This window comes from Gossypium hirsutum, chromosome A07 (assembly GCF_007990345.1).
Source record: "Gossypium hirsutum isolate 1008001.06 chromosome A07, Gossypium_hirsutum_v2.1, whole genome shotgun sequence".
Taxonomy (NCBI): domain Eukaryota; kingdom Viridiplantae; phylum Streptophyta; class Magnoliopsida; order Malvales; family Malvaceae; genus Gossypium; species Gossypium hirsutum.
Window position 1 is genome coordinate 87,021,836 of NC_053430.1, and position 60,948 is coordinate 87,082,783.

Consider the following 60,948-nt stretch of genomic DNA (forward strand, 5'->3'; position numbering starts at 1 on the left):
ATCCTGAATTAGGGCTTAATCGGAATAGTGGTTTTGTGATCACAAATCCGAGATAGAAATAATTATTTTATAATTATTTTGATGAGCATGATATGATTGCATGATTGTGTGAAAATTTCGGGATGAAATTCTATGCCTAAAGTGCTTAAATTGAAAGTAGGGACTAAATCGAATAAGTTGCAAAATTTGCATTCTAGAAGTTTTTAGTATGAAATTGCATTGAAATATTAATTAGGAGGTCTTAAATAGAAATTTGACCAATTTCTAAGTCTATGGACAAAAATTGGACATGGATGAAATTTTTGGAAAGTTTAGTAGTAAGGGCATTTTGGTCATTTAGGGGTAAAATGAATTAAAATACAAAATTAAAAGCCAATTTTGCTCATCTTCAACCCCATGGCCGAATATAGCAAGGATAAACCATGGCTAGGGTTTTTCAAGCTTCCAAGCTCGATTGTAAGTCCGTTCTAGCCTCGTTTTTAATGATTTTTGCGTTTTTGGAGTCCCGGTAGCTCGATTTAGCTTATGCTAGCAATAATTTAACCTAGGGGTTCTATTTGGAAAAATACCCATAGGTGAAATTTGTGTATTTTGGTGTTTTATGATAGAATATGAGGTTTTAAATTATGTTAGACAACTTGTGCTACTCGGTTTTGAGTGAAAACGAGTAAAAGGGCTTAATCGGCAAAAATACCTAATAGTCACAAGTATATGTTAGAGTAAGAATTTGATGTTTCCATAGAAGGGAAAAATGATCAACATGTTATAAAACATAAGAATAAGGAATAAAGTTTAATTCCCGAGCCTAGGGGCAAAAGTGTAATTATGCAAAAGTTTAGGGGCAAAAGTGTAATTTTTCCAAAGTTCGTATTAAATGCTGTTTTGATGAATATATGTATTAAATAAGATTAATTTGGCATTATAGATCAAGAGAAACGAGATTCAAGTCGCGATCGAGGAAAAGAAAAGATTGTGGACTAAATTGCAAAATCTTTATATTTTGGTACCAAGGTAAGTTCATGTGTAAATAATGTAGCATAATTGTTATTTTTATGTTATTGATGTTAATTATATGATATGCTGATTTTTATTATGAAATATATGCTTTGTAGTTATTTTCGAACAAAATGCAAATTATGTGTATTAATTGTTAAATATCAAGTACTACCGAGTATTGGTTTTGGTATTTTACGGAAGATGGCAAGGATATGTGTTCGAGGAAAATCCCGTTTGAACCTTAGGAATAGATTAGGATACAAGTAGGATGGTTGAGCATTCGAACTCGTTGAGTTGAGTCCGAGTTCACTTATGGATGCGAATGTCCGAACTCGTTGAGTTGAGTCCGAGTTCGTGAAATGTAACTAGGCATCCGAACTCGTTGAGTTGAGTCCGAGTTCACCTATGGATGCGAACTCCCGAGCTCGTTGAGTTGAGTCCGAGTTCGCTTATGGGCGGGTTACATGGTAGCTTGGCTACATATGTGGCACTTATGTGCAAACTTTCCATGTATCTGAATTATATTCCGATGTGTTCAATGGGTAAAGTTCTACTGAAATAGAGGAATACTCAAGATGAAAGGGACGTATTGGTAAGTGTTGTGAAATGGGTACTTTGAACAGGTATGTACTTAACCCTCGGGTTGAAAAATTGATATAACAGCAATATGGTAAGATGATAAATGAAAATGTGATATGAATGTCTTGGTAATGATTATGCAAATGATGTTTTATGTTTGCTTATATGGTTATGTTACTTGCTATTTGCATGTGAACTTACTAAGCATTTATGCTTACTCCCTCCTTTTCATTCCTTGTAGTGTTGACAAGCTAGTTCGGAAATCGAAAACGGTCGGAGGCACGCTCACACTATCCGTATACCATCTTGGCATAATGGCTTGTATATTTTGAGTATGGCATGTATAGCATTATAATCATTTTGTATATATGGTCTTATTATATGGTTATTGAGTGGTATGGAAATGCTTGGTAATGATTAGCCATTGGAATGGCTAATCATGATCATATTTGGTGTTATGTATGTCAAATTACTAGCTAATCCATGGAAACCATGAAATAGGTAAAATTTACCATAAAATAGATTCAGACAGCAGTAGTAACGTGAATTTGAAAAATCACTAAAAATAGTAGAAATGAAATTAAATAATGAATAAGTTATGGAATCGAAGCTTGATGAGTCTATTTTCATATGGAAGAAGCAAAACAGGTATATGAGCTATATTTTATGAGATGTTTAAATTTTTGTGAAACAGGACCAGAGCGATTTCTGGATCCCCTGTTCTGACTTTGGAAATTCACCATAAATTTTACAAAGATAATTAGAAGTCATGCTTTATATGTACAGATTCATTATTAAGTCTAGTTTTATTAGAAACAAATGGTATAGTCATTGAAGCTCTGACAGGGAGATATCTGATTTGAAATACACAGAGGTCAGAGCAGTCAAACCCTGAAATAGGGGAGACTTTAACTAATAAACTGTACTAATTGGCCCAACCAAAAATTCTAGAAAACAATTAGTAAATATATATATGAGTCTAGATTTAGGAAAAATTTACGGATCTTGATTTCAAGTTTCTTAACTCAAGATATGATTTTTCTTGTAACTGTGACGCGGGTAGCTAGAAAGCTATGAATGTAGAAACAAATGATTTGAAGTTCTTAATTTGATAAGTTATGTTCGGTAACCCCTCAAGCTTGACTCCGGTGACAATTTTGGGTGTGGGGGTGTTACATTTTGACTGTCTTTTGTGGGTCTGAGTATGTTAGTGGGCCTTTAAAAGGCCCAAGAGTAAATTTAATTCGAGGCAATTCCTGAATTTTTAATTTTGGAGAGAGAGGGTTCTGGCGATATGGGCTTTTAAAATTGAGATGGTAAATTCGGACACAAAAAGATCTGTGGTAAAGTGGCATGTGGCGCCACCTAGGTGTTTGGGGAGTGACGTGTGGATGTTTAGGGGGAGCCAGAGTTCAAGTCACAAGGTAAGCGTGTTGTTACTTTTATTTTTTGTGTGCATGCGCTGGGCATGTGATAGAGCTTAAGTGGAAATTCGGCTAGGGCTTTAGGAAGGATGGGCTGTGGGTTTGAATGGCCATTAGGGCAAGCTTTATTTTCTTTTTGTTTTTCCGAATTAGGGTTAGCCACCTAGAGCCTTCCCTTTCTTCTATTCTCTTCTCAGTGTCGCAAAAAGCCGAAAACGCAAAGTTAGATCTCCTGAGTGCCGAATTCTTCCTTCTCTTCTCCTTTCTTCTTCTATTTTATTTTCTCCTTCTTTTCTTCTCTAGCCGAAACATTCCTACCATTCTACTCATCTCCTCTTTCATTCCCATTCTTTTGTAAATCACTATAGCCGATTGCCATAAAAGCCGAAATCCTGGAAGTTGTTTCTTGTGCCAATTTCTTCTAGCCAAAATCCTCCTATTTTCTTCATCTCTTTTGGTCGATTTTCACATCCTCTAAACCTCAAGCCTTGTCGAAAATACCACTACAAAACCACTATACCAAATCATGTTCCTCTTCACAGTTCCAAAAGCCGAAAACACCATAGTTTTTAGGGACATATAGCCGAATCTTTATATCTCTAAAATTCAATTTTTGCTAGTGTTTAAGGGCTGGATCTGCATCAGATCTAAGTAGAAATTAAAGTGGAATCGTTTTGGTTGAAAGAACCTGTGGTAGGTACTTAGATCTATTCTTTATTTCGGGTTTTAGAAAAGCCAAAACCCCTATACACATAGGGTGGCTATCGACTAAGACTAAAGGGTTATTGGTTTTGTTTATTGTTCTGTTATGTATTTAGTGTGGATTTAAGGACAAGCAATCAAGGAGCATAGAGGGTTGACATTGTTGGAGCATCTAGATCTGGTAGTTGGAGATCGATAAAGGTAAGGGTTAAAGATATGGACTATGGCCGAATATGGTAAGGGTTTGATGTGTTAAGTTGTTATCGAGTTTTAATCTAATGTTATAGTAACCGATTGTAGGCTGCTCATGTGTGGAACTCGTCAACATTTCGTCATAAAACAAGTGTGTAAACGACACCCACTAGTAGACTAGATCGGCAAAAGTCGAAAAGCCGAAATGCCGAAAAGTCGGCATTTCGAGAACTTGCGAGCGTGTGAGCGCTCGTGGGATTGTTTGTATTGATAAATTTGGTAACTTCAATGGTAAGATTGCAAAGTGCGCAATTTCGTGCACCTCGGTGAATTTGGGCTTCGATGGGTAATGGGCAACTGGCCCATTTTGGGAAAAACGTCCAGTAAGTATTCTGAAGACACGTTAATAACTATAATGAGCATGAAACCCTAAAAAGACTGATAAAATTACTGAAATACCTCTATAAGGTAGAATTACCGTAATACCCCTAAAGAGGTAAGTTTACAATTACGGCCCTCGAGGATGGACAGAGGCAAGTGCAGGGTTGGATGGAGTTATCATGCATTAATCATATGAGACTGTTTTATTATGGGCCAACTGTATTGAAATGGGCCCAATTGTGTTAATATGGGCAAGGCCTAATATATCTCGACTTGTAATAGGACTACGGCCCAGATTGATACTGATATAGGCTAGGCCCAGTATACTCTGATACTGTAAGGGGCTATGGCCCAGATTAATATTGATATGGGCTAAGGCCCAGTTAATTCTGATTTCTGAATAGGGCTTAGGCCCAGGAAGCTTGAACTGATTTAGGCTCTGGTTGGGATACTTTACACACTGAGTTTTTCAAACTCACCCCATTTTTCCCATCTTTGCAGGTGAGCCTTAGATCGGTGGACATGGAGTTGGAGGGATTCAGAGTGGCCATATGGACTGTTTAAAATAAGTGTTTATACGTTCACTTTTATTTTAGATTATTTCCTTTATGTTTTAGGGTTTTTAATTTGTAATAAGGCCGCTTTAATTATTTTTAATTGTTTTTAGTGTGTTTTGTTAGCTTAGATATGATATTGTTTTAATTGTTTGAAATTGAATAGCTCTAGGGCCCGTTTTAAAAAGGTTACTTGATTTCAAAATATCGCGATAACAAAGCAAAGCTTCCGCAACGAAAATGTTTTCAAAATTAATAACCTTTTCAAATGGTTTAAACGAATTGGTTTTCCCTGAACAATCACTCAACTAAAGTGTGGCAATAGTTGTGTGTATGTCTAGGATTGGATCCGTGGAGAGCTGGGTACTTAAGCAGTCTAATGGACTCACCTCCTCTTTTCTGGCTTCCTACTTGATGCACAACTTCCATTCACTTTAATCTATAACGAGGATATTCTTTAAACACTAAGAAAGACTTTAGATAAAACATGACTTTTCTAGTAACGCTTCAATGTGAAACGCCGGATTCGGTCGTAACATCTGGGCCAGGTTTGGGGTGTTACATGAATAACAAGGAGGGTCCAAAAGGGAAATAATCCCTGCCCTCCAAAATAGTGTCGTTTAAATATGAACCAAAATGTAATCGAAATAAATCACGGGGTAACAATTAAAAATAAAAAAAACTTAATTGCAGAAAAATAAAAAAACGAAAGGGCTAAAAGTGCAATTAGCCCTTCCATTAAAAACAAGCGAATCCTAGGCCTGGAGCGGATCGGATTTGGGTCGGTCAAGGCAAAACGACGTCGTTTTGAGGCTTATGAGCTTAAGCCAAAACGACGTCGTTTTATTTTACTATATAAGACAAAAAAAAATTTTAACTTCATTTTTCTCCCCTCCTCTTCAAAAAAAAAAAACAAAAAAACTCTCTCAACTCCCCATAGCTCTGTCACCGTCCGCCGCCGCCGGCGCCACCGTATACGGCGGCTGGAAGATCAAAAACCCCTCTTTTTTAGGCAAAAAAAGGTGATGGTTTCTCTCTTTTTTATATTATTTTTAATATATGTATATATGAAAAAATAGATTCAAAAAAATAACAAAAAATAAAGAAAATAACAACCTTAGCACGTTTTGTTCTGAACTTTGTTTTCTTCTTGTTCGACTGTGTGTTGGATTTCTGATTTTGTATATTTGAATTTTTTTTGTTCGAAAATATATTGTTTTATTGCTAATCTCTTCTCCAAAAAAAAATACAATGTTTTTTGTGGCTTTATAAGGCCGAAAATTCTTGTGAAACTTGTTGTTTTTTTAATCTTTCTATCACTTCTGTTGCAGGTGGTGACAGTGGCGGTGGAGCAAGTGGCTGATGTGACGTCGACAGCGGTGCCAGTGCTAGGGGCTAGAGGCGGCTAGCAAGTGGGATTAGGGTTAGCTGAGAAAAAGTTTAGGTTGTGGGTTAGGGGTTTTTGTTTTAGGCTTGATTTAGGTTGTATAGTTGGCTAATGGGTTTTTTAGTTTGGGTTTAGGTAATTTAGTTTGGGCCCGGGCAGCATTTGGCTGTACAGCGCTCCCCTCACTATATCACATATTGTTGTATCAATGACAATATCACATAGGTATACTTATAGTGACGTTTCGGATAAAAATGTTACTATATATACAAGATTCATTGGAGTTTATCGAGAAACTGCCACTAATTCATCATATCAAAACGCAAGATTCCATTCTCTCGTGCAAAACGCAATCACACCTTACATTTAACCACTGTAATAGCCCAAATTTACCCGAGCCCATAAAAATAAATAAATATAATAAAAAAAAACAAAAATTAAAATAGAGTCCATTTACAGTCCATTAACAAAACCCAAAACCCAATAGCCCAACTGATGACCCAAGACCCAATCAGCCTACACTACCCAGTACCCAGTTACACTCAAGCCCAAGTGCCCAAGTGCTGCCCAAAATACATGGGGCCCAAGTGATCCAATTTGTTAACAGGAAACAAAAAGGCCTAGGGTTTCAGAAACCCTAGGCGCCGCAAGCACCCCAACAGACGCGTTCGTTCGTCTCGCAGTGACCTACCATCAGTGCCGTGATTCCAGGCTCCGTATCACTCCATGATCGACGCCTGAATCAACGCCGGTGTGCTGTCGTCAGTGCCCGTTTATTACTAGCCTATTTGCTGGTACCTGCAAAAGGAGAAGAAACCACAGCAACCAAAGAAACAAACAGGGAAAGAAATCAAAGGATTCTTTCCTAAAATGTAACAGAGGGTTATAAAAACCCCTTTTTTGATCTTTTGTAATACTACGGTTTTTTTTTGAATATACACATAGATTCAATAAAAAGAACACAGATTTTTACAGATATAAACAGATATACACATATACACAAGGGAGACGAACAGTTTCATTGTGGAAAAGGTGATTCAGTTACATTTTTGATTTACTTCCTATTGTTCTACATGTATGAATTTTTTTTTTAAGAAAACGTCAGTATTTAAAAGAGGGAAGAGGTTACCTGTGTTTCGCCTAGAAAGACGAAGATTTTTAACCTTCTGACCACCGCATACGATGGCGCGTGTGGCACGTGGGTGTGCTGCCCAACAATTGGAGACTGGAGCCCGGACTGCCTTTTCCTCTCTCATTTAAGAGAGTTTCAAAGTTTAAAAAAAAAAACAGTTTCTAAAATGAATTTTGGCCCAAAAAACTGACTTAAATAGCATAATAGAAACTGTGTCATTTTTTCTTAATCTGATAAGTACCAAAACGGCGCCGTTTAAACCTAGGATCCGCGTGTTGACCTGAGACCCAGATGAGATCCGCATGTTTTCATTTAAATGGGCTAATTCCACAATTAGTCCTTCCGCATTTTTAATTTTTACAATTTCATTTTGTTTTTATTTTAAATTGACCCCAGTCTTCTACGATTAATTCAATCTAGTCCTAATGGCTATTAAAGCCTATTCTGGGAACGACGTCATTTTATGGGATTAGGGCAAATTTCCCAGTGAGTCCCTTGTAGTTTTGAATGCGTTCCAATTAGGCCTAAATTTTTTTGTTATTTTAAAATTAGCCCTAGAACCCTAGTTTTATTTAATTTTAATCCTTTTAAATATTTTTTCATAATTTATTTATTAAATACCTTATATATTATTTATTTTTATAAATATTAGTTATATAAAATAGTGTGAATTATTTTTTATTTATATATTATTCATTATATTATTTTTATTATTATACATTTTATTTATAAATTTTATTATACATTATATGTTTTACTATATATATTATTCCTTGCATTTTTTATTTTTATTTTATTATAAATTATGTATTATTTTATTATTCATTAACTGTATAAATATTTTAATATTTTAATTATTATTAAATAATAGTATATATATATTATCCTTATTTATATGATAGTTATCATATTATTATATTTCATTATATTTTATTTATATTTTTTACTACATATCATATATTATTATATATTATTCCCTATATTATCTTCCTTTTATTATATATTATTTCATTATTTATTATTTATTAGTATAAAAAAATTAAATTTTGTAACTTATTATAAACTAATACATTATTATATATATATATTTAATGTCCATATTTAAAATTTACTACAAAATTTTGTTCTAATTTAACATCCTTTTTTTATAAATATATCAAGCTACTATATTAAATAATATATATTTTTAAAATTTTTTATTACTTATAAATTGCTTAATATTTTTTTATTGTTTTCATTTTGTTTTTTATCCTTCTTTTATTAGGTATTGTTTTAACACGCTAATTTCATCTTATAAATTATTTGTTATTTACCATGTTATTTATTGTTATGTATTCACGTGCAAATTGATCATTTTATATTATTATTTTAAGAATATATTCGCATGAAATAATATTATATATGTTTAATATTCATTATTCTTGTTGCTTTGTACTTTTGTATGAAATGATAATGTGTATATTCATGTTATTTGTGATTATGTATGCATGAAATGTTAAAGTATATTGTGTGATTTATGTCGTATTTACCATTTTCCACATTATCTTTGTATGAAATGTTAAAGTACGTAGTTTAATTAATCCAATATTGATCTTTTGTAATAGGTTAAATGCATCATCGTTTTTTAAAAAATTTTATATTCCATTTAATCCAAAGGAATCTAAAAAACAAAACGATGTCTTTTGTATTTAGGAATTCGAGCAATAGTGCCCTAATATGCTGGGTTGTGATTTCCCGTTTGTCTAAATATTTAAAGTATCCTTTTTAATAGATTTTACAAATTACGAGATGATTTTTAGTTACGAAAGTTTGAGAGTATCGTATCCAATCACGCTGGATGTGATGTTCGCATTCTTTTGGGACGAAAGAATTTCGATTTTCAACTCAAATTATTACGATTTTAAAAGAGATTTTATTGCTAAATTCTTTCAAGCTTTTGACATTAAGGCAAAATTATTCAATTTGGTACCAATTTTGGGCGTTGCGAGGGTGCTAACCCTTCCTCGAACGTAACCGACTCCCGAACCTATTTTCTCATAATTTCGTAGACCAAAACATTTTATAAGGTGATCCAATCACACCTAAAAAGGTTGGTGGCGACTCTTGTTTTCAAAATACCCTCCCCTTTCAAAAAAGAGGTTTCGACAACCACGTTTTTCTCATAAGTGGCTCAATAGATATGAACATACTGTGGCATTTGGATTGTAACCCCGTAAATTCTAAATAATAACGAATTGGGAAAAATGCCATTAAAATAGCATATAGCAGTGTTTTGGCTAAAATTGTCACTATATATGTAATATTTTTCAATAGTGTAAAAAACATGGCTAAAAGTAAAGAAATCACTTAGAAAGTTAGTGACACTTATGTTTTAGATCACCACCAATAATTAGTGATGGTCTTTCTCTGGCGAATTTTGTGGTTCTTTCAGAAATGTTGCTATCCCACTAGCAACGTTTATAACAGTCCGTAGTATGTGAAAAAAACACAGCTAATACATCATTTTGGTGTAATGGTTTATTTATTTGAGAAAAGAAATATAAAATTAATTTAATAAAAATGCATTAATTTATCAACGAAATAAAATGCTACAAGCTTCACTTTTTGTGAAGTTATCAATAAAATGCAAATTCTATTTTGATAATTTAGTAAAATATACTAATCTTAATTTCGTCAACCAAACAACAATCATACCTAGTAATATACTAGGTAATCTTATATTTCAATAATCCTATCGCGATAAATAATTTTACATTACCTAACCAAAGTCTCTCTTAAAGTAAGTATGAAAATAAAGTAGTAAAAGTCTAATTCAATGGAGAAGAACCCTTTATCATAATTTCCCCACATTATTATGTGTATTTATATTTAAGAAAAATGTTTAAATGCAATATTAGCCCCCAAATTGTATGATGTGTTCTAATTCGACTTGTACATATTTTTGGCTAAAAAGCTATAGTTACTTAAGTATAAATAATAATAAGTAGTTTGGCATATTGACCCGAGTTTTATTTTATTTTTTGGTGAATTACGATAACAGGGTTAAGCCTGAACAATCAACCCAACTAGCGCGATTCGAACCCAAACCATAACTGGGGTGGTGAACACTCCTGAGCATCAAGCCATCACATAGAGTTGAGTTTTATTTCATTTTTTTGCTTCAAAGAAATTAATTTGATATAAATTTGTTGATATTGCTGTAGATTTTGCTAACAAATTTGAGTTTATATCAAGACCTTTAAAACTAGGTAAGAGGTGGCTAATGTACTCAAGATTGAGAGAGTATTAACTTAAACCTAACTTAATATTTGGAATTGTAACTTCGTAAATATTTTAAGAGCGGAGTGGGTAGAATTACGGCAAGATCTAACCTATCCCATTCCCAAATATTTTTTAAAATTAACTCAACTTGACCCGACCCATTTCGAGCCCAATTTGAAAAAGAATTCGATGCTAACCGATTGTATCGGAGCATGTATATTTAAATTTTTTCATCACTAGTTAAACCTTTTAAAGAAAACTCTTATGGGCTTTGCTATCCTAAATAAGGTGATGCGGTCATTGAGAGCACCAAAAATATCCTATTTCCTGTAAAATAGTAAAAATAACAGTAAAAATAACAGTAAAGGGGAAGTAGGGTCGAATCCTCAGGGACTGGATTATACGAATGCTTGTTTCTCGAAATCTTGGGCAGAATTGTGCCTAAGAAAACTTGCGTGACAAAAAAAAATAACAGAATTAAAGATTTGATTTGGAAAAGAATGAAAACTAGAATCTAAAGTTGACTGAAATTGTGATTACGAAAATAATAAAAATAATAAAGAGAGTTGAAGGAAAAGAAATTCTTATTGGTAGATTCCAGCCTCCGGTTGTCTCGTTCCGCCTTGGGTTCGATCCTCGGCTTTTAAATGACCCTTCTCAACTCAAGTAAGCCAGTTATAGTGGAAGAGGACGCCTACGACCACCAGCTCCAAAGATTAGACTTACGATTTTTAGGGAACCTGACTCTAGCCAGTAATCTATGCTAGATCAACACTTCTCAATGGCGAATCCCACGCCATTTTGTCTTTTTGGCTCGCCAACCTCTGACGCAGTAAGTTAACGAACCGACTATGCAATCCTTCCAAAACATACAAAGCGGCCACCTTTACATATGCTGAAAAGCTTACTTCTTAAGGGCCATGGACGGAAGCGTCAGCCCGTAGCGTGGAGAAACGATGAATACTTGGCAAGAAGGCTAAGTACGGATTCTAGGCCTCAAGAACTCTTTTTGGGGAATATTGACAACTTTCGGCTAGATAGGTTTTAGTGGCTCATAATAATGGTGGAAAAAGAAATAAATATAAAATTGGAAAAGGGAATTTTATTGAAAGAAAATATGAAGAAACAAAAACTTAGACTTTCAGAGGGAGAGTGTTTACAGAAAAAGATGAACCCAAATAGAGTCACTTCACCCCCTATTTATAGTGCTAGGGAGATAATCTAATTTAACTTAAATTCTAAAAAGATAAATACATTTAATTAAAGATAAATAGAGATAATTAAAATAAAATCCTAAAATTTAAATATTCCTAATAATTATCCTAATATAAATAAAATGGAGTCTTATAGAATAAAATCTCTTCTTTTTGCGTTTTTAGTCCTTGTGTCTTCCATGCTTGCACTTTTGGCACAATCTTTTTCCTGTGTCGCATATCAGCCCATTGTGTCTCCAAATTTGCACTTTTGTTCATTAATTTTGCTTTTGCCTCCAAATCAGTGCTTAAAAGATAAAAAGACATAAATAGCTCAAATTAGTAGGATCAAGCTCAGAATAAACATATAATTAATACATAAAAATACATTATTCTAGAGCATTATCATATTCCCCCTACTTAGCTCATGCTTGCCCTCAAATATGGTTCCTGTCCACCGTGAAAATTTAATCCTGCCATGAAAGAAATTCTACTCCAAAGTTTTATAAAAATTAGTCAAAATGCATACGAAAAATAAAGAGAACCTTTAGCTTGATTTAAGTCAAATTGAAAAAGTGTTCCAATTAACACACATAAAATTAAGATCGACTTAGATTATTTCATGAAAATTAGGTAATTTACCAAACCTATCAAGACACCCTATTCGTTTTTACCTTTAGTCCTCACATTTTATTAATATGACTTTTTTCTTTTTTCTTTTTTTTATAGAATTTTAATTTTATTTATTTATTTTTACTTAGGAATATATTAAACCTTTTGACGCGAAGAGAGATGACAGCCAAGCACCCCACACCGGTTACTCAGCCCAACATACTCCTAAATTTTATTTTTCCTAAAAACATATTGAACCTTTTGACGCGAAGAGAGATGACAGCCAAGCACCTTACCCCAGTTACTCAGCCCAACACATTCTTAGAAATTAACTTCGGTTAGCGGAGTTTTACCTAACACATCACACAACCTTTTGACACGAAATAGGATGACAACCCAAGCACCTACCCCGGTTACTCAGCTAGTCACGTCTTAAGCTGCACTCATAACCACGGAAACATTATTATTAAACGAAATTTTAATTTTGGAGGACTTAGAAACAACAAACAAGTGTCAAAAATAAGTTTCAGTAACCACCTTAATAGTTATGAACATATTTTAAGCATGCAATTGTATTAAGTGTCCTCTTGTATTTAGACTTAATCAAATATACCAAAATCAAGATAGGGTTAACTTCATTAATCATAATTATTTAAACTAAAAGAAATAAAACAGTGGAGATGAAATCTATCAAGCAAAATCATAATTAACTCAGTAGATAAGACTCATGCATGTGGGTCAAACAGTAGGCAAGTCGTGGTCAAATTCTTGGGCATGAAAAGAGGCAAAATATTCTTAAAAAAAATTATATGGGCAGTAACAACCAAATCAGTAGCTAAAATGACAGAAATAATGAGGAATGCCTCCCCCTACTTAAAACACATAGTCCTCGATGTGGAATAAATAAAATAGGAGAAAAAGGTGAAGAGGAACTCCCCGTGTTATTCCTGTCGTTTGCGTTGATGGCAATGAGATCCGCTAGTTGCTGGCCAAAAGTGTCGAGTAGGGACTGTTTGGCTGCAGATTTGTCATTCCTCTTTTCTTCCTATCTTCGTTTCGATTTACCTAGAAGAAGAGAATTTTATTAATATTTGAAAATAATAAATAATAAAATAATAAGATAAAATAAATAAAAATAAAAATTGGGTTGCCTCCCAATAAGCGCTTGTTTAACGTCGCTAGCTTGACGCCTCAACTAGTATTGGGGCTGTTCCAGCTGAATTCTTTCGTTCGTATGGGTTTGGAAATTCTCTTTTTTTATCACATCTACCATATTTAGGTTTAATCGTCATTGCGCCTCTTTCATTGGTTTCATATTTTCCTCCAAGGGGTTGATCCCTTTTAAGTCAGCAATGGTCTCATCATTCTCTAAAAATGTACATTTGAGATGCTCGGGAAGTGGTTTTAATTTCAGATCTGGTACATGCACAACAGAAGGTAGAAGTTTAGTATTCATAGGAGCCAATAATTTATTAACAGATTCAAAATCATAAAACATCATCTTAGATTTATCTCCATAAGATGACTCAAAAGTTTTTTCTAGTGATGAGTCAATTATGTCGACACGGTTTACATCCAAGACTTCACTTGGGTGACTAATAGTGCCATAAACGTTAAACTTCACGATCTCCCTGTCAAACTCCATCATGAGGGTTCTGCTTCGTACGTCAATCTTAGTATTCGCAGTACTAAGGAAAGGTCACCCCAACAAGATGTCTGAAGACCCAGGAGCGTTATCCTCCTCCATTTTTATCACATAAAAATCTACAAGGAAGATAAGCCCATTGACTTTGACTAATATGTCCTCGAGAACTGCTTCGGGATGCACAATAAACCTGTCTGCCAACTGAATGGTAACACCTGTCTTTGTCAAAAAACCCGCGTTAAGTGATTCATAAATAGAATAAGGCATAACATTTATGGAGGCCCCTAAATCACACATGGCCTTTTTGATCCCCAAATGGCCTATTTTGCATGGTATAACGAACATACCCCTATCTTTGCATTTTGCCAGCATTTTCTGCTATAGCACTGTGGATACATTCTCACCAACACTTACATTTTCATTGCCTGTTAACTTTCGTTTGTTGGTGTAGAGCTCTTTAAAGAATTTGACATACCTTGGAATCTGTCTGATGGCATCCAACAGTGGTATGTTGATCTCGACATTTCTAAATGTTTCGAGTATCTCCTTGTCTTCCTTACTTTTTCGACACTGATTTAATCGTCCTGGGAATGGAGGTTGGATTTTCGGCAGTGGGGGTTTCGCTCGGACCTGTTCGTCATTTTCTGGAGTTTCCTGGGTAATTTTTTGACCAAGATTCCTATCAAGAATTGGTTCTAGTACCTTTCCACTTTGCAACGTCATTGCATTTGCATGTTATCTTGGATTAGGTTCTGTTTGTGACGGCAACTTCCCTTGAGAGTTCAATTTCTCAATTGATATGGTCAATTCTCTTATAGATGCCTCGGTTTTCTGTTGAAAATCAAGCATATTAGCTGCTAATTTATTGACCAATGTTTCTAGAGAATTACCTGAATCTTGTGGCTGTTGTGGAACCCAATTTTGGTATGGCTGGTTATATCGTGGATTGGCCCCATAACTTAAGTTAGGGTGGTCCCTTCATCTTGGGTTGTAGGTGTTACCGTAAGGGTCGTATCGCCTTTGTGGTGGCCCAAGAAAATTTTTCACAGCATCTAAATGAGCCATAGTATCATCATTCAAACTGGGACATGCATCAGTTGTATGTTCAAGGGTAGCACATATTCCGTATACTCGGGCTGGTTTGGCTTTTTCTGCAACAAGAGAGCTCATAATATTAGTAAGTCTATCAATTTTATCTTCTAAGGTCGAATTACTTAGCTGATGAACCCTTCTAGGGGGTTCAGGATTGGCTCGAAATTGCTGAGAATTTGCAACCATTGTGGAGTTTAAATCTCTTGCTTGTTGTGGAGTCATGTTGACTAACGCTCCTCCACTCGCGACATCTACCATATTTATTTCCATGGGTTTCAGGCCTTCATAAAAGTACTGGAGCAAAGACTGTTCCGTTATACCGTGTTGTGGGCAACTTGCACACAATTTCTTAAATCGCTCCCAATAGTCATACAGAGTCTCTGCATCTTTTTGCCTTATGCCCACGATTTCTCTTCTTAACTCAGCTGCACGTGATGCAGGGAAAAACCTGTTAAGAAATAAGTGAGATAGATCAGCCAGAGTTGTAAAGGATCCAGGAGGTAAATAAAATAACCATTCCCTAGCTGAATCTGCTAGGGAAAAAGGGAAAGTGCGCAATTTAATTTGATCCTCAGTTACCCCTGAGGTTTCATACTCAAACAAACCATATGGAATTCTTTTAAATGCTTGTGGAGGTTTTCATTTTGTAGCCCACAAAAAATTGGCAATAGCTGAATCAATCCTGACTTTAGCTCGAAATCAGTATCCATAGTAGGATACACGATGCATAGTGGTGGTTGTTCCGTCGGCGCTTTGGCCAATTGCCGAATTGTCTGAGCCATAGGTTGAGGTGCTAAATTAGGGTTTTCGTCAACCCTAGTGTTAAGCACTTCTTCTGATGAATCGACTTCTACTTTTTCGGGTTCAAAAGTTTGAGTAGGGTTTTCGTTAACCCTAGACTCTGCTTCATCGTCGATTCTGATTTCTGGCGGTGGATTACTTTGAGTCCCAACCACCGCTGACTGCTTTTTCTTTAGCTTTGTTTCCTTGCGATTAGCTCTTGCAGTCTTTTCAATCTATGAATCAAACGCAAGAATTCCTGGACCAGATCTGGTCATAAGAAACAAAAAAAACAAGATTAGTACATTACCGATCCCCGACAACGGTGCCAAAATTTGATGCGGTCGTTGAGAGCACCAAAAATATCCTATTCCTTATAAAATAGTAAAAATAATAGTAAAAATAACAGTAAAGGGAAAGTAGGGTCGAATCCTTAGGGACCGAATTATACGAATGCTTGTTTCTCGAAATCCTGGACAGAATCGTGCCCAAGAAAACCTACGTGACAGAAAAAAATAAAATAACAAAATTAAAGATTTGATTTGGAAAAGAATGAAAAACAGAATCTAAAGTTGACTGAAATTGTGATTACAAAAATAATAAAAATAATAAAGAGAGTTGAAGGAAAAGAAATTCTTATTGGTAGATTCCAGCCTCCGGTTGTCTCATTCTGCGTTAGGTTCGATCCTCGGCTTTTAAATGACCCTTCTCAACTCAAGTAAGCCAATTATAGTAGAAGAGGACGCCTACGACCACCAGCTCCAAAGATTAGACTTATGATTTTTAGGGAACCTGACTCTAGCCAGTAATCTATGCTAGATCAACGCTTCTCAATGGCGAATCCCACGCCATTTTGTCTTTTTGGCTCGCCAACCTCTGATGCAGTAAGTTAACGAACTGACTATGCAATCCTTCCAAAACATACAAAGCGGCCGCCTTTGCATATGCTGAAAAGCTTACTTCTTAAAGGCCATGGACGGAAGCGTCAGCCCGTAGTGTAGAGAAACGATGAATACTTGGCAAGAAGGCTAAGTACGGATTCTAGGCCTCAAGAACCCTTTTTAGGGAATATTGACAACTTTCGGCTAGATAGGTTTTAGTGGCTCATGATAATGGTGGAAAAAGAAATAAATATAAAATTGGAAAAGGGAATTTTATTGAAAGAAAATATGAAGAAACAAAAGCCTAAACTTTCAGGGGGAGAGTGTTTACAGAAAAAGATGAACCCAAATAGAGTCACTTCACCCCCTATTTATAGTGCTAGGGAGATAGTCTAATTTAACTTAAATTCTAAAAAGATAAATACATTTAATTAAAGATAAATAGAGATAATTAAAATAAAATCCTAAAATTTAAATAATCCTAATAATTATCCTAATATAAATTATCCTAATATAAATAAAATGGAGTCTTATAGAATAAAATCTCTTCTTTTTGCGTTTTTAGTCCTTGTGTCTTCCATGCTTGCACTTTTGGCACAATCTTTTTCCTGTGTCGCATATCAGCCCATTGTGTCTCCAAATTTGCACTTTTGTTCATTAATTTTGCTTTTGCCTCCAAATCAGTCCCTAAAAGATAAAAAGACATAAATAGCTCAAATTAGTAGGATCAAGCTCAGAATAAACACATGATTAATACATAAAAATACGTTATTCTAGAGCATTATCATAAGGTTAATATACTACTTGGTGTCTTAGATTGGCTTTAATATTCAATTCGGTACTTAAGTTTTTTGTCTCAATTTGGTATCTGAGTTTGACTTCATGTTCACTTTGGTACCTCAAAATTTTTTTAATTTGATAATTTAGTTTTTCTTTGGCCCATTTAAGAACTTTAGTTTAGTTTCAATGTTTAATTTGGCCTTTGAGCTTTTGTTTTTTTCCCCCAATTAAGTACTTCTATTTTTTTACTAGAGTGTCAAACACTCATTAAGTTATTTGGTCTGGATATCAAATTGAACATTAAAACAAAACTCAAGTACCAAACTGAATATTGATGTCAAACTCAAGTAACAAAATAGTTTATTAACTAGTCCTAAATAATACATTTGTCACCATTCACAAAACGAAAAAACTCAAGAAAGAGAGAAAAATAATTTAAGAATATGAGTGTGTGTTTTGAAAAAAATGCACGACTTTCTTGTTTTTATCATTTTTTGTTTGGTTTTTTCCTTGTGCAGCTCATACTAGCAAATGCAGTATCAGAAACTTTATTATTAGAACAATAAGAAGAATACCACCCCTAGTGTAACACCCTAATCTCGAATACGGAGTATCCAAAGACTAAGGAGCTACATCGGGTCCTTGGAGCAACCCAACAAAATTTTAAAATAATGTAAAACATTAAAATACATTTTATATAAGAGAAAATACCATACATAGTAATACTGAAAATAGTAATAAAAGTAGTTATGCAAAATATGTGGAGCTCCAATTTTATCATGTATCAAAATAGTCAAAATAACCAAAACAATAAATGGGTTACAGACTTACAAAATACAAGTAAGGTCCTAGGAATACAATGCCTACTAAAAGATAAGATAATGTACTGTATCTGCATATGTGATGCTGGAAGTCCCTCGTCGATGATGTTCCTCGAACACGAAAAAAAGTCTACTAATATGAAAATGAAGACAATTCGAAGGCTGAGCTTTATAGGCTCAATGGTACACAACTAATCTACCATACTTCAAGAAATTCATAAATATAAGCATGCAAATCAAACGTATACATAGAAGCATGACATAAGTATCGAATAATCAAATTATGAGACATTCAGTCTACATAACCAAATCACTTGCATATCAAACTTGTAAAACTTGTTAGATTGCACATGTTGCTTCAATAATTAGGTATCTAGAGAGTCCCGCGCCACTCATGGCCACTAGTCAAATAATCTTGGGTCTCCGTAGGGTTATCCTGAGTGCCACTCATGGCTGTTAGTTAGGTTAGGGCCCAAACGTTGAGCGCAAACAAAGTATCATACATATAATCACAAATATGCAACCATGAAACTTGAGTCTCATACTCGTTTCAACTTACTTATCATTTCGGCTAAAATATTAACCAATCAAATATGGCAGTCTAATGCCTTGACATTCTGACCTTTGCTCATCAAAAAATAATAAATCTTAATATATAACACTAAATCGAGCACCGCTTGTTTTAAACAAAACTAGACTTCGTTACGGTTATAGAGATATAAGGCTCACGTCCTATTTTATCTTGTGAAATTTTTGGTGATTTTTTCAAAGTCACTGCAAAATCTATTTTATAAGATTTCTGCTGCCAGATTTTTATGACCTTTCAACACTAAAAAATTCATATATTTTAAAATAAAAATTGAAATCAATCTCCATCTATTCTAAATGGAACTATACTAACTCATGGTTACAACAATGTACAAATAGCTTCCTAAATATTTTTACGGAATTTATGGCGAATTTTCAAACTTACTAATCATGTAAAAATTTGTTTATGGCAGATTCCACAACTAAGTTTTTGGATTCATTTAATCATCCAAACATGATTTCCACCCAAAGACATACAACATGCATACATTATCACACAAGCTTTGTAACGCCCCAATTTTCGGGAATTCTGTGAATGTTGGCATAGGTTTAATTATGTTAGTGGGCCTCTAGAAGGCCCAAGCTTAAGATAGAACCCGACAATTTTAGTTAATTTTTTTTCCATAAGAAAAAGGGGGTGAAATTATGAAATAGAACCTATGTGAAAATGTTTGAAAATGCTATAGGCTAAATTGAAGTGGCCAAATAAATAGGAGTGCAAAATAGGAGGATTTGCATGACAAACCTCCCATTTTACATGAAGTGGCCAGCCATCATGTTGTTGTAGACAATATGAGCACTTGATATCCATAATTCATGGTACAAATTAATAATGGGTTAGGTAAATGTTCCATGATAATGGATTAGGTAAATATTCCATGATAATGGGTTAGGTAAATGTTCCATGATAATGGTTTAGGTAAATGTTCCATGATGGGCATTTCATGTCTTTGGTATTAAAGAATTAAATGGATGAAATATGAAATTTTATTAAAAGAAAAAGGGGTGAAAAGAACAAAGTTTTGTCCATCCTTGTTCATCATAGCCTAAAGCTAGATAAGAGAAAGGAGAGGAGAAAGCTCTTGAATGTTCAGTCACTTGGGGAAGAAAATTGAAGGTAAGTTCATGGTAGTTTGCTTCTATCTTGATGTTCATGAGTTCGTCTTGATTCTACCTTAACTCTTGAAGCATATTTTGGTTTTTGGTTGTGTTGTGAGCATTTGGTCATGAATTAAAATGAAGGAAATGGTTGTTGTTTTTTTAATGTTCTTTTGATGAAAAATGGAAGATAGGTGAAGTTGCGCCAAACAAATGAGCATGCATGTGCCTTAGATGCTAAGGGGAAAAATCGGCTAACATGTTATGCTTTAAAATGATGAAATGGAGATTATACTTAAGTAAAATCATAGATATGTGATGATTGATTGGTGATATACATGTTTAAATAACAAGCATGCAAGTTAGGTGTGAAAGAGTGATTTGGTAATAAATCTGCTTGGGACAGCAGCAGTAACGTGACTTTGGAAAATCACCATAAATTGTGGGAGATGAGTTAGAAGCTTCATAAATTATGTAATTAAAGCTTAATGAGTCTAGTTTGAAATGGAATAAACGAGAACATATTTTGAATTCTGTACAATGAGAAATTTGGTTCGTAATGAAGAGTGGTCAGATTAGTCAAATAGTGAAACATGGGAAACTTTAAGAAAAATATGGTATTGATTGGCCATACCAAAAATTCTGAAAATTTTATGGACAGAAGATATATGAGTATATTTTCAGGAAAAATTAACGGCACTTGATTTAGAGGTTCGTAGCTCTAGTTATAAATAATTTAGTGACTGTTGCTCAGGAAGACAGCTTGCAGTGAAATTATGATTATGTGGTAAACATTGACAAAAATTTGTTAATGAGTTGCTTTTTGATTTCTTATAAGCTTACTATGATCTGTAGGTGTGGTTGGCCGAATATTGTAAGGGGTTAATACGTAGTTTGTATTTGAATAGTTAGATTAACGCGTTAGTAATCCAATTGTAGGCGGTTCGTGTGTGGATTTCATCAGCATATTGTCGCAAACAGGTGTGTAACTGACACCCTCTCATAGACTAGATTGGCAAAAGCCAAAAAGTTGAAATGCCGAAAAGTCGGTATTTTGGGAATTTGCGAGTGTGCGAATGCTCGTAAGATAGTTGGGTTTGTATATTTGGTAATCTAAAGTAATAAACTGCAGTACGTGCGATTTCGTACATTTTGATAATTTGGGCTTAATGGGCCAAAGATCGGGTTCATAGGCCAACGGGCCCAATTTGGTAAGTATGCACGGTAAGTGTTCTGATAGTACGTAAATAGTTAGGATATGCATGAAAACCCTAAAAGTAGCTAAATTACTATAATACCCCCTATGTATGGAAAATTACTGTTATACCCCTAGGTGCAAAATTACCGTTATACCCCTAGGGTTAATTTTGACTAAAAAGTATGACGATCTGATTCTGTATGATGTATGCCATGATTATATATCTGTTGCATGGGGACATAGGTTATATTATGGAGGAAGCGTCTTGGTGGCTATGCCACAATTATCTGATATGGTGGCTCTGCCACATATATCTGTTCTGGTGGCTCTGCCACAATATCTGTATCTGGTGACTTCGTCACAATATCTGGCAGCCTCGCTGCGATTTCTGTGGTGTGTAGCAGTTGGGTGGGTCGATTAGTCTCCTCACATGGTGTAAGGCTGGTACGGGGTGTTATGGATGAATCTGGGTTGGGTTTCTACATAAACATGTAATATCTGTTCTGTTCTGTTATGGGCCTATGGGCTTTATTCTGAATTCTGTTCTGGGCTAAGGCCAACTTATTCTATTTCTATGGTTTGAGCTGATATAGGCTATGGTTGGGTTAATCTACACACTGAGTTTCCCCAAACTCACCCCTTTTATTTTCATCCACGCAGGTAATCCCCAACCATAGTGGGCTTGAAGTTGTGAGGGAATTCGGAGTGGCCACCCGTTTTGAAAGTTTGATTTTCTTCTGGTGAACTGGACATCCTTTTATTTACTTTTGAAGTTTTTGGTTTTTAAATGTAATAAGGCCGCTTAATTATTTTTGATGGTTTTAATATGTATTACTAAGATAGGTATTACTTATTTTAACTGTTGAAATTGGATAGCTTTAGGGCGCGTTTTCAAAAACAAAAATTGATTTCAAAATAACACGACAACAAGCAAAGCTTCCGCAATGAAAGTATTTTCCAAAATTAATCACTTTTCCTAAAAATGACTTAATCAAATCGGTTTCCTAGAAATATCCATAACGTTAAGGTGTGGCAATGGCGATATGCATGTCTAGGATTGGATCCGAAGGGAGCTTGGTACTTAAGCAGTCCGATGGACTCACCACCTCTTTTTCGGTTTCCTACCTGGTGCACATATTCCATTCACTTGGTTAGTTTAACAAAAGTCGGCTTTTAAAACACTAAAAAGGAAACACGGGTTTTTGACTTCAATGTGGCACGTCGGATTGGGCCTTAACGTTTGGGCCGGGTTTGGGGGTGCTACAAGCTTCATATTTATGACTTATCAAGAAGCATAGGAGGGTTAGAGGATGAAAGAACACCAACAAAGCTTCTTGTCTAGCTCTCCACCATTTTGCCTTTACCCTTGGCTTTAGAGATTCACCACCTTCTTTAACTAATAACCATACATCACACAAGATTTCCTACATAAATAAGGTCTATAAGATGCAAAAATACATGCTTTCAATAATAATAATAAATGAGAAGATGGGTAGAGACTTCCTCAAACTCAAACCCTCCCTCCACCTTCATCCTTGAAAAACATAGATTTTTCCATGGAACTTTAAAAAGTTAGATCAAGACCCTTACATTCTTTGAGATTTGAGAAAACTCACTCAAATCTCTTTCCCTCTACACAGTTTGCTAAGGAAAATGGATGGAAGAAATAAAAAAAATGAAGAAATGTAGAAAGAAATGTGTAGAAGCTAAGGAAATGAAGAAAAAGAAAGAAAAAAAATAGAGTGATTATAATATAGGGAAAATGGGGACAAATCAACTTTATCCCTCACCTCAATCTGCCGAACAATCTTTTCTCATTAATTGGGAGAAGATTTTTATTCAAAAATGGTAAAATCACCATATTAGCCATCCATCTTCCCTCCACTTCACACAAGCTTCCCAACATCCTTAATTTCTTATAAAAAGGTCAAAAACTCACCCATATTAATTCCAACAAATCCCGATCCCTAAATAAATTTATTCATCACTAACCTAGGTCAACATCGAACATTGACTCGAGAATTTTGGTCGTTACACCGAGTTTCAATATTTCTGTAATGTATTTTCTAATCTCTCTCTCTCTCTCCTCTACCAGAGGAAATGGTTTTCGTGTGTTGACTCTATCCATAATCCAACCACTCCACCAAAAGTAAAGAAATCACTACGAAGTTAGTGATGTTTTTGCTTCAAATCACCACCAAGAATTAGTGACAATATTTTTTTTGTGGTGAATTCTATGGTGTTTTCAAAGACACCAATATCCTATTAGTGACATTCATAAGTTGTGTACTATGCAAAAAAAAATGCCACTAATATATCATTTTATTGTAGTATCTATTCTAGTTTATTCATTTGAGAAAAGATATATGTTTATAGAAAAATGCATTGAGTTTTTAGTAAAATAAAATACTACAAGCTTCAAAACTTTTTTGTAGTCATAAATAAAAAAAAACAAATTTATAAGGACAATTTAGTAAAATGTATTTAGATAATCTTCAATTTCGTCAACCGAATATCAAAAGTTTATATTCTGACCAAAGGAATCAAATAGAGCAATGTATCATATTGAGTACTTTACCAAGTAATCTTTTATTATCAAATATATTTTAACATTAAACTAAAGCCGCTACCAAAGTAATTATGAAAATAAATAGTAATTTTAAAAGTCAAATTCAATGAAGAAGAACCATTTATTAGTTTGAACGCGCTTAAGAGTGTCTTTAATAGGAGGAAAAGACACACGTAATCACGTTTGAACCCACGTCTTCTTAATTGTTGTAATAGCAACAATGCCAACTAAGCTAATACTCACTCAACAAAATATACGTATATTTTTCGCTATAAATTTTGAGTTTATATCATGACATTTAAAGCAGTAGATGACAGGCCACTAAATTACTTGAGACTAAGAGAGTATAATTTAGAGATTTAACCTAATTTTTTATTATATATATAGTTAATTTTGTAAATGTTTCGAGTGGCGAAGCGGGCGAGTTTACGTCAAAACCAAATCGATCCCAATCTCAAATGTATACTAAAATAAATCTAACCTGACTCAATCCATTCGAAACCTAAATTGAAAAATAATTCGACCATAACCAATCAAATCGAAACAAGTTGATTTCAGATTCCTATTCATCCCTAGTTGAGCCTTTAAAATAAAACGCTTATGGTTTGTTGTCATAATAGGTTAATACATTTATCACCATTCGCAAAATGACAAGTTTGTGAATATGATTTTGAGTATGTGTTTAGAAAAGAACGCACGACTCCCTTGCTTTATCATTTTTTTTTGGTTACTTCCTTGTGCAGCTCATACTAATAAATGTAGTATCTGAAATTTTATCTAGAACAAGAAGATATCACTTGGAGTTTCAATATTTCTGTAACATATTTTCCAGTCTCTTCTCTCATCCCTCGTTGGAGAAAATGGTTTTAGGTGCAGCTGCTCCACTCACTTCCAACCCTCCTGCTAGAGTCATATATTTGATTCGAGGGCTTGCTTCTGAAGAAACCCGTGAGCAATCACTTGACGTTCTTTGCAAGGTATCATACACCTTTACTTTTCTTTTTTCTTCTTAACTATCTTTTCGGTTTTTGTTTAAAAGAAAATGATGAAATAAGCCAAAAAAACATGGAATAAGTTAGAACATGCATAAAAGATAATAATATACAAGATAAAAGGCTAATCAGTTTTTGGGTATTTATTTTCTTTTTGGTTTAATAAAGCAACCATTTTTAACATTTCAAAATATTAGCTATGATATTTTTTTTATAATCAATATATGTTTTTTTATCAAAGAATAATTAAGAAAATTCCATATAAACTTTCTTTGAAATACTAAAAAAGGGTGAAATTCTAAGTAAACTAAACCTTCGTATAACTATGAGTTGGAGTAATAAAGATTTTACCAACCTAAGTACATACATGCATGTATAGATTACTTGAGTTTGATATTCGAACATTGCTCTCTCTGTCATCGTAGTTTTTTTTTCTTTTTCGAGTTCTAAATTGTAAGAAATGGCTGCTCATTTGTAATATTTTCTTCTCTCTACAGAATAGATTGACTTATGACAATTTGGCAGTGCTGTTATGGAAATCTTTTGGTACCATGAGTGTCCTTTTGCAGGTAGGCTTGCTATTTCATTCTATGTTACTTTTAGAACATATTTGAGCATAGGTGGAGGTACAATTGAAGGAAAAAAAGTATATTTACATCACATACTTATAGAATTCAATTTCAATGTTTTAGGTATATAGGTTAGATTTGTTTTACTAAAAATGATTTACACTTTTTAAAATTTAAAAGGATAATTAAATATGTATGTTTAATGATATTGAACACTATAATATTTGATATTATAATATTAGACTTGATTCAAGTTAATTTTTATATAAAAAAAATCTTTAGAGTATTTTTTCTTCAAAAATGACCTACATCTTTTAAAAGGATAAATCAATTTACAAGATAAATGATTTATTTTCCATTAATTTGTAGTCATTTTCTATTGCTCAAACAGTTTTTTATGAAATAAACATAAAAAAATGCATGAAATATTTTTGGTTTTTCATTCATCCCTAGTCATATTCTTCTAGTAGACCATGTTAGTCCCTAAAAAAACCATAAACTTCAAAGCTTTGTTGATAGATACATTGGTCACACCAATTCAGTAGTAAATGGATTTATAAAACTGTTCATTATTCAGATAATAACTTCAGCTTACCGTGCATTGTCCTCCGACGGCCTTACTGAAAAAGCTCTAACACAAGTCTGCAATGCAATAGCCCTTTTCCAGGTCCACTCTTCTACTTTCATTTTTGTTTTTATATGCTAAGAATCTCAAAGACGAGCCTACCTTTGGTTTAAGGCCAATAAAGTTCATATTAAATTTCACTTGTATGAAAATCTTAATGAAATCATTCTTTATATTTTTATAGTGTGTAGCTTTTCACCCTTGTCGAAACCATTTTTTTTGAAAAACGGGAATTGACTTGGTTTTTGAAAATGAAAATGAATAGAGGAGTCGCCACCAATCTTTTTTGATGAGGTGTGATCGGTTCACCTCATAAAAGTGGTTGTTTTTAATAAATGGTTTGATTTATTTAAACAACGATTTTGGTCCACGCAAATCAAGAAAACTGGTTCGGGAGTCGGTTAGACAGGAGGAAGGATTAGCACCCTCGATACGCCCAAAATTGGTACCTAGTTGATTAATTAGTGTCTTAGTGTCGAAGATTTGAAAACTTGAAAGAATTTAAACTACGATCCATCTTTGTACTAATGCTAATTTAAAAATGATCGAATAAATTAAAACAAATGTTAAGGACTCTCTCATCTCGAAGTAATAAAATGTCACGCCTAGTAAGTTAGGACACGACATCTCGAACTTTGAGAATGAGCTTGTTTTTATTTAAAATTAATGTATTCTAATTTCTTAAAAGGATGTTCGGTTACTTAGGGTAAACGAGAAAAGTCGAAACCAGTAAGTTAGGGCACGTTTTCTCGAATTTCTTGATACCGAATATTGCCTTTATTTGCAAAAGCTCTTATCTCGAGGTAACAAGATGTCATATTCAGTAAGTTAGGACACAACACATCGCATCTTCGAGAGTAAGCATTTATTTCAAAACTCGTATTGTGATTTAAAAGAATATTTCGTTACTTAGGTTAAATGAGAAAAATCGAAAACCCAGTAAGTTAGGGCACGATTGTCTCGAATTACCAAATACGGAATATTACTTTTATGAAAGAATTATTTCAATGTATTGAGTAAAAAATTATAACGTGATTTATAGTAAAACATAAAAGCAAATTATGGTATTAATTCGTATAATAACATAATAAAAGATGCGACAATGTCAAAAACAATAATATGGGCAATTATAAAAGATGAAATAATAGCAAGACTAGTAATATGTAAATATAAACAAATGCATGAGGAAAATGGAATGATCGATTACACAAGGAAATAAATAAATAAAAATAAATAAATAAAACATGGCAAAATAAAAATAACAATGATAACCAGAACGATAATAATAATAATAATATAAATAATAATAGTATAAAACGATAATAATACATACGGTATTAAACATGATAATAATAGTAATAATGTAAATACGAAATAGTAGGGAACATATATGTAACACCCCTTACCCAGCCCAGACGTTATGGCCAGATCCGACATGCCACATCGAAGCGTTCAAAACATTTTATATTGTTGATCCAGAAAAACTTACTTAGTGTTTTAAAAGATAATTTCATTATAGGTTAAAGTGAATGGAAGCTGTGCACTAGGTAGGAAATCGGAAAAGAGGTGGTGAGTCCATCGGACTGCTTAAGTACCAAGCTCCCTTCGGATCCAATCTTAGACATGCATACCGCCATTGCCACACCTTAACGTCATGGATATTTTTAGGAAACCGATTTGATTAAGTCATTTTTAGGAAAAGTGATTAATTTTGGAAAATACTTTCATTGCGGAAGCTTTGCTTGTTGTCGTGTTATTTTGCAATCAATTGTTTTTTTTTAAAACGCGCTCTAAAGCTATCCAATTTCAACAGTTAAAATAAGTAATACCTATCTTAGTAATACATATTAAAACCATCAAAAATAATTAAGCGGCCTTATTACATTTAAAAACCCAAAACTTTGAACGTAAATAAAAGGATGTCCAGTTCACCAGAAGAAAATCAAACTTTCAGAACGGGTGGTCACTCCGAATTCCCTCACAGCTCCAAGCGCACTATGGTTGGGGATTACCTGTGTGGATGAAAATAAAAGGGGTGAGTTTGGGGAAACTCAGTGTGTAAATTAACCCAACCATAGCCTATATCAGCTCAAACCACAGAAATAGAATAAGTTGGCCTTAGCCCAGAACAGAATTCAGAATAAAGCCCATAGGCCCATAACAGAACAGAACAGATATTACATGTTTATGCGGAAATCCCAACCCAGATTCATCCATAACACCCCCGTACCAGCCTTACACCATGTGGGGAGACTAATCGACCCACCCAACGGCTACACACCACAGAAATCGCAGCGAGGCTACCAGATATTGTGGCGAAGTCACCAGATACAGATATTGTGGCAGAGCCACCAGATCAGATAATCGTGGCATAGCCACCAGAACAGATATATGTGGCAGAGCCACCAGATCAGATAATTGTGGCATAGCCACTAGGACGCTTCCTCCATAGTATAACCCAAGTCCCCATGCAACAGATATATAATCATGGCATACATCATACAGAATCAGATCGTCATGCTTTTCAGTCAAAAGTAACCCTAGGGGTATAATGGTAATTTTGCATACATAGGGGTATTCAAGTAATTTAACTATTCTTAAGGTTTTCATACATAACATAGCCATTTACGTATGATCAGAAACACTTACCGTGTTTTCTTAAAAATTTGAGCCCGTTGGCCTGTTATCCCGTTTTTGGCCCATTAAGCCCAAAATATCGAAATGCACAGAATCGCGCACTCTGCAGTCTTATCACTTTAAATTACCATATACATCAAACTATTAATCTCATGAGCATTCACACACTCGCAAGATCTCAAAATACCGGCTTTTCGGCATTTTGGCTTTTCGGCTTGTGCCGATCTAGTCTATAAGAGGGCGTTAGTTACACACCTGTTTGCGACGATATGCTGACGAGATCCACACACGAACCGCCTACAATTGGATTACTAACACGTTAATCTAACTATTCAAATACAAACTACGTATTAACCCCTTACAATATTCGGCCAACCACACCTACAGATCAGAGTAAGCTTATAAGAAATCAATAAGCAACTCATTAACAAATTTTTGTCAGTGTTTACCACATAATCATAATTTCACTGCAAGTTGTCTTCCTGAGCAACAGTCACTAAATCATTTATAACTGGAGCTACGAAACTCCAAATCAAGTTCCGTTAATTTTCCCTAAAAATAGACTCATATATATTCTATCCATAAAATTTTCAGAATTTTTGGTTTAGTCAATCAATACCAGATTTTTCTCAAAGTTTCCCATGTTTCACTGTTTGACTAATCTGACCACTCTTCATTACGAATCAAATTTCTCATTGTACAGAATTCAAATATGTTCTCGTTTATTCCATTTGAAACTAGATTCATTAAGCTTTAATTACATAATTTATACAGATTCTAAATCATCTCCCACAATTTATGATGATTTTCCAAAGTCACGTTACTGCTGCTGTCCCAAGCAGATTTATTACCAAATCACTCTTTCACACCTAACTTGCATGCTTGTTATTTAAACATGTATATCACCAATCAGTCATCACATATCTATGATTTTACTTAAGTATAATCTCCATTTCATCATTTTAAAGCACAACATGTTAGCTGATTTTCCCCTTAGCATCTAAGGCTCATGCATGCTCATTTGTTTAGCTCAACTTCACCTATCTTCCATTTTTCATCAAAAGAACATGAAACAACAATCATTTCCTTCATTTTAATTCATCACTAAATGCTCACAACACAACTAAAAACCAAAATATGCTTCAAGAGTTAAGGTAGAATTAGGAAGAACTCATGAACATCAAGATAGAAGCAAACTACCATGAACTTACCTTCAATTTTCTTCCCCAAGTGACCGAACATTCAAGAGCTTTCTCCTCTCCTTTCTCTTCTCTAACTTTCGGGTATGATGAACAAAGATGGACAAAACTTTGTTCTTTTCACCCCTTTTTCTTTTAATAAAATTTCATATTTCATCCATTTAATTCTTTAATACAAAAGACATGAAATGCCCATCATGGAACATTTACCTAAACCATTATCATGGAACATTTACCTAACCCATTATCATGTAATATTTACCTAATCCATTATCATGGAACATTTACCTAACCCATTATCAATTTGTACCATGAATTATGGATATCAAGTGCTCATATTGTCTACAACAACATGATGGCTGGCCACTTCATGTAAAATGGGAGGTTTGTCATGCAAATCCTCCTATTTTGCACTCCTATTTATTTGGCCACTTCAATTTAGCCTATAGCATTTTCAAACATTTTCACATAGGTTCTATTTCATAATTTCGCCCCCTTTTTTTCTTATGGAACAAAAATTAACTAAAATTGCCGGGTTCTATCTTAAGCTTGGGCCTTCTAGAGGCCCACTAACATAATTAAACCTATGCCAACATTCACAGAATTCCCGAAGATTGGGGCGTTACAATATATATGTAAAACATATAATACTAGATTAAAAATATATACAATATTTATTGAAAACAGAATAATATAAAAAAACTAATAATAACGATATATAAATATATACAAATATGTATTAAAATATATACGTAATAATAGAAATAAAAAATATATACGTAGCATTAAAAATATATACATAATATATACATACTAGAAATAATAATAATATTGAAAAACAAATATTACATAAATATACACGTATATATATTGAAAATTTATATATAATAATGATATTAAAAGTATGTACAAAAATAAAGATAGTATAATATAAAGTGGAAAATAATGATAATAATATATGAATAAAGAAAATATATATATACATACATATACCAAGAATATATTCATAATAATAGTATTGAATATTAAAAGTATATATATAATATAGACAAAAATATATGCATGATGTAGTATTGAAAGTATTTACATGGGATAATATAAAAAATATATGAATAATGTGATATTAAAAATATATACGTAAAAATATAATAAAAAAATATAATATATATAATATATACATAATATAGTATTAAAAAATATATATAATACATACACATTAGAAATAATAATAATAATGTTACAAAACAATTATTAATAATACTTCATAAATATATACATATATGTGTTAAAAATAAATACATATTGTAATAGCCCATTTTTGCCCGGCCCATTTCAGTATTTAAAATAATAAACCCCCCAAAAATAAAAATAAAACAAAGTCTAAGTCCAGTACAAAATTACAAACATATAATTTGGCCCAATCGGAATGGCCCATTACTTGAAAAGATTTAAGGTCCATCTATAAGCTTGACTCATATGGAAATATAATCTTTAAGGATATGCAATCTTAGATATGATACAATCTTAGATATGATATACAATCTTAGATATGATATGCAATCTTGAAGATATGATCTTGTAATCTTGAAGATTTAATTTGTAGATATCCTTTAATCTTAACCGTTGATGTAATTGATCTGTACCGTTGGATTTGGGGAGGCTCAACTATAAATAGAGGCCTCTCCCTTCATTGTAAATCACTTGAGTTTTGGGAAGCAATAAGAATTCTTGAGAGCATTCACTCAAATTTCTCTCCCTCTTGCGTTCTTACTCTCTGTGGTTTGTTCTTATTTTATTCTTCGTCTATCTTAGTTTTTCAACCTTTTTTATTTTAATTTCTTCATTTTTCAAATATGTATATTTATTCCTATCTTTTATACATTTGATTATGTATTTTATATATTATAATATTTAACCTTTTTATATAGTTTATTTTCAAATATATATTTTCTATGCATGTATATATATTATATTATCATTTCATGTATTAAAAAACTATTGCATTATATTTTTATAATTTATAAATGTTCTATTTATTCATTTTTTTGTGTATGTCATTTATCTTATTTGTGCATAGTTTCATTTTTTTTATATGCTATGTTTAATTATTTCTTTTATGTGCTATTTTATGATATATATTGTTGTATAATTTTTGCATGTATTATGTTTTTCTTTTAGTTTACTCATGTTTTTATTTGTTTATTATCATATATTTACCCTAGTATGATTTTTTTTCATTAAACGTATGTTCATGTTATTTAGTTTGTTCTTAATGATATTATTTATGCTTGTATGGAAATGTTAGAATATTTTGTACATCTATGCTTCATGATGCATTAATATGTCATCCTAAAACGTCATTTAAAATAATATTTCGAGGTTTATTTTTTTTAAAAAAATAGAAGGCAATGCTTGATGTTTGGAAACTTCGAGAAAGGTAGTGCCCTAACTTACTGGGTTGCGACTTTTCTCGTTGAATTCGAATAGTCAAGCACCCTTCTAAATGATGTTGAGTTTTCAAAACTTAAACAATTATTTCGAGATTTCAAAACATAGTGTCCTAACTTACTGGATATGGCATTTTGTTGTTTCGAGATAGAAATTTTCGAAAGACGAGCTTAGTTTCGAAGGTTTTAAAATGTTGCGTCCTAAAAAGACGAGCTTAGTTTTGAAGGTTTTAAAATGTTGCATCCTAACTTACTGGATGTGATGTTTTGACTCGTTTGAAATAAGTGAGCCTTAATTTTCAAAATTGAGACCTTCTAATTAAAAGAGGTTTGCATCTTAAAACTTTCAAATTTCCGACATTAAAAACACTTGATAATCAATTAGGTACCAATTTTTGGGCGTTACGAGGGTGCTAACCCTTCCTCGTACATAACCGACTCCTGAATCTGTTTTCTCGACTTTCGTAGACCAAAATTAATGTTTTAAAACAAAACATTTTATAAGGTGATCCAATCACACCTAAAAGATTGGTGGCAACTCCCGTTTTCGTTTTTCTTAAAGTCGCGATTTAAAAATGGTTTCGACACATATTAATATTAAGATGATGATATTAATACATAAATGTAAATAGAGGTATAATACCTAAAATATAAATATATAATTACATAAAAAATATATATAAATAGATAAATAAAAAACTAGATAAATAATAAGAGAATAAATAGAGATGAAAATGTAATAATGGTAATAATACTGTAGTAGTAATAATAAAAAGAATAATAATAATAATATATTAAATAGCAAAAAAAGTAACAATAATTAAAAAATGATAATAGTAATAAAAATAAAAAATAATAATAATAAGAATTTTAATAAATAAAGTTATAAGAATAATAATATTTAAAATAAAATAAAATAGCAAAGATAATATAAAAATCAACTTAAATCTAAAAAAAGACTAAATTCGGAACAAAAAGGAAGTTTTGGGGCAATTTTAAAAAGAAACAAAGAGAAAAGGACTAAAAACCGATATGCGCGTAACCTGAGGGGACCCAAAGCGCAATATTTGCTCATCCTAAAACGCAGTGCAGGGTATAGGACAAGATCACAAAACGCAACAAATTTTGGGGCCAAATTAAGAAATATTAAAAACTCAATTGCGAAAACATAAAATGGCGGAAGGGCCATTTGCGCAATTAGACCCTTAAGTAAAAACACGCGGATCCTTGGAGCGGGTCGGGTCAACACGCGGGTTAGCTCAAAACGACGCTGTTTTGGGGTTAAAAGGCAGCCCCCAAAATGACGTCGTTTTGGGGGGCTATAAAAGGCCAAATTTTTTTTAAAAAAAAATCATTTGCAGCATTTGAAAGAAAAAAGAAGAGAGGGGGGGAGAGAATTCTCTCTGACCTGAGCCCAGCTCCGGCCTTGGGGCACCGCCGCGATCCGCCGTCCTCCGTCGCCGGCCACCATGAAAAAATAAAAAGGTACATTTTTTATTTTTTTTGTTTTCTTTTATATTTTATATAAATATCTATATGTATTTGCTGTTTTTTTATTTAAAAAAATAAAAATAAAGGAAATACGCGTACATATATTCAAAGGAAAAAAAATAAAGAGAAAAGGAAGTAAAAAAAATCAAAACCTCTACGTGATGAATCTTTTTGATTAACTTGCTATGTTCTTCCTTCGGATCTGTTTTTTGTCTAAATCTATTTTTTGTATTGATGAAAAGTGGCCGAAATCTACAATGGTTTTAGATTTGGCTTTTATAGCCTGTTTACAAGCTGTTTTTTCTATTATTTTTGCTGTCTTTTCTTCTTTTTGGCTTTTGCAGGTGCAAGTGGAGCAAGTGGAGGTGCTGCAGGGCGGTGGGGCAGGTGGTGTCAGAGGAGCAGCGGCAGAGGGTGGTTGAGGCTTGCGGCTAGGGTTTCTGATTTCTGAAAATAGGTTGTGGGCTAGGGTTTGCATATTGGACCTTGGAAATTGGGTTTGGTTTTAGTTGTTTGGGGTGGGTTTGTTAATTGGTTTTATTTTATTAGGCTCGGGCAAATTAAGGGTCTTACAACCCTGATACAAGGATTCCATTTATCAGAGGTAACTTCACTTTTGAGTCATCAAATTCAATTATTCTTGGTTGCTCTAATTGAAATAAATATTTCTTTTGTAGCTACAATGCCAGTGTATCTTTATCCCTTCTTGAACACCATGAGCAATGAAAAGAGCTATGAATGTCTAAGGATTACCAGCTTAGGTATGATCGGGTCCCTAGCAAAGGTAGCTTCACCTAACACCTTCTGTTCTTTTTTTTTCATGTCAACTTCTCGCAGAAAACATGCATACATACATACATACCTACCTACCTACCTACATACATACATACATACATACATATACATAAAGGTCATGATGGAGTTGATTTAAATGTTTTTTCCCCAGTTAATATGATTCGTACTAATGTTGATGGAGTTTTGGAACTGTGCAGGTAGAGGATCCAGAAGTGGTAGAGTACCTGCTTTCTACTCAAATATTTCCCAGTTGCCTACGCTGCATGCAGGTTGGCAAAACATTGTAAAGAACAGTGAGTCACTGCACTTTCTTCTAATATACAAACCTATAACTGCTGCTTCACTTATTTCTTCACTCTTTTTTTTCTCCTTTTTACGTTCATACTCATGTCACCTAATGTTAACAACAATGGATAAGAACTAAAACGATGACTAGTGACTTGAGGTTATACTTAAAAGAAAGATACTATTTGATTGGAAAGTTACAATTTTGACATTATTTTCAGGCCCCTTCTGATAAATTTTGGGTTAATATTTCATTCCTATATTTGGTTTCAATATTTAATCCAATACCTGAGTTTTCTTAATAAAAACGGATGAAATACAACGAGAGGATCGTAAATTTAAACCAAGTTTTCAGTCTTCGACAAAAAGACAAAAAGTAATCAACTCGTGGCTTGACTCTCTTTTTTAAATCCCTAGTGGAGTCGCCAAGCTATCAAAACTATTTTTTGAAAACGGGGTCAACTTTGATTTTGAAAACGGAAACGAACATGGGAGTCGCCAGCTATCATTTTTATTTAGGTGTGATCGGATCACCTCGTAATTTAAAAAGTTTAAATTTATTAGAATGATGATTTTTGGTCTACAAAATCTAAAAAAAAGGGGGTTTGAGAGTCGGTTACTCACGAGGAAGGATTAGCACCCTGAGCTTAGTTTCAATATTTAGTTTAGTACCTGACTTCTTTTAAATTGATTCTTGAGTCTTTTTTTGTCTTATATAAATACTTACGTTTAACTTCAATGTTCAATTTGGGACCTATAGTTTTTTTTTACTAGAGCATATAGGTGAAATATTTATTGGGCCACATGATGTTTAGTTTGGATACCAAATTAAATAGAAACGAAACTTAGGTACCAAAATAAATATTAAAATCAAATATAAGTATTTGTACAAGACAAAGAAAAACTCGAATATAAAAAAAAACTTAGCTATCAAAATTGAACATTAAAATCATATATAAGTATCAAATTATATATTAACCTTAATTTTTCCGCCTTAAAAAAATATATATTACGGGAAAAAATTGTACACAACTATGTTACTTGGATTCTAGGGTTAGGGAAAAAAATTCCAGGGTAACTTACTTAGACACCATGTGATATTGTGACTATAGTGTATTATTCCACATTTTCAGTGTAAAAATAAGAGCAATGAAATCTTAAGAAGCCCATGAAAATGAAACTAGGGAAAAAAGTAAACATCTTTGGGAATAAACCAATGAGCTTATAAGACATATTGTAATTTTCAGCATCATAATTGTATCATCTATGGCGTTACTATATCTTAAAAATGCAAGCTTCTTAGTTATATTCTTGATGCTAATATGTTTAACATTATCAAGTATCATCTGCTAATACAATGATGGATGATACAGGTGTCCACATTTATAATTTACAGAATCTTACAAAGTGAAAAAGGGTTCAAGTACTGTTTCATTCTTGCTGAACGATATCTCTCAGTATCCCAATGTTTGGGGAAATTGGTTGAAAACCTTAGTGAAGATGATGCAGAAAATATGACTTGCCTCATCAGAAACATCATCGGATGTTACCTCAGGCTCTCCGAAAACGAAAGGTTAGCTAAAAACACACGTCTTAATCTTACTAGTTCATTGTTTAATGGATGAAACTCCGTGTTTAGGACAAGGCCACAATTTTCAAGCTACGTTCCATAGAAGTTGTTAGATCGCAAATATGCTAACATCATTCGGGTAAGCTTTAAAACTTCATTTCGTGCATATGAACACATGCGAATTAGAATGGTTAAACCCTAAACCCTATACTTGATATTCAATTCCTTTTGCAGAGTGATCCAAAGGCCCTTGCTAACCTACGACAATTGGTTTTCAATTTAAGGACCAGCAAGAGTTGTACAAACCCACTGTTCCGAAGAGCCACCGACTAGCAGTAACTCACCAGGGCCGTCCATTCCATGATGTTTGCCTTATTCAAACTGGGCAAGACAGTGACAGGGGAACATACAATAAACAATAACATAATTTCCCCACATTATCATGTGTATTTATAGTTAGGAAAAATGTTTAACTGCAAGATTAGCCCTCAAATTGTATGACATGTTCTAATTGGACCTGTAAATATTTTTGGCTAAAAAGCTATAGTTACTTAAGTAGAAATAATAATATGTAGGTTGGCATCTTGACCCGCGTTTTATTTCATTTTATTGAATTAATTTGATATAAATAATTAGTTAAATTAATTTGTTGATACTGCTGCAGATTTTGCTAACAAATTTGGCTTGCTTGCGAGTGCGTACACACACAATATACATATATTAGTTATCTTTAAAATTTGAGTTTATAACAAGACCTTTAAAAGTAGATATATGGTGGTTAACGTACTCAAGACCAAGATAGTATTAATTTAAACCTAATTTAATAACGTGGGCCCCACACGAGTAAACCACACGAACGTGTGGAGAATATTGGACCAGGTTGTGTAATCTACATGGCCAAGGCCATTTCTAGACTATGTGGGCCACATGGGCATTTAGGCCCACATAGGCCCGTAATATAGGCATTGGCTCCAACTTCACTGTTTGACTGTTAAGGTTGCACGGGTCACTCGAGACGACTGTGGACCTTCTGTTGGGTTGGTAAGCGTACCTGGATCCTTAATCGATAAAATGACTATTTTGCCCTTATGAGGTAAAATGATTGTTTTGCCCTTTTATGGTAAAATGACTGTTTTACCCCTGTGTGATGTATTTTTATATTTTAGCATGCTATTGTATCTGTATTGAATACATGTATAATATTATGACATGTTGCATGATGCATTGCTTGGGGATGAGTTTTTATATGATTGGAGGAAGTGTACTGTACTAGCAGCTCTACTGCAAATCACTGATGGCTCTAAGCCTATTATACTGGCAGCTCTACTACAAATACTATTTAGTGTCGCAATCGGTGCTACATTTAGTGTAGGGATGGGTGGGTTGATTTTATCCCCTAATGGAGTGTAGGGTTGGATGGAGATGGAGTGTTGAGGCTGGACGGGTAGGACTAGCATACTGTTTACTGTTACTGCAATGGGCTAATGCCCGAACACATGGTCGTTTCTGTATTGAGATAGGCTAAAGCCCAAACTAATATTGTCACTGTTACTAAAAAGGGCTTAGGCCTAGACTGTGCTTGTTTTCTAACTGTTTGCTTATATGGGATTACACACTGAGTTTTCGTAAACTTACCCATCTGTTTAATTGTACAGGTAATCCCCAGCCTTAGGCGGATCGGTGCTGCGAGGGACTCAATGGTGGCTACACAACTGCACTTGCTTTCTTATTTTATTTTTAATTTATAAGTAATTTAATTTTGGTATTTGTTTATGTAATAATGCCTCTATGGATTTTAACTTAAATTTGGGTTTTTATTTTTTTCCTTGGTTTATAACTGCTAGCAGTAGGAAAAGACGCATGTTTTCAAAAAGATAAATGTTTTTCCCAAAACACCACGTTTACGCGACATATTTTAAAAGCTTTCGCAACAAACAATGCTTTAAAAAAGTAATAACAATTTTAATATGATTAGCATTTTGCTAAACGACTTGAGTTTTTAACTAAACGAACCTCTATAAGAACACACAAAGAGGATAAGTTGAGAATGGGTTTTTACAATATCGTACTTTGCAAAAAACACTTCAATGTGACATCGCCAGACTCGACCATAACGTCCAGGCCGAGTTTGGGGTGTTAAATTTAGTGGTATCAGAGCCAGGTTGCAAAACCCGACTGTGGATTTGGGTTTCTTTCAAAACTTGGAAATTCTAAGAGAACTGTTTCAAATGATTTGAAGTATTTTGAAATGTTTTACTGAATATGTGGTACATTGAGTCTCCATGCCGATCCTGTAAGTTCTCTCTGAAAACTGCATTTTGATTTTGACTGAAACTGCCATAGGTAAGATTATTGAGACTACTATAGGTAGTACTGCAAAATCTTTAGTAGTGTATACTGAAACTGTAGTAAATCGGTAGACACCGACAGACACTGCGTTGTGCGGAAATAAAACTTTACACTTTTGAGACTGTCTCCATAAAATATTTGTTAATAAATACTGGAACTGTGAACTGATTTGTGTAAAACTGTTAATAAGATAAAACTCAATTCAATAGTGAGCACCAGAGGTACTCGTGGAAAGGGTACAAGAGGCCGCGACAGAGGCCGTGGAGGTTCTCGAGCTGGGTTTTTATCATCTGGCCGCATGCTTAATGTTGTAGCTTGTGAGGCACCAGTTTCACCTGTGACTGAGATTGGGCCTCATGATCGTGCGGTTAGGGACGACGCACTATAGTCTATCTATAAGCTGTACTGAAAGAACTTAAGTTAAATGTGGTAGTATTTTGGTGCTAGAGTGTGCAGCGGGAGCGTAGTGGTGTAGTCTATGATATGCGACTGATCTAATGGTTGGAAATTTCAGGTATGAAATTTTTTTAAGGAGGGGTAAATTGTAACACCCCAAATTTTGGGCCTAGAAGTATTAGGTCTTGAGCATGGGAACAATTAGGAGGTTGCACATAAATGTTTAATTGTGCAAGAAAGTGACACATCTGCATGTCTGCTTAAATGATTAAGTGTCTTGGGAAGTGTCTGAGAAGTCTTGGGTTCAAACCTAGGCATGTGCAAAAGTTTTATTTTTAAAAGGTTTAAACCATATCTCTAGTCAGTAGTCTTATAAATAAATGTGCGTAAAACATGACAGACAGGGCCTGCTGGTCTAGGGATAGGTGGCGTGTGGTAGTTACTTGAGGTTTGAGGTTCGAATGCTGGTAAGTGCATGGAGGTGTTTTATTTTACTTTTGGCCATGAGAGAGTTTTAGTTTGACAAAACTTTTGTGTTATAAGAGTGTGGGGAGTTGTGGTCGAATTTTAGGGGATTGTTAAGGGAATTTCAGTTGTTAAGAGGATTTGGTGAGTGATTTGAGGAGTGGATTAGGGAATGGGATGAGATAGAACTGAAAATGAACTCTGTTTTTCCAAAATTTTGGACTCTCTTTCCAAATTCCTAAAGGTCTAACGGTAAAGAAAACTTTTCCTTTAACCGAAATCTATTCTTCTTGAAATTCGGCTTTACCATGTTTTTCTCTTCATTTTGCTCTCCCCTCTGCACTTTGCTATTTGTTTTCTTCTTCCTCAAACCCTTCTCCTGTGCCGAGTGTGTGTTAGTTATGTTCTTGTTCTCTAGCCAAACCTTTCATCAATTTTGGCTTTGAGCTATTGGTTTCTCAAACTTCAGTTGATTATCTCGTGCCTATTGATTCTGGTATTGATTTTTGATTCTTTGATCTTTTGTTTTTCCCTTTTGGTTTTGACCCTTCTTAATGAAAACTTTCTCATCCATTGTTATTAGGTTGTTTCTTTTTCTTTTACCCTTTCTGCATCAACTCTTTCCATACTGCCCTGCCGTTTTTGGGTGCTAATTTATACTGCGACTTTGCGGTCGGTAGGTGGTGTTTCGTTTTGGTTTCAATTTAGTCATGTGATATTGGTTAATGAGTGTTTCAGTTTGATTGCAAAAATTAAAAGTTATTCAGTTTCAACAGTTTGAATGGGCGTGTCTCGGTTGTTGAAATGTGGTATGTGAATGCGATAAAGTAAGTATTTTGTGTTGAGTCGTTTTAAATTCGTTAGACATATAGTTAATCGTTTTTTATGATTGAACTCAGATTTGGAAGGCTTGAGGACAGAGTAAGCGGTTCATAACCAGGTGTGTAATCACACTACCACAATATTAAATCGGCAAAAGCTGAAATAGGGGACTGTCGACGCTATACGAGTGTGCGCTCACTCATGTGGTAATCGAATGAAAAGGCACCAGCGTTTAGATCATAAAGGCCACCATGAGCGATTTCATGGGCTCAGGCCGTTTTGGGCCATTTTAGGCTGAACTGGGCCATGTGGGCCCCACGTGTACGTGGGCCCCACATGGATAAACCACACATACGTGTGGAGAATATTGGACCAGGCTGTGTAATCTACATGGCCATTGCCATTTCTGGGCTATGTGGGCTACACGAGCGCATGGGCCCGCAATATGGGCCTTGGGCCCATTTTTACTGTTTGACGGTTAAGGTTGCACGGGTCACCCGAGATGATTGTGGAACTTCTGTTGGGTTGGTAACCGTACCTAGACCCTTAATCGATAAAATGATTATTTTTTCCTTTTGAGGTAAAATAACTGTTTTGCCCTTATAAGGTAAAATGATTGTTTTGCCCTTTTATGGTAAGATGACTGTTTTACTCCTATGTGATGTATGTTTATATTTTAGCATGTTATTGTAACTGTATTGAATACATGTATAATATTATGACATGTTGCACGGGGATGGGTTTTTATATGATTGGAGAAAGTGTACTGTACCGGTAGCTCTGCTGTAAATCACTAATGGCTCTAAGCCTATTATATTGGTAGCTCTGCTTCAAATACTTTTTAGTGTTGCAGCCGGTGCTACATGGAGTATAGGGATGGGTGGGTTGATTTTATCCCCACATGAAGTGTAGGGTTGGACGGAGATAGAGTGTAGAGGCTGGATAGGTAGGACTTGCATACTGTTTTCTGTTACTGCAATAGGACAATGCCCGAACACATGATTGTTTCTATATTGAGATGGGCTAAAGCCCAAACTGATATTGTCACTATTACTAAAAAAGGCTTAGGCCCAAACTGTGCTTGTTTTCTAACTGTTTGCGTATATGGGATTACACACTAAGTTTTTATAAACTCACCCATCTATTTATCTGTACAGGTAATCCCCAGCCTTAGGCGGATCGGTGCTGCTAGGGATTCAATGGTGGCCACACGACTGCACTTGCCTTCTTATTTGATTTTTAATTTATAAGTAATTTAATTTGGGTATTTGTTTATGTAATAAGGCCTCTATGGATTTTAACTTAATTTTGGGTTTTTATTTTTTTTCTTGGGTTTATTACTGCTAGCATTAGGAAAAGACGTGTGTTTTCAAAAAGATAAATGTTTTTCCTAAAACACCTCGTTTACGCGACATATTTTAAAAGCTTCCACAACTAACAATGTTTTAAAAAGTAATAACAATTTTAATATGATTAGCATTTTGCTAAACGACTTGAGTTTTAAATTAAACGAACCTCTATAAGAACACAAAGAGGATAAGTTGAGAATAGGTTTTTACAATATCGTACTTTGCAAAAAATAGTTCAATGTGACATCGTCAGGTTTGGCCATAACATCCAGGCTGGGTTTGGGGTGTTACACTTAATGATATTATTATTTGTATTTTTATAGTCTGTAGCTTCTTACCCTGGTACAAGGATTCAATTTACCAGAGGTAACTTCACTTTGAGTCATCAAATTCAGTTATTGTTGGCTACTCCAATTGAAATAAATATTTCTTTTATAGCTACAATGCCAGTGTATCTTTATCCCTTCTTGAACACTATGAGCAATGAAAGGAGCTATGAATGTCTAAGAATTACCAGCTTACGTGTGATCGAGTCCCTAGGAAAGGTAGCTTCACCTACCACCTTCTGTTCTTTCTTTTCATGTCAACTTCTTATAGAATATATACATACATACATAGGGGTCATGATGGAGTTGAACTAAATGTTTTTTTCCCAGTTAATATGATTCGTACTAATGTTGATGGAGTTTTGGAACTGTGTAGGTTGAGGATCCAGAAGTGATAGTGTACCTGCTTTTTACTCAAATATTTCCCAGTTGCCTATGCTACATGGTGGTTGGCAAAACATTGTCAAGAACAGTGAGTCACTGCACTTTCTTCTAATATACAAACCTATAACTGTTTAGGACTAGGCCATAATTATCGAGCTACGTTCCATGGAAGTTTTTTTATCGCAAATATGCTAACATTGTTTAGGTAAGCTTCAAATGTTGGAATCATAAATTAAGATATTATATAAAACTTAAGAAATCATAAATCATGATCTATTTGTCATGTCAAATCATCAAGAACAATACAAGAATAAAGCTAGATGCGGAAGTGTACCTAAATTCATCGATTTCTTGAAATCTACATATATTGGGGTTTTGATATTCCAAATTAGCACACAAGAGATATTAAGAAATTGACTCTCTGTTTTCTAAAGATGAGATATTAGCCCTAATTCCCAATTAGCTCATCATTAATTAGAAATTAATTAGAAATTATTTATGTGATGTCCATATTTTCCAACATCAAAACTTCATTTCGTGCATATGAACACATGCAAATTAGAATGGTTAAACCCTAAACCCTATACATGATATTCAATTCCTTTTGCAGAGTGATCCAGAGGCCCTTGCCAACCTATGACAATTGGTTTGCAATTTAAAGACTAGCAAGAGCTGTACAACCCACTGTACCGTTGAGCCACTAACTAGCAGCAACTCACCCAGGCTATCCATTTCTTGATGGTTACCTTATTCAATCTGGCCAAGGCGGTGACTGGGGAACATACAATATACAATATCATACTTTCCACACATAATTATTTGTATTTATATTTAGGGAAATTGTTTAATTGCAAGATTAGCCCTCAAATTGTATGATATGTTCCAATTGGACATGTACATATTTTTGGCAAAAAAGCTATAGTTACTTAAGTAGAAATAATAATATGTAGTTTGGCATCCCGACCAAGTTTTATTTCATTTATTGCTTAAAAAAAATTAATTTGATATAAATTTGTTAAATCAATTAGTTGATATTGCTATAGACTTTAGTAACAAATTTGGCTTACACATAATATACATATATTAGTTCTCTTTAAATTTTAAGTTTATATCAAGACCTTTAAAATTAGGTAAAAGGGCGGCTAACGTATTCAAGATTGAGAGAGTATTAATAACCTAACTTAATACGTAGAATTGTAATTTCATAAACATTTCAAAAGCGGAGTGGGCAGATTTACGCCAAGATTGAATCTAACCCATTCCCAAAGATTTTTTTTTAAATTAACTCAATTTACCCTGATCCATTTCGAACCCAATTTGAAAAAGGATTCAATGCTAAACGATTGTATCAGAACATGTAGATTTTGAATATTTTTCATCACTAGGTAAACCTTTTAAAGAAAACTCTTATGGGGTTTGTTACCCTAAATAGGGTTAATAACTACTTGTGTCTTGGTTTGGCTTCAATATTTAATTTGGTACTTAAGTTTTTTGTCTCAATTTGGTATCTGAGTTTGATTTTAAAGTTCACTTTGGTAGCTCATTTTTTTTTAATTTGATACTTTAGTTTTTCTTTGGCCCATTTAAGAACTTGAGTTTAGCTTCAATATTTAATTTGGCATCCGATTTTTAATTTTTTTCCCAACTAAATACCCCCGATTTTTATAACTAGAGTACATATGTCGAACATTCATTAGGTTATTTGGTTTCGGTATGAAATTGAGCATTGAAACCAAACTCAAATACCAAATTGAATATTGAAATCAAATTCAAGTACTAAAATACTTTATTAACTAGTCCTAAATAATGCATTTGTCACCATTCACAAAATGAAAAAACTCAAGAAAGATTAAAAAATAAATTAAGAATATGAGTGTGTGTGTGTGTGTGTTTTGAAAAAAAAAAGTATGCTATCTTGTTTTTATCATTTTCTGTTTGGTTATTTCCTTGTACAACTTATACTAGTAAATGCGGTACCAGAAACATTATTATTAGAACAATAAGAAGAATATCACCCCCTAAGTTTCAATATTTCTGTAACGTATTTTCTACTCTCTCTCTCTCCCCCTATCAAAGGAAATGGTTTCAGATGCGACAACTCCATCCATAATCCAACCACTCCACCAAAAATAAATAAATCACTACGAAGTTAGTGACGTGTTTGCTTCAAATCACCACCAATAATTAGCGACAATATTTTTTGTGGCGAATTTTGTGGTGTTTCCAAAAACACTGGTATCCTGTTAGTGACATTCATAAACAACATAGTATGCGAAAAAAGCGCCACTAATATATCATTTTATTGTAGTGTCTATTCTAATTTATTTATTTGAGAAAAGATATATGAAATTAATTTTATAGAAAAATACATTCAGTTAATAATAAAATAAAATACTATAAGCTTCAAAAAAATTTTGTAGTAATAAATGAAAAAATAAATTTATAAGGACAATTTAGTGTAATGCGTTTAGATAATCTTCAATTTCGTCAACTGAATATCAAAATTTTATATTCCGACCAAAGGAATCAAATAGAGCAATGTATCATACTGATTACTATACCAAGTAATCTTTTATTACCAAAAATAATTTCACATTATCTAAACTAAAGTCTCTTCCAAAATAATTATGAAAATAAAATAATAATTTTAAAAGTCAAATTCAACAAAGAACTATTTATTATATTTAAAAAAAGTTTAAATGGACAACTTTTGTTATCTAAACGGGAATAACAATATAGTTTGGTTTATTGGGACTTAACTCTGTTAGTATGGTTGCTATTGCAATATATAATAGGAACATAGGTTAATACATTCGAAATTTGACCCAAAACCAAATCCAAACCAATCTCAAATATATACTAAAATAAATTTGACCCGACTAAATCCATTCGAAACCTAATTTGAAAAATAATTCGACCTTCACCAATCAAATTGAAACAAGTTGATTTCAGATTCCTTTTCATCCCTAGCTGAGCCTTTAAAATAAAACACTTATGGTTTGTTGTCACAATAGGTTAATACATTTATCACCATTAGCAAAACGACAAGTTTGTGAATACGAGTTTGAGTGTGTGTTTAGAAAAAAAACGCACGACTCCCTCGCTTTATCATTTTTTGTTTGGTTATTTCCTTGTGCAGCTCATACTAATAAATGCAGTATCTGAAATTTTATTGCTAGAAAAAGAAGAAGATATCACCTGGAGTTTCAATATTTTGTAACGTATCTTCCAATCTCTTCTCCCATCCCTCGTCGGAGAAAATGGTTTCAAGTGCGGTTGCTCCAGCCACTTCCAACCCTCCTGCTAGAGTCAGATATTTGATTCGAGGGCTTGCTTCTGAAGAAACCCGAGAGCAATCACTTGATGTTCTTTGCAAGGTATCAGACACTTTATTTTTTCTTTTTTCTTCTTTCTTCTTAACTACCTTTTTAGTTTCTGAAAAGAAGAAATTCATCAAATAACTCAAAACGCATAGAAAAAGTTAGAACATGGTAATATACAAAATAAAACACTAATCAATTTTGGGTTCTTTATTTTATTTTTGATTTAATAAAGGAATATTGTAGAATCGTTCTTAATATTTCAAAATATTAGTTGTCATATTTTTTTAAAATTTTTATAATCAATATATTTTTTATCAAAGAATATTTAAGAAAATTCCATAATTAATTTCTTTGAAATACTGAAAAAGGGCGAAATTCTAAATAAATTAAACCTTCATATAACTATGAGTTAGAGTAATAAAGATTTTAACAACCTAAATACATACATGCATGTATAGATAGTGCTTTTTTTTTAAAACTTTTCAATTTCTAAATTCTAAAAAATGGCTGCTCATTTGTAATCTTTTCTTCTCTCTACAGAATAGACTGGCTTATGACAATTTGGCAGTGCTGTTATGGAATTCTTTTGGTATTATGAGTGTCCTTTTGAAGGTAGGTCTTGCTATTTCATTCTATGTTACTTCTAGAACATATTTGAGCATGGGTGGAGGTACAATTGAAGGGGAAAAAAAAAGCATATTTACATCTTATACATCTAGATTTCAATTTCAATGTTCTAGGTATATAGGTTGGAATTGTTTTATTGAAAATGAGTTATATTTTTTAAAAGGGTAAATCAATTTGCAAGATAAATAATTTATTTTTTATTATTTTAAAAATTATTTTCCACCTCAAACTTTTTATCACGAAATAAACATAAAAAATACAAAAAAAAAATTTCCTGCAGATACGAAGCCACCCGAAATTTTCATCCGTAGAATAGTCATATTCATCTACCAGACCATGTTAGTCTCTAAGAAAATCATAAACTTCAAAGCTTTGTTGATAGATACATTGGTCACACCAATTCTGTAGTAAATGGATTTATGTAACTGTTCATTATTCAGATAATAACTTCAGTTTACCGTCCACTGTTATCCGACGGCCTTACTGAAAATGTTGTAACACAAGTCTGCAATGCTATAGCCCTTTTCCAGGTCCACTCTTCTACTTTCATTTTCTTTCATTTTTCCTTTTATATGTTAAGAATCTCAAAGGTGAGCTTGCCTTTGTTTTAAGGTTAGTAAAGTTAGTATTTGTAGATTATATTAAATTTCAGTTGTATGAAAATCTTAATGACATCATTCTTTGAATTTTTATAGTGTGTAGCTTCTCACCCCGATACAAGGATTCCATTTATCAGAGGTAACTTCACTTTTGAGTCATCAAATTCAATTATTGTTGGCTACTCTAATGGAAATAAATATTTCTTTTGTAGCTACAATGCCAGTGTATCTTTATCCCTTCTTGAACACCATGAGCAATGAAAGGAGCTACGAATGTCTAAGGATTACCAGCTTAGGTGTGATCGGGTCCCTAGCAAAGGTAGCTTCACCAAACACCTTCTGTTCTTTTTTTCGTGTCAACTTCTCGCAGAATACATACATACATACATACATACATACATACATACATACATAGAGGTCATGATGGAGTTGAATTAAATGTTTTTTACTCAAGTTAATATGGTTTGTACTAATGATGATGGAGTTTTGGAACTGTGCAGGTAGAGGATCCAGAAGTGATAGAGTACCTGCTTTCAACTCAAATATTTCCCAGTTGCCTACGCTGCATGGAGGTTGGCAAAACATTGTCACGAACAGTGAGTCACTGCACTTTCTTCTGATATACAAACCTATAACTGTTGTTTCACTTATTTCTTCACTCTTTTGTTTTTTTTCTTTTTATGTTCATACTCATGTCAACTTATGTTAACAACAATGGGTATGAACTAAAACCGACATGACTAGTGACTTGAGGTTATACTTAAATAAAGACATTATTTTATTGGAAAGTTACAATTTTGACATTATTTGGAGGCCCTTGCTGATAAATTTTGGGTTAATATTTTGGTTTCAATATTTAATTCGATACATGAGTTTTATTTTGTCCCAATTCGATACTTGAGTTTGGTTTCAATATTTAGTTTAGTATCTGATTTCTTTCAAATTAATACTTGAGTTTTTCTTAATTTGTCTCGTACAAGTATTTATGTTTGACTTCAATGTTCAATTTGGGACCTAAAGTTTTTTTTGTCGCAATCAAATACCTATGGTTTTTTTACTAGACCACATATGTCAAATATTTATTGAGTCACATGATGTTTCGTTTGAATATCAAATTGAACAGAAGCCAAACTTAGGTACCAAAATAAATATTAAAATCAAATATAGGTATTTGTATGAGACAAATAAAAGCTTTCAGTATAAATAAAGCTCAACTATCAAAATTGAACATTAAAGTCAAATATAAGTACCAAACGACGTATTAAGCTTAATTTTTTCTGCCTTAAAAAAACTATTAGGGGGAAAAATTGTACACAACTATGTTACGTGGATTCTGGGGTTAAGGGAAAGAAAAATCCGGGGTAACTTACTTAAGACACCATGTGATGCTGTGACTACCGTGTATTATTCCACATTTTCAGTGTAAAAATCATAGCAATGAAATCTTAAAAAGTCCATGAAAATGAAATTAAGGAAAAAGGTAAACACTGGGAATAAACCAATGGGCTTATAAGAGATATTGTAATTTTCAGCACCATAATTGTATCATCTATGGCGTTACTATATCTTAGACATGCAAGCTTCTTAGTTATATTCTTGATGCTAATATGTTTAACATTATCATCTGCTAATACAATAATGGATGGTACAGGTGTCCACATTTATAATTTACAGAATCTTACTAAGTGAGAAAGGGCTAGAGTACTGTTTCGTTCTTGCTGAACGATATCTCTCAGTATCCCAATGTTTGGGAAAATTGGTTGAAAACCTTAGTGAAGATGATGCAGAAAATTTGCCTCAGCTCCTCAAAAACATCATCGGATGTTACCTCAGGCTCTCCGAAAACGAAAGGTTAGCTAAAAACAAATGTTTTAATCTTACCAGTTCATTCTTTAATGGATGAAACTCTGTGTTTAGGACAAGGCCACAATTGTCGAGCTACGTTCCATGGAAGTTGTTAGATCATAAATATGCAAACATCGTTCGGGTAAGCTTCAAAACTTCATTTCATGCATATGAACACATGCAAATTAGAATGGTTAAACCCTAAAGCTTATACATAATATTCAATTCCGTTTGCAGAGTGATCCAGAGGCCCTTGCTGACCTACGACAATTGGTTTGCAATTTAAGGACAAGCAAGAGTTGTACAACCCACTGTACCGACGACCAACCAGCGAGCAGCGACTCATCCGGGTCGTCCATTCCATGATGGTTACCTTATTCAGACTGGGCAAGGCAGTGACCGGGGAACATACAATATACAATATCAATACCCCATACTCGTTAAGATATTACCCTATAGAATTGTACTGTAGGTGTATAGGGATGGCTATGTAGGCCAAAAACAACTCCGTAATGGCTGCCAGTTAATTACCCTTAATATTTTATGTTTACAGATACAATGCATAATCTCTGTCTTGCCTATATCTATATGGAATATATATAAAAAATAAATTTGAATATATCGGTGTTAGATGACATTGAGTATTACAGGCCAATCACTTGATTTTGATGGAGACTATATTATAAACGTCTCAATGGTCATAGGAGACTTTGCGCATGGTATTAATAATCCGTCGCCATTCACATTGATGTTGAATTTGTTATTTTTCAATTTTAATCAATTTGTCTTCACATGAGTTTCAAGCGGTAGATTTCTGTTTTTTTTTTTTGCAATCAAGATTTTACAGTTTTCAGCATTTGCAATAAATGCTAACATACTACCAAATGTAATCATACCCCCAACTAAAATAACCCACACCCAAGTACAAAAACCAAATTTAAACTGATAACTGCAAACAATCACCTAGTAGAACCCCAAAATCCCTTCTGTTAAACAACCCTCTAAGCAAAATACAAAACCAACACAAAAAACCTCATAACAGCATACCAACTCACATAAACGAACATAACAACATCACTCCAAAAATCACCACCACGCCTTAAACATACCAAGCCTTTTCATTCCTGCTGCTGCTAATGTATTTGCCATTTCAATGCCATTCGGCTTTGCTTTTGAAAAAGTTACCTCATGCACACAGGCTAGTCTCCTTTCCAAATCTGCAAATGTAGCTTGTTGTGACCAAGGTCTCCTGTCTTTATTCAATAACCAATTATATGCCACCAATGATCCATTTTCACCAATAATCGAGCCAATTCCACTCCACCCTATCTCAATTATTACATCCAACGCAATAATTATAGCTCCTAATTCAGCTGAATCTGCATTAATGGCATCGCATGGTCCCAAGAATAAAGCTCTTACAAGTTCATCCTCGTCTCTCAGCATACTTCCACAGCCCATAGCTTCCTCAGTTGCCATTCCGCTTACGTTATACTTTAGCCACCCATGAGGAGGATAACGCCAACCCAGTGTAATAGGTTTAGAAAACCTACACTTGGATGGTCATAACCACCATGATCTTTCTTGTACCATACATTCATCAAAAGCAGCTATTACCCACAACAATGCTTTCATCTTGGAATGAAATATCAGCGTATCCATCGACAACACCTTTCTTTCAAACATCATCCCGTTTCTACATTAAAGTCTCCTCCAATAATCCATAGACTTGAAAACTGGTTTCTCAAATCTGTTAACATCCCTATAAAGTTCTTTGCTCGGACACATTTTTAGGAGTGTAATAGGTCAATTTTGACCTGGGCCTGAAAAAAGTAAAACCAAATAATAAAAGTCCAAAAAAATTTTATAGTCCATTACAAAACAAACAATAGGCCCACTACCCATTCTAGCCCAAATTACATTGAACAGCCCAATTTACAATAAACCCAAACCTAAGACCCAAAACATAAAAACCCTAAGCCCAATCCTATGGCCCAAAATTAAACTAGTAGAATGAAACCCTAGCACCCCATGCTAGTCGCCGCTACTCCCCCGTACTGTCACGTCACCTCCGTACCCTCCACGTTGCCACCACCGCACCCCAACATGTACGGCCTCCGTACCTCCAGAAGAAAACGGCAGTAGAGAAAAGAAAAAAAGAGCAAAAAACAGTTGTAATGAATTTCAGCTATAAAAGCCACTATACAAAATTTGTAACCTTTTTTTACGGACAAATTCGAAATACAAAAGGAAGAGGTTTTGAAATAGATTCAAGAATCAAAAGGTCTTTTTCATCTTTTTTATTTTTTATTTTTTTTTTTCAAAAAAAATAAACAAATAAGTAGTTTTTTTTAACCTGTCGATCGAACTCCCCCACCGTCGAATACCACCGACATCCGAATGCCTGAACCCACGTGGGTTTTGATGGGGTTGTAAAAAGGGGATGAAAGCTTTTTTTTATGTAGTTTTTTATATATTTTTTTATTTAAAAAAAATAGATTTGAAAAAATTTTTTAAAAGGGGAGAAGAAGGGAAAAAGGTTGAAAAGCTCTCTTTTTTGCAGCTCCGGCCACGGCGAAGCTGCGGCGGAGGCCTGTCCGCCTCTATGGCCGAACATGGGTTGAGAGAGAAGAGGGGAGAGCAAATTTTTTTTTGAATGAGGGTTAAATGAAGGATTAAAAAAATTTTGGGGCTTAAATAAGGGTCACTAAACGGCACTGTTTTATCAGACTTTCGACATTTAAGACATTAAGTAATCAATTAGGTACCAATTTTGGGTGTTACGAGGGTGCTAATCCTTCCTCATACGTAACTGACTCCCGAATCCATTTTCTCGAATTTCGTAGACCAAAATTATTGTTTTAGTAAATCAAAATATTTTATTAAAACAACCAAATTACGAGGTGATTCCATCACACCTCATGAAAAAAATATTGGTGACGACTCCAACTTTCTTTTTTTAAATAAAAAGTCGACACTGTTTCTTTTCAAAAAAATGGTTTCGACAGCTTGGAGACTCCGCTGGGGACCAATATTAAGAGAGTCAAGCCGTAAATTGATTATTTTTTGTCCTTTTGTTGAAAATTGGAAATTCGATTTAAAATTACGATATTTTCATTTCATTTTCGTGGTTTGTGTCATTTGATATGTTTACTTTTGGTTCGAGTCTCTTAGTATACTTTCATGCATCATATTGCATATCCGCTCGGCTATACCTTTTAAGTAGGAGTGAGAAACTATTCCTTCGTGAGGTCTTCACCTCCATGCAGGATAGTGGATCGCTTTTGGGATACACCCGTACCTATGTCTTCGTGAGATTTTCATCTCAGTGCAGCCATAAGGAAATGTATTCCCCTGAACTGAACTCGGTCCGTATAAGCCTATAATGGGTGAGGATCGAGGTATCTACCGGTTCAGGTACCCTTACCTTAGAACCGAACCTTATATAGTGAGCCCTAAGAGCCTGCCCTAGGTAGAACCACACCAAACCCAAGTAGTTACCCGAATAGGTGTTGTATTTGTTGTTTATTTCTTCTGTACTGACGTGTTTTGTTTTGTTTTGTTTTTGATTGTATTGCATTGCATCATCATAGAAAAGAGGTGTTAATTCACATTTAGTTACTAAATAGAGAGCTTGTCATGGAAAATGGATTTCTTGATAAAGTGGAATACAATACGGCTATCCGAATATGGTCCGAAAAAATGCAACGAGAGAAGGATGATAGTCTGATAGAGGAATACACGACTTTGTTTCATTGCTCGAGGATTCAAGCCGACAAAGACTATTCAAAAGCCGTTAATGTCTCAACTTTCTTAAAGAAGCTAACAAGTCTCACGGGCAATAGGTCGCAGCCTGAATCAAGCAAAAAGGAGCTAGTAGAGGTATCTATTGAAAAGTTTGCGAGATTTGATCTTAACATCAGCATATGAAGAAAGGGATCGATGTCTTCACTTGGAGTATGAGGGCAAGGCCGTATATGTTTCCGCTTTATGTAAAGAGATTTGTTTTCTAGAAAAGTTGTTCTAATAGAATTGAATTCAGAATCAACGCCTCTCTTTCTTTTTGCATTCATTCTATGCATCTGCATTACATTGCATCATATGTATTAGATTTTCACAAAAGGACCCTAATTAAGTAAAATTATTTCAATTAATTTGGAAACTGAAAAAAATCCACCAACTAAACATCGTTACGGTACGCACGCCAAGAAAAAAGTTATGGATCAAAGATTAGAAAGGTTAGAACAACTCCAAAGATAAATTGAAGAGCAATTGCAAGCACAAATACAATAACAATTGGCTAAAATTCAATAAGATATGAAGGATCAGATGCTAGAATCCCAAAGGAACATGATGAACTAATTAACTAAATTACTAACCGGTGGGCTAGAAAAAGGAAAGAATCATGCGGTTAATACCGGAGATGATAATGAAGATCCTCTTTACCCCTAGGTTTTACAGACACAACCCGAGGTGTACCCACGAAGGTCATCTGTTACAATCAGGCCACAACAGTTTCAGGCTGGTGTTTCGACACTGATGAACTACCAAACATGCTCAGGCTCTAATCCAGGGGATAACCAAACTAATTCTATTGTCTCGGATCTTGATGATATAACAGAAATAGAAAGGGTAAGGGTAGAGCTCCCGAAACAACTTGAAGACCGATGCAGATGGTTAGAAGAAAAATTCAAAGCAATGGAAAGTGCTAATTATCATTGTGGAATTGATGCTAAGGATTTGAGCTTGGTTCCAGAGCTACTACTTCCCCCCAAGTTTAAAACACTGGAGTTTGAGAAATATAACGGGACGAGCTGTCCTGAAGCTCACATCACCATGTTCTGCAGACAAATAACAGGGTATGTCAATAATGATCAACTATTAATTCATTACTTCTAAGACAGTCTGGTTAGGGCAACATCCAAATGGTACAACCAATTGAGCCGTACCAAGATCAATTCATGGAAGGACATAGCACAAGATTTTATGAAGCAGTATAGTCACGTGACAGATATGACCCCTGATAGAATCACTTTGCAAAACATGGAGAAGAAACAAAATGAGAGCTTCAGGCAATATGCCTAAAGGTAGAGGGAAGTTGTCATACAAGTCCAGCCACCTCTCTTAGAAAAAAAAATCACAATGCTTTTCATCAACACTTTAAAAGCTCCATTCATCACTCACATGTTAGGAAGCGTCACTAAGAGTTTCGAACATAGTGATGACAGGTGAAATGATTGAAAATGCAGTGAGAAGCTGTAAGATAGATGCGGGGGGAAGCACCAAAAGATCAGCCGTAAGGAAAAGATAGAATGAGGTGAATAACGCAAGCATATATAACAAGGGTTATTCGAAACCACTCATGTGAGTCAGCCGAAGATAGTAACCACTAGCCATCAAGGCCCCCCAAGACAAGAATCCAATACAAGAAGAAATACAGAAAGACTACAGTTCACACTCATACCAATGTCGTATAGGGAGTTGTATCAGAATCTATTTGATGCACACGTGGTATCCCCTTTCTACCTAAAACCTATGCAACCTCTATTTCCTAAATGGTACAATGCAAATGCTCAATGTGAATACCATGCAGGGATCACCAGGCATTCAACTGAGAATTGTACCACATTTAAAAATTTGGTCTAAAGGTTCATAAAAATGAGAATTGTAAAGTTTGACGACCTATCAGGACCAAATGTGGCAGGAAACCCGTTACCCAATCATGCTGACCAAGGGGTAAACGGGATAAATGAAGGTAGGAGTAAGAAAATCAGATGTGATGTTGTGAAAGTTAAAACCCCTCTAAGATGGGTTTGAAAAGAGATGGTAGAAAGGGAATTAATCGTACTAGATTCAGAGGAGAGATTTGAAGGGATGAGGAACTATTGTGAGTTCCATACTAGAGAGAGGCATGAGATCCAAGAATGCATCGAGTTCAGGGCCTTAGTGCAATACCTGATGGATAATAAAGAAATAAATTTTATGAAGAGATCAAAGGCCCAGAAGGAATGTTGAAAAATCTGAACATCAACGCTATATCCGAAGAAAGAACTGGAGAAGGGAATTTGTCAAGCATCTGCCCTTACATACTTGGGAATGTTTTAAACAATGGGACTGTGGAGGAGATCCTTGTATTTTTTAGAGCTATTTTAGAGTAACATTCAAAACACGCCTGTTGCTTTAAGCTTAGAAGCAATAAGAATCCTTTTGTAAAATAGGCTTATGCCCAAAATCTTTATTTCAATAAAATACATCTTTGCTATCATTTTGAGCAAATATTCTTTTATTCTTTCCATTTCACACTATACAAACAATTATTATTAGATTCTTTTATTTTTTAGACTTTCTTTCAAATATTCTTTTATTCTTCATTCATGATCATATTATACAAACAATTATTCTTAGATTCATTTATTCTTTGGAATACTCCTTCATACCTACAATAGGTCTCCAGATATCAACGACATGAGCGACGCTGCTACTGACTTAGAATCTCCTTTTGAGCAAGATATGTATCTAGAGGGATCTTAGGACTGTGAAGATGATAGAGATTGTGACCTACCTCTTGATTTGTTAAGGATGGTAGAACAAGATGAAAAATAGATCCTACCTTACAAAGGGTCAGTGGACATTGTGAGCCTAAGAAAGAGGTGAAGATCGAGGCCTATATCACCACAGAGACAAAGTGAGATGTCATTGAGTTATTTTAAGAATGCAAAGATGTTTTCGTATGATCATATCAAGATATGCCTGGGCTGCTAATGTTGGAACGCCGGTGCCTCCAAGGCGCAGTGGAAAAATAAAATAATTAAAGATATTCCGGCGATCCAAACTATGGATCCATGTGTAAAGAACGTATCGGGGTGATAAAAGGTTTCGAAATTACCGAAACTTCAATCTGAGTAGACAGCGATGCCTAGGCAACGGGAATCCTGAACCACTATCGAACCAAGCCGCAACCTTTCTGATGTCGGCCTCTACGTAGTCCACCCAGTTGACAATGAACGGTAGAAAAATCTCAGAAACTATTTCAGTGATTTTTATGCTTGACAGCTGCTAGACCCTTTAGCATAGTTTCAGGCTTATTTATATATTATTTCTTTAGGGTTTTTACCCTTGCCATATATAACACCCTTTTAATTGGTATAACTTTTTTTTAATAAATATTAATTCATTAAAATTAATCTGAACATAATAGTCACCATTAAAATAAATATAATAATGTTTAACCGAAAATCATAATTACATTAATTATAATAAAGATTTCGGTAAGCTATATTTATTTAAACTTATATACGAACCAAATTCATATACTAATGAAATTATGTTCTGATTATGTGTACAACATCCTTGTACGTATAGTATGTTCAATAATTTGATTGCCCAATTAAATTAATTCTATAATTAATTTAATTCATCTGACAATCAAAATACAATACCAACTATGTTTTACTCCGTTCATTTCAACCATAGGGTGTGACCCTATAGGTTCTTGTAACGTTAGCAGTAATATTAGAACGATTCTAATGTTACAAACAATGAGTGGCATCTAGCAATGCATCATTGCTACCTAAGTTATGAGAAGTCATGATTCGACATAACCTTTTGTGATTAACCTTTCATGCATGAATACTTAAGTCCTATATCTTTGGAATGGACACAAGTCATGGAATAGTCACACTTGCATAGTCCATCCCATGTTTCTTGATACCTTAAGTGAACTATGATACACAAATAAGTATGACATCTCATATCAACTTATTTGAGCATGGCCATGCATTTCTAGTCTCACTCAATCAAGTGGCCTAAGATATTACTCCCATTATGTAGGAGGGACTTATCCTATATTGATCAACCATATCCCTCTACATAGATTATGGTATATCCAACATCAGTCTTTATAGAACAACCAGTTACGATGTTCGTTTGACTATATCAAAAATACAACTCACGATGTTGGGATAATGATGATCTCAAGTATGAGGATCATATACATATTAATCACTATGAGTAATGTTATGACAATTACATAATAATCCAAGAACATACTCATAATAGGTCAGTCCAATATGTTGTTCTCTAAGACACATATTCATGCATTGATTTTGACACTCCATATCAATGACAACTCTTTATCATTAATAAACTACATGTTACTCTTAATGCATTATTGTTGCCCTAGCCAACAATAATACTTGACTAAGGAGCTTTTAAGAATAATCATATTATTCTCAGGACATTATTATAAAACAGTTTATTTATGTACACAGAAAAGAAACTGAAATAATAATGGCAACGCCTTATATCAATAAACATGATAAATCAAGTATGTTATTACAACCATCTCGTGATTGATCTTTGGGCATACTCTTACAATCTCCCACTGGCACTAAGACCAATCACTCATATATCTAATACCAAGTGACTTAGTGTGACGATCATGCTTCTGCTGTGTCAGAGGCTTGGTCAAGGGATCAACAATGTTATCATCTATAGGTACTCTACATATCTCTACATCCCCTCGATCAATAATCTCTCGAATAAGATGGTAGCACCTAAGTATATGTTTAGATCGCTGGTGAGATCTGGGTTCTTTAGCTTGTGCAATAGCTCCATTGTTATCACGTCGAAGTTCTATAGCATCTGATATGCTAGGCACAACCCCTAGTTCAGTAATGAACTTCTTGATCCAAACAGCTTCTTTCGTTGCCTCACTAACTGCAATATACTCGGCCTCTGTTGTAAAATTGGCTACTGTACTTTGCTTTGAACTCTTCCAGCTCACAGCACCACCATTAAGGCTAAACACAAAACCTGATTGTGATCGAGAATCATCCTTGTCGGTTTGGAAGCTGGCATCAGTATAACCTTTTACACTTAACTCTTCCTCACCTCCATATATTAGGAACGTATCCTTAGTTCTTCTTAAGTACTTAAGGATAATCTTGACTGTGGTCCAGTGACCTTCACCGGGATCTACTTGGTACCTGCTCGTCATACTTAAGGCATATGAGACATCTAGACGGGTACATAACATGGCATACATGATAGATCCAATAGCAGAAGCATATGGAATTTTACTCATGCGTTCTTTCTCTTGTGGAGTTGAAGGACACATTTCCTTCGAGAGTGAAATACCATGTCTCAGAGGTAGAAATTCTTTCTTAGATTCTTCCATATTGAACCTTTTCAATACTTTATCTATATATGTACCTTGACTTAGACCTAGTAGTCGTCTTGATCTATCTCTATAGATCTTGACTCCTAAGATGTAAGTGGCTTCGCCCAAGTCCTTCATAGAAAAACAACTTCCTAACCAAGTCTTAATAGACTGTAAGGTAGGTATGTCATTGCCCATGATAAGTATGTCATCCACATACAGTACCAAGAATGTGATTGTGCTCTCACTTCCTTTCTAGAAACAAATTCTCTCTCTAGGAAGACACCAGTCCGAGCAACAAACACATTGTTCTCAGTGGGATTAAAGAAATAATATCCTTTGGTTTCTTTCGGATACCCCATAAAGATACACATTTCATATTTGGGTTCAAGCTTAGTAGATCTCTGACGTTTAACATAAGCTTCGCAACCCCAAATTTTCATAAAAGACATACTGAGACGTTTCCCAGTCCACATCTCATATGGCGTCTTTTGAACCGATTTAGATGGAACACGATTTAGTGTGAAAATAGCTGTTTCAAGTCATGTCCCCAAAAGGAAGCCGGTAGATCAGTATGACTCATCATGGATTGAACCATGTCTGATAGAGTTCGATTTCTTCGCTCAGAAACTCTATTCCATTGAGGAGTACCAGGAGGAGTAAGTTGTGAGACAATCACACATTCCTTCAAAAGATCATCAAACTTTAGACTCAAATACTCTCCACCTCGATCAGGTCGAAGTGTCTTAATAGTTTTGCCTAGTTGATTTTGTACTTCATTTTTGAATTCCTTGAACTTTTCAAGGGTCTCAGGCTTATGGCGCATGAGATAAACATACCTATATCTACTGAAATCATCAGTGAAAGTAATAAAGTGGTGAAATCCACCTCTGGCTTGTGTATTTATTGGTCCACATACATATGAATGTATTAAGCCTAATAAATCACTAGGTCATTCACTTTTACCAGTAAAAGGAGATTTAGTCATTTTTCCTAATAAGCAAGATTCACATACTTCAAATTGTTCAAAAACAAATGAATCCAAGAGACCATCTTTATGGAGTTTGGATATGCATTTCTCACTTATGTGGCCCAAACGACAATGCCAAAGATAAGTTTGATTTGAGTCATTTATTTTAGATCTTTTAGTATTTATGTTGTAAATGAGATTCATTTGATCTAAAATATAGAGGCCATTAATCAATTGTGTCGAACCATAGAAAACATTATTAAGATAAAAGGAACAACAATTATTCTTAATTATTATCTCAAAACCAATTTTGTCTAAACAAGAAATTGAAATAATGTTTTTAGTCAAACTGGGCACAAAATAACAATCCTCTAAAATTAAACCAAGTCCACTAGGCAAAGATAAAGTATATGTTCCCATAGCTAATGCAGCAACTCTTGCTCCATTTCCAACTCACAGGTCCACATCTCCTCTAGCCAAAGTCCTACTCCTTTGTAGTCCCTGTACAGAAGTACAAATATGAGAACCACAACCAGTATCTAATACCCAAGAAGTAGTAGTTGATAAATTAATATCAATAACATAAATACCTGAAACAGACGTTCCGCTTGCTTTGGCCTTCTTGATTTCCTCAAGATAGACAGGGCAGTTCCGCTTCCAATGTCCTGTCATACTACAATGAAAACAATTTTCTTCCTTAGACACCCCACCTTTTGGTTTCAGTGCAGCCTTTCCTTTTCCAAGATTGGGCTTACCTTTGCCCTTAGACTTTGTCGGGACTTTGGCCTTTCCCTTGCCCTTATTGTTATGGACCATCAGTATGAGCTTGGGTCCAACCTTTTTCATGTTGCCTTCAGCAGTTCGTAACATACTAAGCAATTGTGGCAGAGTCTTGTCAATTTTATTCATATTGGAATTAAGGACAAACTGGCTGTAGCTATCCGGCAACAATTGCAGAATAACATCAGTGGCCAACTCTTGGCCCAATGGAAACCCAAGCTTAGATAGGCTTTCAATATAACCAATCATCTTAAGGACATGAGGTCCTATTGGGCTTCCTTCAGCCAGCTTACATTGGAATAGGGCCTTAGAGATATCGAACCTCTCTTGCCTTGCTTGCCCTTGATATAGTTCTTTCAAGTGCTCGATCATATCATAAGCAACCATATCCTCATGTTGCTTTTGAAGCTCAGGATTCATAGTGGCAAGCATAAGACATCCAATGTCTACCATATCATCGAGATGCTTCTTGTAAGCATCTTTATCAGCCCTCGAGGCATTAGCAGGTGGTTCATCAGGAAGTGATTTTTCAATGACATATAATTTTCGTTCTTGTTTGAGGACAATCCTCAAGTTACGGAACCAGTCAAGAAAGTTCAAACCATTTGATTTGTCCTTCTCAAGGACCGATCGCAATGAGAGTGTATTAGTGTTTGTAGCCATAATATATCTACAACAATAAAATATGCGTGTGAATAAATTTACCAAGTTTATATCAATCATTAAAAGGACTTTATTATATGATGTTTCCCACTATTCTATTTCAAAATTAATAACCCTCATATATTAATTTCGGAAAGACTTTCTTGAAAGTATTTCTAGTGGGTCAAGGATCCATATTTCACCTCCTCTTAAGTCAGCTTTGGCTTTACTCTCAAGATTATGGTTATTTAGGTAAGCAACACTTGCTAATTACATCATATGTAACTCCTACAATTTAGTGAACAACTCTTGTTCTAATCATCTTATGATTTATCCAAATTACTTGCCTCTAGGTTTCTAATCCTATTAGAGTAACCTAGTTAAGTCATTAACCAATTTTTAACCAGCGAATATCACTTGTTTATTCTTCGCGTTT

The 60,948-nt window shown here is 34.2% G+C and overlaps 2 protein-coding genes and 1 long non-coding RNA gene across 4 annotated transcripts; 2 read left to right on the forward strand and 1 right to left on the reverse strand.

Annotated features, from left to right (window-relative positions):
• Positions 1-14,112: 14,112 nt before the first annotated feature.
• On the reverse strand, positions 14,113-14,781 carry LOC107956386 (uncharacterized). Its single transcript, XM_016892074.1, has 2 exons — positions 14,463-14,781; positions 14,113-14,273 (listed from the first exon to the last, which is right to left on the reverse strand). Exons 1-2 carry the CDS (start codon positions 14,779-14,781, stop codon positions 14,113-14,115), a joined length of 480 nt encoding a protein of 159 aa, XP_016747563.1.
• Positions 14,782-34,173: 19,392 nt separating this feature from the next.
• LOC121231791 (uncharacterized) lies at positions 34,174-34,920 on the forward strand. The gene is made up of 3 exons (XR_005929839.1): positions 34,174-34,429; positions 34,503-34,609; positions 34,818-34,920. It is a non-coding gene; the product is annotated as an uncharacterized lncRNA (long non-coding RNA).
• Positions 34,921-45,599: 10,679 nt separating this feature from the next.
• LOC107955647 (cell differentiation protein rcd1) lies at positions 45,600-49,577 on the forward strand. Of its 2 annotated transcripts, XM_016891449.2 has the most exons (9): positions 45,604-45,943; positions 46,430-46,501; positions 46,957-47,046; positions 47,212-47,254; positions 47,328-47,434; positions 47,616-47,711; positions 48,767-48,966; positions 49,033-49,102; positions 49,198-49,577. In XM_016891449.2, the coding sequence occupies exons 1-9, from the start codon at positions 45,827-45,829 to the stop codon at positions 49,324-49,326; spliced, it is 924 nt and encodes a 307-aa protein (XP_016746938.2). In that variant the 5' UTR covers positions 45,604-45,826; the 3' UTR covers positions 49,327-49,577. The 2 variants fall into 2 exon arrangements, with proteins under 2 accessions (XP_016746940.2, XP_016746938.2); XM_016891451.2 differs by lacking the exon at positions 46,957-47,046 and having other exon boundaries at positions 45,600-45,943.
• The last annotated feature ends 11,371 nt before the right edge of the window (positions 49,578-60,948 follow it).

What these genes read in the sequence shown, in the direction of transcription:
- LOC107956386 (XM_016892074.1), bottom strand. Translation starts at nt 14,781, where the DNA reads ATGACGTTGCAAAGTGGAAAGGTACTAGAACCAATTCTTGATAGGAAT. An exon ending in CAATGAAAATGTAAGTGTTG is followed by an intron (nt 14,274 to 14,462) that starts GTGAGAATGTAT and finishes TGACAAAGACAG; the next exon opens with GTGTTACCATTCAGTTGGCA.
- LOC107955647 (XM_016891449.2), top strand. Translation starts at nt 45,827, where the DNA reads ATGGTTTCAAGTGCGGTTGCTCCAGCCACTTCCAACCCTCCTGCTAGA. An exon ending in CACTTGATGTTCTTTGCAAG is followed by an intron (nt 45,944 to 46,429) that starts GTATCAGACACT and finishes TTCTCTCTACAG; the next exon opens with AATAGACTGGCTTATGACAA. An exon ending in ATGCTATAGCCCTTTTCCAG is followed by an intron (nt 47,047 to 47,211) that starts GTCCACTCTTCT and finishes GAATTTTTATAG; the next exon opens with TGTGTAGCTTCTCACCCCGA.